General features: G+C 43.3%; 1 protein-coding gene and 1 pseudogene across 1 annotated transcript; both read left to right on the top strand.

Moving 5' to 3' along the window:
* The first annotated feature begins 2,191 nt into the window (after positions 1-2,191).
* On the top strand, positions 2,192-34,947 carry ACBD3 (acyl-CoA binding domain containing 3). The gene is made up of 8 exons (XM_065882122.1): positions 2,192-2,531; positions 18,429-18,570; positions 19,213-19,353; positions 22,188-22,346; positions 24,094-24,268; positions 28,271-28,457; positions 30,365-30,649; positions 34,426-34,947. Exons 1-8 carry the CDS (start codon positions 2,246-2,248, stop codon positions 34,635-34,637), a joined length of 1,587 nt encoding a protein of 528 aa, XP_065738194.1. The 5' UTR covers positions 2,192-2,245; the 3' UTR covers positions 34,638-34,947.
* LOC136118471 (uncharacterized) lies at positions 34,676-35,787 on the top strand (annotated as a pseudogene).
* The last annotated feature ends 36,052 nt before the right edge of the window (positions 35,788-71,839 follow it).

Here is a 71,839-nt window from a genome sequence, read left to right on the forward strand (position 1 = left end):
GAGCGGCTGGGCCTGTGAGCCATGGCCGCTGACCCTGCACGTCCGGAGCCTGTGCTCCGCAACTGGAAAGGCCACAACAGTGAGGGGCCTGCGTACCGCAAAAAAAAAAAAAAAAAAAAAAAGTTAAATCTAAAGATCCAAGCTAAGTGAAAAAAAATCACTGGGCTTAGAGTACGAGAGTTTGTTTCAAGATGTGGGTTTACCGTAGATCAATGAAGCTTAAGCTTCAGGGCCCCTCACTTGCACAGGCCACTTCCAAGGCCCTTGGAGAGGCCCTGGCAATATATTTACCAGATCAAATGTTTCTGTAAAAGTTTCTAAAGTAAGATATATTTTTTTTTAAAGTAAGATATTTAAGACCACTGTCACACTGTATTCAGACTTCCATCACTTCTCTTCTGCATTAAGTGGTGCAGGAATGGCCACTGGCTTTTCTGAGACCTGACTAACGGAACAATGATTGAATTAGGGATACATTTCATTTGGGTTTACTAGCGTGCATTTATGGTTTGCAGTCATTTCTGGCTACTGTTAAATTATTACTCACCGTGGGTGTAGGAATGGCTTTCTGGAATACACCTACTGCCCATTATGCCAGCTCAGCCAGCACCATGTCACAGAGGTGCAGGACTAGAGGGCAAAAGAACTCTGTGATGTCTGGTACAGGAATGTGATGCCATGGGCAGCAGAGGAGAAACAAGATTTGAAAGAAAACAAGAAACTAGCCCATAGAAAATCCTTCCGACTGTCAGAAGTAAAAAATCCTTCCGACTCTAGTAGGGGATCAAATCTCCCAATGCCTAACCTAAAATAGAGGTTCTCACTCATCAGGAATCTAAGTAATGTCATATATACAATTATAAGTGCACCATACTTATTTTTGTTTGTATGGAATGGAATGGAATATATTAGAATTCTTGTATTTGTGGGACACAAACTTGCAGTTGTACTGTAGTGAGTCTCTATGTGAAGTCACATGTTTTATTCATCTTAATGGAGGAGATTCTGTCTTAACATAGCAGATAGATCTTGTCCTGAAAATCGCTGAAGATCCAGTAAAAACCAGGCAAAAAATTGCCATTGGAGCAGCCAGACAGTCCTGAAATATCATATGTGAGACAAACTTGACACGTTTTCCCAAATTTGACAATAACCCTAAAAAAATACACAGTAATTCAGTAATAAGTTGTGAAGCTAAAATTTATAAGCAATTAATAATAAAAAAAGGATCACCATGCTAAAGACTGATTTTTCTGTTTCCTTACAGAAAACATTACAACATAATTATCATAGGAAAAGCTGATCAAAAGTATACAGCCAAAAAGTATGGGGAAAATTATCGTAACTGTTGCCCATAAAGTCTAGGAACACAGATAAATATACATAATGTTGTCAAGAACTTTTTCAATCTTTAAAAAATAAATAAAATAATTATGTTCTGGATTTTTGGACGCCCTGTAGAAGTGTGTCAGGCAGTTAATAAAAATTTTATGGTTGTCTGTGTGATGTTTGTGATTTTGTTAACTTTTCAAAATGTCACTTCTGAGTTCTTTCTCATTCTAAATATATATTCACTTTCCTACGTTTCTGCTCGTAATTTTTGTGTTTTCTACTTAATGAGGGCCCCACAAATTGTAGGAGCTTCAGTTCCCGAAAAAACCAGGATGTGCCCTTCCACGACAGTCTCAGAAGCCACGGAATTTCTCTGCAGCCTCAGTTTCTTAAAAAAAAAAAAAAAAAGTCATTTGCTCGGCATTTCCTTAGAATTGCCAGAGTTCCGCCAACCACACAACTCTCTACCAATGCGGAAGGTCTGACCGGAGGGGTAGGGAGCTCACCAGCAGCCACCCTCCCGTCACAGACCTTACTCGGGGTCCTTCTGACCCCGCTCGGCCCCTCCCCTGCCGGACACCGCGAGCCGCCGGAAAGAACGGCGGGGCGGGGGCCGCTGGGCCGTAGTACCCTCCCTCCGGGAGGAAAGAAGGCAGGAGGGGGACCGGGTGAAGGTGGGCACGGGGCGCTCGGGACCCGCGGGACTAGGGGTCGGAGCGAGTGGTAGCAGAGCGGGGCCGACAGACGGATCGTAACCGACCGACGGATCGGGGGGGGCGGGGCACCATGCCCGGGAGCCCTAGATTCTACTCAGCGGCGGAAGTTCCGGTGTCGGTAGGCGGAGGTCAGAGGTCAGCAGGAAGTCGATACGTGGCCACCGCCTGTCCCCGCCGAGGAGGCGCAGCAGGCGGAGATGGCGGCGGCGCTGAACGCAGAGCGACTCGAGGTGTCCGTCGACGGGCTCACACTAAGCCCGGACCCGGAGGAGCGGCCCGGCGCGGAGGGCGCCCCGCTGCTGCCGCCGCCGCTGCCGCCGCCCTCGCCTCCCGGGTCCCGCCAGGGCCCGGGCGCCGCAGGGGAGCAGCCGGAGCCCGGGGAGGCGGCGGCTGGGGGCGCGGCGGAGGAGGCGCGGCGGCTGGAGCAGCGCTGGGGCTTCGGCCTGGAGGAGCTGTATGGCCTGGCGCTGCGCTTCTTCAAAGGTGAGCCGAGTAGGCCCCACCCCCGCCGCCTCTGCCCCGCCCCGGGGAGACTGGACCCGTCTCGTCCTCACCCACCCGTGCGGGACCGCGGTGACCGGAGCTGGGCTCTGTCCTTGGGGTTACCCGAAGTTTGTCACTACCCGCTTGGCCACTAGGTCCCACCCGCAGGGGCCTGGAACCTTGGTTTATTAGTCCGGGTCCCGCCTCCCCGAGGTTACCGGGGCATCTTACCTGACTTAGCTTCTCGGTTTTCCAGGAGCCTGGGTGGAAGAATGAGCCAGAGCTCTCTCTTTCCCAGAGGTTCCCGTTCTGGGATTTTTTAACTGTCGCATTCCTTTTCCTGTTTGTTATGGCTTGGCACGTCAGAGCCACCGATTTTTGCCCTTTTTCCACAGTGGAAATCTTTCCATGGGTTTCATATATATACCTTCCATTCATTCTGGAGAGCTTAGGACTTGATCACCTGGCAGTACTGATGTGGCAGAGAGAAAGAAGTAAAGTATTAATCCCCCTTGGCTTGTCAGACTCTGAACAGAAGGGATGCTCACTATGTAACTAGTAACTTCTAGATCGTTAAAATTTTACCTTATAAGCAATGTCCAAGAGTGAATTCTCAGATTAAGGCCTAAAAGTACCCTCTGTACTTCTCACAGAATTAATTGTAATAAATCTTGTCTTAGAGCTAGATTGTGGTGTGTGCGTTTTTTGTTTTTTTTTTTTGTTTTTTTTAATTGGGTGATTCACGTAGTCAGATGGTGGTGGTACCAGTCACATGACCTTGTCAGTGGGAAAAACTGATGAGAAGAGATACTTAGATCTTGTGGGGTAGATGAGCAAGGAGAAACATCGGCAAATGAAACTTTAGACGTGGTTGCTAGGTTCCGTTTACATTCCAGAACAACATATTTATGACACTTTTCCCAGAGGGAGTACCTTTTGGAGTACATATTTTACTAGCTGAAGTTGAGTCGTTGAAAGTAGTGATACATTCGAAAGTTACTTGTTTTCTCTGAAAATGACTCTAATTGTGCAAACTAATGAAAGTCTTTTATAAATTTTCCAGAATATTTGGTCATTCCCCTTCATTGCATTTTTTATTAAAAAGTTTACCCTTGAAATATTCATCGTCATTGCATGATGAGTTCAGCTCTCCGTGCCAGCTTGGGGAATTGGTAATGGCTAATGGGTTTTGGATCACTTGACCCTTAGGTCACTGGCTTGAATTTAGAGTTTCCTGAGGTGATGATACCACCTATGTAAAAATCTGGTGGTTTCTGTACAATTCATATAACTACATTTTACTTAAAATTTTTATTCTTGGAACTTACTTTTCCGGTGTACAATAAGATTAAAGTATATTGTAGCAGAATAACATGTAAGAATAGAAAAGAATGAACTTCTAATACTAACTTTCACCATATAACTAACAAAAAATAAATGGATAATTTTATCTTCTGAGCCTGTCTTATTTGAAAATGGTAGTAATGTCTTCTTTGAAAGATTAAAACACTCTTCCCCCCCCCCATTATTTGTTTCTTTTTTTTTGGCGGTGTTGAGTCTTCGTTGCTGCAGGCGGGCTTTCTCTAGTTACGGCGAGATGGGGCTACTCTTCCTTGTGGTGTGCGGGCTTTTCATTGAGGTGGCTTCTCTTTGTTGCAGAGCACAGGCTCTAGGTACACGGGCTTCAGCAGTTGTGGCTCGCAGACCCTAGAGCGCAGGCTCAGTAGTTGTGGTGCACGGGCTTAGTTGCTCCGCGGCATGTGGAATCTTCCCAGACCAGGGCTCGAACCCATGTCCCCTGCGTTGGCAGGCAGATTCTTAACCACTGCGCCACCAGGGAAGTCCCTAAAACACTCTTAATGTGCAGTAAATTTAGCATTGCTTGGGAGTCAGGAAGCTCTGGATTCCTTTTTTTGGGCTGTGCCGTGCAGCCTGCATGATCCCAGTTCCCCGACCAGGGATTGAACCCGGGTCACTGCAGTGAAAGCGCCAAGTCCTAACCGCTGGACCTCCAGGGAATCCCTCTGGATTCTGTTTACCATGTACTCCTAGACAATTAACTTTTGTCTTCCAGACACAGTGTGTTTATATGTAGAGCTATAATATGGCTGGATTAAATGAAAATTGACATCTCAGATTTAAGGTTTAGTGCTCTAAACCTAACATTATCTTAACATGTTTGTTGAGTAGTAGGACTCCTAGGGGAACCTGTAATTTGGGACCTAGTTATCAGTCACCTTAAAGAAAAAAGCTACATTGATAGTTATGATTTACTAAGTTCCTAAGTTAAGCTCTCAAAGCAATATCCAAGTACTTAAAAGGAGAAATAACAGTCTAGCAATCAAAAGCTCCCTTTCTGCATGGATCATTACATGTTAGCAATGAAGAAGCTATTAGTATATGAGGTTCCTGAGTTGGGCTTGGGGGGAAGGATCTAAAAACAGAAGAATTATGGAAAGTAGGGTGAGTCGAGTGTTGGCTGCCTTTGTTTTAATGTGTGAATTTTTCCAGCATAATAGTTGGCATTTTTATCAGTCTTGCAAGGACTTTAATAAATCACTATTTTGTGGTTTTGTATCTCACATGAATTAGAAATAACATTACACTTTATCTTTTACTGTGGAATAAATCTTGAAAGCATGGGTATCTTTTTCCATTGAAAATAACTTGAATTGGGAATTAGGAACCCTGTTTCTCATTCTATCCCTGTCACAGTGATCATAGGCCAGTGACTGAACCCATTGTGTCAATTAGCTAACCCTCTTCGTTTTTGAAGATAAAAGTAAAATAATAGATGAAAATACTGGAAAATGTAAGTTAGCAGTTTACCATCTAAGCTCCAGACATTGTTGAATCCTTATTATGGATCAAGTTTTATATAAGGTTACCACTGTAAATGAATAGTATATTCCCTTTTGCTATTATGGAACTTAGAGTCCAAAAGAGGAGTTAAAGACCCAGTGGCAACTGCAATACAGTGTGGAGGATCCAGAGAGCAAATGCCATTCCAGAGAAGGGGGAAGGCCAAGAGCCATGAAAGGGCAAGACATGTGTCGGGGAAATGGCAAATAGGAAGTAGGTACTGTAGTTTAATGGAGAGAGCTGGGAAGGTAAGTTGGTGTCAGATACGTGGAAGGACTGGAATGCTATTGTAAATAGCCTTTTTGACAGCAGACAGTGAGGAACCATTGAAGGTTTTTAAAAGGAGGAGCAAAGTTGCCCAGTTCTACTTTAGGAAGATTAAGCTGGTTTCCTTATCTCTTTAGGTTAAGGAATGAATCAGCTGGCTTTATTGTAGCCTTTATACTTCTTGGATAGAGTTAACCTGGGGAGTTGTGTTTCAGTTTTTAGAGTTCTTGGGGGTGAGTTTTTCCTTCTCTAATACTTTGTTGCCTCACTCCATTAAGCTGGTAGATGGTTGCATTAATTTAAAATTCCAGAGTGATAATTGCCACCAGTTATTGAACAGATGTTCACTAAATATCAGGTACTATTTTGAGAGCTGTATGTATACTGTTTTGTGTAATCCTCTACAAGCCCTTCAATGGGGATGTTATCCTGGTTTCTTAGTTGAGAAACTTGCCCTATAGGCCCGTTAGTTAACCAGTAGTAAGAGGCAGAGTGGCTCCTGGGTCTGTCTGATTCCAAAGGCAGTTCTTCTCACCATAGGAGATGAAAAGCAAATAGGAACCTTGCTTTTTGATGGTGTCCCTAGGAAAATATTCAAAACTACCTACCTTGTTGCCTTATCACGTTTTAGGACTTCTTTAATATATTTGCTTGAAAATATTAAGAGCTAATGGAAAGATACTGTTTTTCTGCTCATGGTCACTTTATCGAGAATCTCTTCAGAGATCTGGAAAGGTAAAGTGTGGGAGAATCATCTGCTCTAAATTCCTACATAACGTTGTTACCCAGTTTCCAATTTTGGTTGTTATGAAAAAATCCCCTCCAAAGGACTGAAGTAAATGTGCCCATCAGAAATATTGGTAAATGCTAAATCTCATTGCTACTAATACATTATTAGACCTTTTGAGAGGCCTGCATTTAGCCAACATAACGATTGTGTTTTACTCTTGGTAAATTGAAAATGGATGTGTGATTCATTAGCAATTGAAAAATGGTAATATTCTAATTGTCTTTCCTTCACTGTAATACTTTTCCTCACGTGCTATTTGGTTTGGGGTACAGCTTAAATAAGAAAGAAAAGATAAATGCTTCTTTCCCATTATTAGGTTTCAAAATAATGAGTTGTCTCCCTTAGCAGCCTCAAAAGGTGACAGTTTTCAAAATGTTATATACTCATGCATGTAAACCTTTTTTTTTTTTTTTTTTACTTAGGCTCTTATTATTGATGCTCAAATTGTATGATCTTTAGCAAGTGGTGGCCTCTTAAGATTGGCTTCTAAGTTCCTTTGACATGACTAGTAATCTTCTGTAGCTTCCTTGGTATCTGGTATGATGAGATGTTCCAGATTCATCGTATACATTTCCTGCCTCCATAGGAATCAGCCATTTCTCCAAAGAGACATGGTTCCTTTAGTGGGAAGTGGCATTTGAAGAGCTGTAATCTAGGTGTTAGCAGTGGACTCTCATTGCTACTGGATTGGTCTTTATTTCAGTAGACAGATCTAGGGTGTGTGTGTGTGAGGGGAGTGATAAGTTTTTGAGGGTGTGATATGTGAAAGGAAGCTGTAGTTGAATTTGGAGGAACTTAAGTCTAGGACTCAGTTTCTCTGTGGAATTGTTAATGAATTTCCACTAGCATTGCTGTAGATTACACTGTGTTATGTTGCTGATAGCAGAGAAGCAATCATATGTACATACTGAATAGTTCCATTTCCTTTTGTCCTCTTGAAACATATGCATCTCCAAGAACTTTTATAAATGGCTCCATTAATGTTTTAAAATACTGCACAATTGTAATTTATTCTTTGGTGACATAATAATTAGCGTGCGCCTCCTGGACTTAAGTGGACTAGCTTCAGGTAATTCCAGGTTTAATTGTTACTATTGAATATCTATTAAATTTTGAGTTTATTTTTCCCTTCTTTCTTTATTGTCTTTATCTTTAGGTATACATGTATAGCATAGGAGGATGTAATAGACCTAAGAGACACTTATAAGAAAGAAAATTATAGCCGCCAAGAATAGTAATGCCTTTTAAACATCTGCTTTTTTAATTTGCTATTTCATATTAGATTTGAGCTGAACTAAAATTTTCCTTTGAATACTGGATTCAAGGATATGTTTATATATGTGTATTTTTTGTGTATATTTTTGTATATGTGTATATTTTAGTGTAACTGATTTAACATTTGCCTGAGGCCTCCCCTTTATTTACTGCACGTGCAGAAAAGTATATAAATCATAAATGGTGCTTGATGAATTTTTACAAAGTGAGTACACTTTGGTAACCAACAACCAGAAGGAGGTAATGTTTACTTTTTTATCAGTTAGCTAAAACGAGAGCTACTCTGGCTCAGTATTTAGGAAGTTGAGTTCTGGAGTGAACACTACCTGGGGTACTTTTTCCTAGTTTTGCCACTCAGTTGTTTAAAATCTGCCTTCCTTTACTCAAATTGTTGTAAGAATTATAAGAATTGTGTGTGTGTATATATATATATATATATATATATATAATATATATAAACTCTTAGCAGAGTACCTAGCAATTGGTGTTCTGTGACTGCTTATGTTGTTGAAGAGGAGAGATTACCAAGAATTTATTAGAGAGTGTGTTGAATTAATGAGGGGGAGATCAACTTTTATTAAGCACTTTGTACATGCTAGACAGTTTCCAGAGTTTCATACTCATTAACTCAGAAATACTGCATTTATTATACTTTCTTATAAGTAGTATAAGAATGTATCAGTTTATTTCTCATTTGAACATGGATGAGATGTGGTTTTAATTTTAATATTTCTAGAAGATGGATTTTATTCAAAGTGTATTCTCTGCCAGGCAACAGTGATAGGGCCATGAAAGAAAACAGATTTGAGCTTAGGCTGCTTTGGGGGAAATTCTGTATTTGCAATGAGAGAAGGGGGAGGTGGTCCTGCTATCTTCCACACAGTTCAGACAGTCCCTGGATACTGCTTTCAGTTTGAGGCATCATTCTTTAGGGTTAAAGACAAAATGGAGCTCATTCAGAAGAGAGCAACTTGTATAGTGTGGGAATTGGAATCCCTGCCATCATTATCATAATAGCTGCTGTTTAGTGAGTGTCTGCTCTACTCAGGCACTGTATCAAGACTTTGGAACACATTATTTCTAACCCTCACAAGAAATGTGAGAAGTTACTATCTCCATTTTATTGATAGCAAAACTGAGGCTAAGAAAGGTTATCTGTGTCTGTGTTATATACTTAGTATAATAGCAGAGCTGGGTCTTTAGGAGGTATGTATGAGTGAATAAGCTGGGAATATTTAGCCTAAAGAATAGAGAACTCAGGGCAAATATGATGTACAGTATTTTGTGGCTTTTTTTGAGATCTGATCTGTTAGATGTGTTTTATTTAATGCCAAGGACTAGAAATAGACCCTGTGGATAAAATTGAGACAGATCTACTCAGAATAAAGACCTAAAATAAAAATCACAGCTATCCACACATGGAATAGGCTGTTTGAGACAATGAATTCCCATCACCAGGAATTGTTCAAGCATACGTTAGCAGTAACTAGGTGGGTATGCTTTGATTTCTTTATCTTAATCTTTTATGTATCTACTTCAGGTTTTTTCTTTGTTGTTACCGTGCGGCTTATATAATATAGTTATACTATAAAATACTATACTGTAGTATAAAAATATAGGTTAAACTGATAACTTCCATAGCATACAGTAACTATTCTTTCACTTCTCCCTCCCTCACATTTTAGACTATTGATGTTACAATATACACCTTTTTATATAGTGTGTCCAGTAACAAATTATTGTAGAGCAAGTGGTTATGTAGAGAGGATTTGAACTTTGGTTGTGCAGTTAAGTCGTCCATCTTTAATATCCTTTCCAACCCATAGATGTTATTGGCTTTCATTTCATCAAATAAAGGCTAGAAGGAACATTGAAATAATTTGTTGCCTTCCTCTATCTTCACCTCCAGAGAGAAGAGAAAAATATTTCTCAGTAAACTTACTCTGACAGTTGACATGTGAGACTAATAACCTTTTGTTTAATTAATCTCAGATGGAAGGGTAATCTTTCAGAGTTTTGGGCTTGGTAACTGTGATTATAACGCTATTATCAAATTATTTATGCTGTCTTACTAGAACTGTAAAGTTAGATACTTATGAATTTAATAGAAATGTAATCTAGAAGCCATTTCTCTCTTTATTGGGAAAATGTGTTACCACAAATTTAGTGGCTTAAAGCAACACATACTGTTTTATAGTTCTGGAGGTTAGAAGCTCAAAATGGGTCTCACGGGGTTAGAATCCAGGTGTCAGCAGAGCTCTGTTCCTTCTGGAGGCTCTAGGGGAGAATCTGTTGCCTTTTCCAGCTTCGGGAGGCCAGCTGCATGCTTTGGCTTGTGGCCCCTTCCTCCATCTTCAAAGCTAGCAGCATAACATCTTCAAATCTCCGTCTGACTCTTCTTGCTCTCCCTCCATTTATAAGGATTCTTGTGATTACTTTGGGCCCACGTGGGTAGTCCAGAATAAGGTCAGCTGCAATCTTAATTCCCCTTTTTCCTGTAACCTAACATATTCACTGGGATATAGATTCTGAGGATTAGATGTGGATATCTTTGCGGGGGGTGGTATTACTATGCCTACCACATGTTATAATGTCTTCTGAGCTGATTACTGAAATTGAGCATATGAGTTTACTCCTTTTACCTTTTTATCAAAGTGAAAACCAAGGCAATTTAAAAGGTCAAGTTGTGCTATAAAATTTATAAGGAAAAATAGCCAACCCCGTCTCTCTTTTTTCCCATCTCCAAGACCTTCTCCCCCAAGGCAACCACTTTCCATTATTTTAACTGTTTCTTCTGGTATTTGTCTCCATTTTCCTGCTGCTTCTTTTAATTTATTAATTATTATTATTTAAATATTTATTTATTTGGCAGCATCAGGTCTTACTTGTGGCACGAGGGATCTAGTTCCCTGACCAGGGATCAAACCCAGGCTCCCTGCACTGGGAATGTGGAGTCCGGACCACTAGGGAAGTCCCTGCTTCTTTAATTAAAAAAAAAAAAAGAAAGAAAAAGAAAAAAGTAGCTTATACATGTATGCCTCTCTCTTCCTTCTTCCCAAATTCTTAATTTTATAATATCACATTTGTGATTAAATCAGTGTCAGTTGTTTCTATTTGTGTTATTCATACCTGAGACAGATCATGCACTTTGATTATATTTTGGTTCTTATGCAAACTCTTTGTCGTTTGTGTAGTTAGAGGTAATTATCTTTTTTTTCTCTGTCCTCAGGTAAACTCTTTTTTTTTAAGAGACATCTCTCCTAGATATCCTTAAATTTTTGATTCAGTCTTAGCTTTCTACCTTGTGAGTCTCTGCCCACTGTCATCCTGAAAATTACCTTCAACTCTCTGTGGTGTTGGAATTCCTTCTCCTGGAATTCCTTATTTTCTTTTAGACTTTCTCTTTTCCTGTTGGAAATCTCTTTCAGCCTTTTTTTTTTTCCCCCATGTTGGGAGCTTTCTCAAATGTCCGGTGATCCTTGGGTATTCATTCTTGTTAAAGGGTGAGGCACTGGAGAGCCAATTGTAACCTTGAGTACAAGCTTTTATTGTAGGTAATGAGGCAAAAGTTTCATCGGGGAACCCTCGACATCAGTGTCTTTCAAACTAGAATGTGTAAGTCTTTTATTTTGTGCCAGTTTTTCATGGAAATATTCCTGTCTCCTGCCTGGAGTGTATGAATCTAGTTGGCCAGCATTTAGGCACTAGACAGGAGAAGGGAGGGTGGGTGGAAGTTGTTTACCATTTACCAGCGTAACTTTCATTTCATTTCTCTTTTTAGTCCTGCAGTTCACTCTCAGGCTGGTGTTCTCCTACCTGGAGTATCTGTGATTCGTGTTCTCTAGTGTACACATCCAGACCTCTGCTAAGTAGGGGCAAGGTAGCCAGCCATCTGCCTGCTTGGGATTGCCAAACAAAATGGGAGGTAGGGGTACCTGCTTTTTAGATAGTTTTTATTTATATACATATATATGTGTGTTTATTTGTTTGTTTGTTTTACTTCTTGGCCACGCCCCGAGGCGTGTGGGGTCTTAGTTCCCCAACTGAGAACGAATCCGAGCCCCCTGTATTAGAAGCGTGGAGTCTTAACCACTGGACTGCCAGGGAGGTCCCTAGATAATTTTTAAACCAAAACCCCTATTTTTATCTAGACTTCAGTTTTTAAAGAACCTGGTACCTTCAATTCCCGAGCCTTTCCAGGGTTCTCTGAATTGGCTTCCTTTTTCCTTTTAGTGGGGTTTCATTGAGGATCAGATGTAATTGTGTGTGTTCAATTCACCATGTTTAACTGGAAGTTGAATTTTATGTTTTCAATCCTTTTAATTATATTCGAATTTTTAAAATATTTAAACATCATTTGACTTTTGCATTTATTTCTTCCTTTAGTCCAGGGTCAGTAAACATTTTCAGTAAAGGGGCAGATAGTAAATATTTTAGGCATTAAGGACCGTATATGGTCCGTGTTCATATTCTTTGTTTTTTGTTTGTCTATTTCTGCTTGTTGTTAAATAATTCTTAAAAAAGATAAAAAACATTCTTAGCTCACAGGCCTTAAAAAACAACTGTGGGCAGAGTTGGTCTAGTTTGCCAATCCCTGCTTTAGTCTGTCTCCTTTAGGTAAAATAGATTTTTAACCTTTTGGTCTTCAATTTTATAGAAAATAAACTTTTTAATATAATTGTTGCTGGACAGAGGCCAACAAGTGATCCCTTTTGTCCATTTGATTGAAAGTGGCCAGCTCTGTACGCACGCTTCTCCAGGTAGTAGCGATGGTCATTTCCTGCCTTTCATTGATGTGTTTTCACACACTTGCATCTGAAAAATAGCTCTGCCGCTTCTTTCCAGCATAATTTATATTTGTCTTTTTTTGTTGCCATAGAAAGCGCTTTTCCAAATTGATTGAATTTAATGACTTTGTACTAATTAACTCTGTAAGTGCAGGGACCCAGGATGATGCCTCTCTTCCTTACCAGCAGGACTGAAAGAGCTTTCCTTTGGGAATATGGTCTTGGCTAAAGATCTTTGAGTTTCAGCAAGGCTTTTCTGTCTATTGCAGTTATGGTAGTTATAACTTCTTTCCTGCTAACTACGTTTAATGCCCTTGGAACCAGAAATAATTTTAGGAGAGGGAATTCCCTGGCTGTTCAGTGGTTGGGACTTGGTGCTTTCACTGCCAGGGCCTGGGTTCGATCCCTGGTCAGGGAACTAAGATCCCACAAGTCGTGAAACAAGGCCAAGTTAAAAAACAATAATAATAATAAATAAAATATATTTTTTAAAAAAGAAATAATTTAGGAGAAAGTTATTCTCATCTAACGCAGAAAAACTAAATAAAACAAACCTTCGTGGTGTGTGAACTAGAGCCATCTGAAGAGTAGGAGAGAAGTAACTTTTTTGTGATACTATAATAGTCTGCCTAATGATATTGATTGTGAAGGGTTTTCATTTTCTGTTTTCGTTGAAGTTTAGAATGTCAACATGATGTGGGCTGTCCTGTACTAAAGGTGGTTGGGATTCTTAGTATATCCTTCTGGGTTTTGCATATTCCTCAGGAGAGAATAATTGATCTGTTAATCTCGTCCCAAAGGCTGAAAAATAAGTTGCCTTGACTTTTTAAAAAGGTTTGTTAAAAAAGAAAAAAAGCATATGTGTATTTGATATAAAAGTACATATGCACATTGGAAATCTGAGGAAATAAAAAATGAATAAAGAAAAAATCTGTAATCCAATCTTTCAGAAATAATTATTAGTATTAACATTTTGGTGTGTTTCCATTTCTTTGGTTTGTATGTGTGTGTGTGTGTGTGTGTGTGTGTGTGTGTGTGTGTGTGTTTAAGACAGATTTAGTTCCCAGCTAGAATAATGATGAATAAATTGAAGATTCAGTAATACGTATTAAAGGAAGGATTATAGAGCAAGTCTTAAAACTAGCAAATGCATAAACGATTCTATGGAGAGGCCAGTAAAATTCGCAAGATTGGATGTACTGTTTTGCTCATTTTCACAGAACTTGACCTGTACAGTCAGTTTCTTCTTTAGAGAGATTTGTTGGGTGTGGTTTTGGTGTGGTGAGTGCCTGTTAACAAAGCGTGTGCTTAGTGCTGGCGTTCATGGTGGTGAACAAATTTATGTGAGTGCTTGACAGAAACTTACACTTAAAAACATATTCCCCTTTTGAAAAATTAATTCCGTCAGGCATAAAAAGGGCAGATGTTAAAATGACATCCAAAAATCCTGAAACCCCCCCTCCCTCTGTTGATGAGTCACCTTTTAGGGTCAAGGTTAGCCTAACACCTTGCTGAATAATAGGTACAGTTTCCTTGTTGACTCACCCTCTCCCATGGTCCCTGATTCTAGTTTGAAATAAAGGAGCAAATTTATCACCTCATAAGAAATGGACCCTCCCTCCATTAGAATAACTTTATAGTAGTCATATTTTAAAAATATTTTTTTCATACCCACTAGTCCTATCTGTTAGCTTCAGATCATCTCCCTAAAGCAAATAAGAATTCTTGTGTATGTTTGAAAATTGCTGTATTACATGACTACTCAGAACTTTTTTTTTTTAAAGGAAAAAACAAAACAAAATCTCAGGGATCCTGATTGAACAAAACAAGGAAGTTATATTCTGCTATGCACTCTACCTCCACTGTTTCCCAGGCTCACTACACCTATTTTTTTCTTGAATGACCAGCAGCATATTTTTCTTTTATAAGGCTCAAGATAAAATGAATAGTTAGGTTGGTGCCTTTTTGGTTTTAAAAAACAAAAACTTTCTAAATAATAATCTTTCAATTAATAGGCTAAGATCAAGGTTGGAACTGTTTTTCAGATCATCACTTTTGGGGGAAGAAAGTTGTCTGTACTATGTTTCTCTGAGACATAATTAGCATAAGAAAACTTTTGGTGATTAATATGTACAAAATTAAGGTAGATGGTAAAGGAAGCTTATGGGCATCTTTAAAATTGGAGAAAGGCTTTTTGGTAAAAAGTTGCCACTATTGTTTCACATTTTTTAGCACCCTAACATCTTAGAATACAGAGTTCTGATAAGCTAATTTTGTAAGAAAAATCTTAACTGTAATTTTTAAAAAGAAAGATCTATATGTGTAATCACCCATTTTTACATAGTTATAAACCTAGTATCTAATTTTTATTCTACTTATTTAAATTAATACATCATAAATATATTCTCTGAAATGCTATATAGCCCATATATTGTTATTTTAATAGCTGTATAATCTATTCAGTGGATTACTATAAGCATTGCGTTATTGTTGAATAATTAGGTTTTTAATTTTAAATAATGCAGCAGTGAACAGGTATAACACCGTGTTTCTTGCTAAGATAATTGTTCAAGGCTGTATTTAGAAAAGATTCATTGGGAAGTGAATGAAATAAGGAGCACCTCTTTTAGGCTTGTTGGGTTTTATTTTTTATTTATTTTTTTTAAATTAACTAATTTATTTATTTTTGGCTGCGTTGGGTCTTCGTTGCCGCACACAGGCTTTCTCTAGTTGTGTCTAGCAGGGGCTACTCTGTTGCAGTGCGAGGGCTTCTCATTGCTGTGGCTTCTCGTTGTGGAGCACGGGCTCTAGGCACATGAGCTTCAGTAGTTGTGGCACACGGGCTCAGTAGTTGTGGCTCACGAGCTCTAGAGCACAGGCTCAGTAGTTGTGGCACACGGGCTTAGTTGCTCTGCAGCATGTGGGATCTTCCCGGACCAGGGCTCGAATCCGTGTCCCCTGCATTGGCAGGTGGCTTCTTAACCACTGCGCCACTAGGGAAGTCCCTAGGCTTGTTGTGTTTTACATGAAAGATAATGTAAAGATGTATTTCGGTTTTGTAAGCTCTCATCTGTTTTGCTTTATTTTGATGATATACTATGTTCGAGTTAAACGTAACTACTGGCCCAACCTAAAGAGTTGGAACAAGTCATCTTATTACCTCTGACATAATTTTATTTTTTCCTTAACTCTAAAATAATTCCTTTATCTCAATATAATTTTTAATAATTTGTTTGCAGTATATATATACCTGAAATATGCACCTAAACACAATTATATACTGTATTTCCAAGCTGTACGTTTTTAATTGAGCTCAGTAGTTTGTAAACTCCAGGAGGGCTATGAATCCTTGTGTCTAGCACAATGATTTGCGTACAAGGGCTCAATAAATATTTATTAAGTTGAATGAATGAATGTAAAAAAGGGCTTATAATTTCCATCATTGATTGAAATAGACTTCTAAGAGTTAGATTTTAAAATGAAGATTGCGTTTTAGCTGGTAAATATAGACCTATGGATAATCCTGTTCTAAAAGCTTTAGAGGAAATTCCTACTCTTCGTGCTAATTGTTTAGTGATACTGTTTGCTCAGTAGCAAAGACAGATGGCAGGTCCGCAGGTTTCTGAGTTGTTTTGATTTTTATTACATAAGTAAGGTCAGTGCCACAGTTTTGTCTTTTTTCCAAATATTACGTGAATTTGTTCTTGTTGAAAAAAATGCAGATAGAAGTACGTATGTATAATTCTCTTCAGTTCCCACCCACAGTTTTGCCAATCACTTCCCCAGAGGCAGTACCTCTTAACAGTTTAGTTTGTTCTTCTACATATTTTCCTTTGAAAGATTAAAATGTTTCTAGTTAAAAAAAAAAAAAAATGTTTCTAGTTTTGGGACTTCCCTGGCAGTCCGAGGGTTAAGACTCCACACTCACAGGGCAGGGGACACGGGTTCGATCCCTGGTCTGGGAGCTGAGATCCCATATGCCCCACGGTGTGGCCTAAAGAAAAAAAAAAAGAACTATAAAATGTTTCCAGTTTTCAATTTTCTGATCACCACTCCTGATCTTAGCCCCCTCCCACTTTCTCATTCTTATCTTTTTAGTGTGACTCCTTCTAGATCTTTTTCTTTGCATTTACATTCATATAAATGTACCTATAGAATATATATGTGGTATGTTGACATGATGTATTTCATCAATTCTAAGACTTACTATTATTTAAGAAAGAAAAACTTATTTAAGTAATTTAAGAAAGAAAAACTGCCAATGATAACTGTAAAATACAGTAGATTGTAAAAGCTAGTCTGATTTTAGAGATGTTAAAGTGTGGGTAGCAGAAGTACTTAGAATTGAGGATATATATTTTGTGCTATGATTGTATGTAGTTTTCTGCAGCTTGCTTTTCTCATTTAACAGTGTTCCCTTTATGTGTTTCATTTATACCACAGGCTGAATATGACACATTATTTAGCTGTTCCCTTACTGATGAACTTTTAATTTGGTTACAGTAACAAGAAAAGAGTGCTGCAAGAATATCCCTATATCCACCTCCTTTTGTGTATTTGGGAGTGCTTATCAAGGGTAGATGACGAGAATTGGAATTATTGGACCATAGGGCATCTACTTATAATTTTGAAATATATTGCCAAATTTCCTTCCAAGATAACTGTAACAGTTTATACTTTCAACATTAGTGTATGAGAATGGGTACCTGTTTGTCCTGTTCTTACCAACTCTTGATGTTACTTAACTTTTTTAAACCTACCTGATGGCATTTTTTTAACCTATCTGATGGCAGAAAGCATCTTAGTATCTAATGGTTTCACTTTCCATTTCCTTGACTAGTGAAATTGAGTATCTTGGCATGCTTATTGGCAACTTCTGTTTTTTTCTTCTCTGAGTTTCCTGTTCATATCCTTTTAAACCATATTCTTCTCTCATCATCAGTGGTTTTCTTTTGGTGACCTCTGTGTACATGGATAAAATTTGTAGGCAGAATATACTACTTTCTACCTCCTGTTTTGTTTGTTTTGAAATTTGGTAATCTCTTATTATCATTAGAATCAACCAGTAATTAATCCTACCATTTATCAAAGAAGTAGAACTATTCTATAAGGACTTCCCATTTACCCAGTTTCATACTACTTTGGAATGTTGTTAGTGGTAGTTAAGTCTCTACAGGTCAAATTGGCTTCTCTCATAATAGCCCATTGGAAATCTGCCAGAGCCAGCCATAATACGAAGGAAGTAAAAGTATCTAGCAGTTATTACCATTAATACTATCCTGTTACCTCTGAAGTATCAGGGGACTTTTCACTTTATTGGTAAACAAAGAGGTTAAATGGTCCTACAGCTAGGAAGTGTCTGAGATGAGATCTAAACCTAAGCTGTCTGATTCCAAAGACCCTTCTACCACATCATAGTGCCTCAGTGGGATGGATGCTTTTTGAATATAGCCTTTCAAAGTATATGTAATTGTCTCTTATGTTAAAAGTGCTTGATATAAAATTAGTTTTTTAACTACTTTAAGAAATGATTGCTGAACATTTTTAACATTTGTAAAATATGTCAAGTGGTACACTAGTATGTGTGTCCCTACTGTAGCTTGACAGATTGGTTTCTCTTTAGTAGCGGCTTTTTTTTTTTAATTTAAATGTAGTTGATTTACTCTTTGTAGTAGTTTTAACATAAATATCAGTACTTAAGCTTTATTTTTAAAAAATTAATTCAGCATAAAGTGTTTCTATCTTGGCTTTGACTATTAAAATTTAGTACTTGAAATTAAAATCTCCCTATAGTGGGGTTTATATATATCACAGGCAATTTGTGATATACCTTACAGCAAAATTTCAACATATAATCCTGAAAATTATGTATTTTGCCAGTGCTAATTGTTTTCTTTGTATTTATTTTTCTTAAAGAAAAAGATGGCAAAGCATTTCATCCAACTTATGAAGAAAAACTGAAGCTTGTGGCACTGCCTAAGCAGGTTCTTATGGGTCCATATAATCCAGACACTTGTCCTGAGGTTGGATTCTTTGATGTGTTGGGCAATGACAGGAGGTAACGGTGTTTTATTGTATAATGAAGTTAATGAGAGTAATGTTGAAAAGGGTACAAAGTAAATTGATTAAGATGTATATAGCTGGCTCGTTAGCTTTAGAATAAGAACTAAACAAACATTTTTGCTTGCAGCTTTTGGAGTCTTCAGACGTTTATCTGTTTTTGGCTCGGAGATGTTTATGGCTAAATATTGTGGAAGAAGTTTACTCATCTGTTTATGAACATACGACAAGTACAGCTTCATTTGATTCTTCCTAAATGATATTTAAAAAGCCATTTACAATGTAGTAATTGATTCCCTTATTGGGACATACAGAGTTGTGACAAGAAAGAATATATTAAGCATTTTATTCAGTTAAGGCTAAACTATGATATAAGAAAAGTAAAACTTTGATAACTTTTACTGGTATGGAAATTAGCAGTGCAGTTAAATTGTGGTTTACAACAGTAAGTTTGGTTTGTATGTGGCATATCTAATTTAGTAAATCACTACATGCTTGTTGAAGTTTTGAACCTTTTGTTTATAGTAGAATTATTCTTCATTTTAGTTATAATTGAGACTTGTTCGTATTTAGGTTTAAATTAAATCAAATTCTCATTGTATTAAGAAGAGGAAGTAACTTTTCTTGTTATTCTTCACAGGAGAGAATGGGCAGCCCTGGGAAACATGTCTAAAGAGGATGCCATGGTAGAGTTTGTCAAGCTCCTGAATAGGTGTTGCCATCTCTTTTCAACGTATGTTGCATCCCACAAAATAGAGAAAGAAGAGCAAGAAAAAAAAAGGTGAAGTTTGAAGGCACAGAATACTTTATCCTTGAGCAGCCTACTGCATGGTATACTGATGCTTTTGCTTTATGGAATGTCTGTTTTAAATCAGGTGTCTTAGTTCCATTGGATCCCCACTTCTTATGGCAGTTGCTCAAACTTTCCGATGTGAGCAGGTGTTTTTATTATGAGTTTTGAGGGGAGAAGGTTGGCTGCTTCCGTCTGGCTATACCTTTAAAAGTAACCACCCATCCATCATGGCAGCATTCCTTTTGTGTTGCTACACTAGGTTTCTGAGCAAGCACAGTAAGCTCAGCCACTCCCTTCCTCCTTACCCTCTGGTCTGACACGCTTTGCTGTTGCCTCCCTTGGGTTTCTAGAATATTCATACTCCATATCATGGTTATCAGCTGTGCTACATGGTAGACCTTATATAGGCATTTCATATTGGCTATGGCTTCCAGATGGCTTATTATTTCCAGAGGTTGCGTGGGGAGCTGTTGAATGTGCTGTTTGTATGTTTATGGGATTCTCTGTCATGATTGTGAACTCAACAGAATTATAGTTAGCCCTTTATTTATTTTAATATGTATTTATTTGTTTATTTGGTTGCACCAGGTCTTAGTTGGAGCAGGCAGGCTCCTTAGGTGTGGCATGCTAACTCTTGGTTGCAGCATACATGTGGAATCTAGTTCCCTGACCAGGGATCAAACGCGGGCCCCCTGCATTGGGAGCATGGAGTCTTAGCCACTGTGTCACCAAGGAAGTCCCCCAGCACTTTATTTATCTAGAGGTTATATTTTCAAGAACTTTGACAGTCCAAAATTTCTAGGTAATGAAAATAATGCTGTAACACCAGTTTTCCCTCAGATTATATTATACTTGCTTTAGAAACAGTTGGTTCTCTGGTTTCCCACCTTAACCTGGATTGGAAATAACATTAGAAGAAAAAATAGCCTAACAGTGAGGGAGGAGACAGAAACCATGAAAAATAGATGCAAGAATGATAAAACTGTGGCAGTCAGGGCTAATGTGAAAGTAAACTCTATCACTGTATTATGGCGTGTACAGCTTTTATGCTTGCAGCTATAACTCCTGAGTTACCAAGAGACAGAGTATTGGGTATAATTTATTTCTCTTTAAGCAAATAGAAAATACCTTAATACATTTCCAGAAGATACTTATCCAAAGGAAGATAGTTTTTAGCCAGAGAAATAGTTTGATTCCTATGAGAATGGAATGAGGTTCCTTTACTGGAATTGATTTATGTGCTGCAGTCCATTGTGTAGTGATATTGGATCATTGAGGTGTAGCTGTGTCTTTGGAAGTAGTATATATTGCTTTTTAAGGTCTTTTTTAAAAAAAATATTTATTTATTTATTTGGCTGCGCTGGGTCTTAGTTGCAGCATGTGGGCTCTTTTAGTTGCAGCATGCAGGATCTAGTTCCCTGACCAGGAATTGAACCCGGGCCCCCTGCACTGGCAGCACAGAGTCTTAACCACTGCACCGCCAGTGAAGTCCCTTAAGTTCTTTTTTAATGATAAATTGAATACTTAAGTTACTACTCAACATGTAAAACTGTATTTTTCCTTTTAAAAATATACCTTTGTCATGAGATGAGGTCCATGTAGAATTCTTTTAAAGCATTTAAGACTAGACTTCCTCTATCCTGAAGCTTAAGCTCTGGTTTATGGAACATCTTGCCCTGTGTACTATCTGTGACATATAAAAAGTAGGTCATGTTATTGCTGTAGTTTGAGACTTGGTTGTGGCTCTGGTGTGTTAATCACTTGTAGAAGTTTGGGGAGAAAAGGGGTAACGCACACACTTCTCATGGAGGGCCATGACATGGTGTCTCCTCTGAGACCCCTCAGAAGTCTTCTCTTTCATCCCATCTTCAACCTCCCTGCACTGCTCACAACTCTCAGCCTATATGGCCTCCATTCCTAGTGCAACAGAGTCTGCTCTCCCTCGGGAGAGGGGCTGTGGTGGTGAGCAAGAGCTGGGTAAGGGCTGCACCTAGATCCCCAACTGTTCTTTTCTTGTTTTTAATTAAAAGCTTTAATTTTTTTTTTAAATTTCAGAAATTATACATGAATATAAGCAATATAAATGATTTTCCATTTATGACAGTATATGAAGCACAAACTGAAAACCTTCCTTCCCACCTTACTTTTAGTCTCACTCTCCTCTCCGTAGATAATAGCGGACAGATATAAGGTATGTCTTTCCAGGCCTTCTTCTATTTATTTACCTGCTTTTTCCATTAAACATATATATTAAATGTCTTTACATATTGGGCCATGTAGTCCTATTCTTATTTTATGACTACATGGCATTTCAGGGTGGATTATTCATTTCTCTACACATTTATTGTGTGCTTATTCTTTCCCACACTGTGGTAAGCCCTGAGGATACAGCAGTGTGAGATGGGCAGTCTCTGCCCTTATGGAGCATGTACTTAATGAGTAAGGCAGATGTATTGCTAACTTTATCACACGAATTTAATTTCAACCACAGCAGGTAGTACGAAGGAAAAACTTGTGGTGCTGTGAGCATATCTTAGAAGGGAGGTTTCAGGGTATCGTAATGTTTTAAGTGGTACCTTACTGATGGACTCCTTTTTCTGTTGCTGTGAAGCAGTCATTGTTTTTGCTGTGATCTGTATATTTTGAGATTGACTCCATATGATAAATTTCTCCTCATGAAGTATATGTATTTCAGATTGTGATAAAATTATCACATGATTCTCTAAAAAGCTTGTGTCAGTCTTCACTGGGAAAGAGTCTTAAATTATTTTTAAACGGGATTCTTTGTTTAGGGTTCATTCCCTCTGTCCTTTACCTTGTAGGAAGGAGGAGGAAGAGCGAAGGCGGCGTGAAGAGGAAGAAAGAGAACGTCTGCAAAAGGAGGAAGAGAAACGTAGGCAAGAAGAGGAAGAAAGGCTTAGACGGGAGGAAGAAGAGAGGAGGCGGATAGAAGAAGAGAGGCTTCGGCTGGAGCAGCAAAAGTACGCGTGTTGTGTGGCTTGTGTTTCACAACGAGCAATGGATTGCCACACTGTTGTGCTTGACGGTTTACCATTGTGTGCCTTGGAATAATTCTCTGATTTGTTTGACTGGGAAGTCGACCAGCATTAGCTGCTTGTCATTTGTACCAATGATGTATTACCAAGGAAGGCCTCATCTTAAGCATCATTTGGTTGCGACTGAAGAATGTATTAGAAGGATTTGGAATTTGCTCCCAGAACCCAGGCACTAGAATAGGAGCTGAGGTTGCTTGCTTGCTCTCTGTCTTTGGGTCCACACAGTCTCTTGTCTTTGCTTCTCTCAGCTATGTCTCTGTTTCATTCTTCCTGTTCTCTGCAAATTGTCACTCTGCTTTGGCATATGCAAGGCTGTCCTAGCCAAGATTTATGTGGTCTTTGTTTTCGTGCATCTGACAGAGACTGGCTGGCATATGAGAGACCCAGTTACAAATTCCCAGGCCAAAGGATCTAGTTGGTTCAGCCTGTGTCGGGTGTCTGTTCCTAGTCTCCTAGTACAGAACTTGGGAGCTGAAGCCATTTCTTATTCAGTAAGGGCTGTGAGAGCAGCTGTCTCAGAAGGGATTGGTTCTTCCAGAGGGAGCTGTGGGAATAAGGAGAAAGGGATTAACGCCCATAAAACACTGTGGGAAGAAGGCCTAGGGTTCTAGAGGTGGCATGGAATATAGATTAAACAAGAGGACATGCGGATCCATTGTTTTCTCCCCATTATTTCTGAGTAGTTCCTCAGAAAAGCTTCAAACTGACCCAGGGCCTCAGTCTGCCTTGGAGAGAGACTATGACTGCTACTCTTTTTGAGGGGAGAGGGGTGCCCTAGATGGACCCAGTGTCATGTTCTATTCAGGAGTTTGTGAGATTCTACTTTGTTATTATCTGTTAAGAGATGGCTTTGAGGTGTTTATGTTTGGTCACATGACTGAGTTAAGCATGTGGTTCCTCTGGAAAAAAAAAAAAAAAGAAGAGTAATAGTTTATAGAAATCAGTATCTCTAAACCAAGTGTGCCCAGTTATTATCTTCAGTATTCCTCTTTAAGGCAAGCTTTACATTAAATGCCAAGGGCACTCAGATTTTCACTGGCTTTCTTTATACTTACCAGAGCCATCTGTAACATCTTTTAGCTGTTCTGCCTTTTCATGTATTTAGGTAGAGAAACCATGGCCAACAGTTAAATATCTCATCGCTGCCATAGATGACAACCCATCCTTTTACAACACCATGTTTAAAGAGTATAGGCTGGAGCCAGACTTCCTAGACTTGAATCCTGGCTCTGGCATCTACTAGCAGTGTAATCTTGGGCAAGTTACTGAACTCCTCCATTTCCTGCTTTGTGAAACCCTACCTCAGAGGGTGGTTGTGAGAACTAAGTGGGTTAGTACATGGAAGTGCTCTGAACACTACATAGCACATAGTAAGGGCACAATAAATGTTAGCAGTTATGATGGTGATGATGATGGTGGTGATGATGATATGCTTATTATTCTCCCTCTTCATCCCAGATTTTCCTTGAAAAACCTATGTGAAAGATTAGGGGCCAAGTTTATTTTCTTATTCTTTGTCTGGACCTAGGACACATGTTGATTGGTATACATTACTACCTTAGTCATTTTTAAGAGTTATGCATTATAAAAATCAATAACAAGGACATTTTATTTTGTCATGAACAATCAGTCTCCTGTAGTCAGACTAGTGTATATTTTTTAATGTTTTTAGGCAGCAGATAATGGCAGCTTTAAACTCGCAGACTGCCGTGCAGTTCCAGCAGTATGCAGCCCAACAGTATCCAGGGAACTACGAACAGCAGCAAATTCTCATCCGCCAGTTGCAGGAGCAACACTATCAGCAGTATATGCAGCAGTTGTATCAAGTCCAGCTTGCACAGCAACAGGTACGCTAGATAACCCCCGAATTCAGCCATAGACAGGGTTTTTAGTTTCGTTGGAACGCACGTTCTTTTTTAACAGTTGCTGATGAACTTTGCATTAGTTAGCCTCTCAGGTATAACGTAACTTTTAGATGACCTTTATTAAGGGAGATTTTAACATTGCACTGGCAATTATGAAAAGAAGCATATGATATTGAAGCAATAAGTGGCCACTATTATATTGTCATAAATGTATTTGGGATTTGTATGGACCTAGTGTTATTCCAGTGAGTTTGACGTAGATTCTAATAGTGGTCCTGGAACCATGAGGACTTGGGTGATTAGTGCCCCCACAGGCTTTGCTTCCACATAGGAATATGTGGTTTAGGGGAAGGACATGCGACTGGAGGTCACACACCACTTGGATTCTGTCCTGGCTTCGCCATTATCTTGTGTGATCTCAGACAAGTTACCTATTGCTCTGATTTTTCCACCTTTTCTCCCCATCAGTAAGAATGGGCTATAAAATCCTGGTACTTGTCTTGTTAACCTCACAGGACTATCAGAGGAATAAAATGAGAAAATAGTTACTCTGTGAAAGTATTTGGTACATAGGGAAGATAACTGATTTTACATTCATTTTTTTACATCTTGCAGAGGCATAAAATGCCTCCTTAAAGTTAACGTAGCTAAGTTTACGTCTTTAATTAATTTTCACTTATAAAGCAGTTACTACCTGTCCAAATACCTGAATGAAGTAAAGTGTTGCAGGGAATTGCCGGGCGGTCCAGTGGTTAGGACTCGGCACTTTCACTGCCAGGGGCCCAGGTTCAATCTCTGTTCGGGGAACAAAGATCCCGCAAGCCACACGGCATGGCCAAAAAAAACCAAAAAACACAAACTATGTTTCTCTGTAAATTTAATAAAATGTTTTATAAAAAAAAAAAAAGAAGAGAAGTGTTGCATTATAGTTGCTCCATATTTCTTGTTAGGTGAAGTAATCTTTGTTGTTTTGCTAAGCTCTTTAAATTCCTTGAAAATTGATATCCTCACCTAAAATACGTTTTCCCCTGAGTCTTTAACATTTAGTGAGCAGCTAAAAGGCACTGCAGGTTTTGTATAATCCGTGAGAAGAGGAAAAGGATGTCAAACTAGAGTTACAAGATAAGTGGTATTTTGGAGGGATTTCTTTTCTGTCCTCTAAAGCCTGTTTCTACTTTAGCATGTCACTCCCCGTTTCCTGCTTCTTTGATGGACATTGAGATAATTTTTTTTTTTTTTTTTTTTTTTTTGCGGTATATGGGCCTCTCACTGTTGTGGCCTCCCCCGCCGCGGAGCACAGGCTCCGGACGCGCAGGCCCAGCGGCCATGGCTCACGGGCCCAGCCGCTCCGCGGCACGTGGGATCCTCCCGGATCGGGACACGAACCCGCGTCCCCCGCATCGGCAGGCGGACTCCCAACCACTGCGCCACCAGGGAAGCCCGAGATAATTTTTTAATAGGCTAGCTCATTACACACTGTCCTGCTTATAGGCTGCTATCACTTAGTCATAACAAAGTCAGTCATATAGGGGAAAACCAAAAATCTTTGAAACAGAATTGGAAAGCCATAGTTTAGATTGCAGTGAACAAACTCAAGTTTATCAAATTGATTGGTTGTCTCTGGAAAGAGAGAAGGAGAGGGACTGGGGAAGGAGCAAGGGAAACTTCAGTCCCATAAAATATTAATTTTTATATAAATACTGAGCAAAATAACAAAATGGGAACACTTGTTAATTTGGGGGTGTGGTTACATGGGTGTTTGTAATTGTTCCTGTGCCTTTCTGTTCTTTTAAAAACTTCCTGGAGTATAGAAGAGAGATTATGTAAATACATGATTACAGTCTATTTTATGTAATAGATGTATATTCATAGGCAGTGGGATCCCGGGGTAGGGAGTTGTTCATTCTGCTAGAGAGTTTCAAGAAAGGCTTGAAATGGAGAGGGACCATTTGAGCTGACCAATTGATCATCAACAGAAATGCTTTTTTTGCTTTCCTGTCATGCAGTGAATGTTCTGAGTGTGCTGACTTGTTTTGGTTATATGCCCTTTTTCTTGAAGCTGGTAGGTACTCTTTTAGAAAACTGATGTGGAAATTACTGAGAATCTAGGCCTTGGAAGAAGGTATTTTAAACTCTTTAAGTGTTTTGCCAACCTGCACTAGCAGCAGAGAGAGGCGTTGCTGTTTGAATAACTGGTTTGTAAATGATATGTTAAATGAAATGTATATACAGATATGCCAAAATATATCATTATCCCTAAACCATGAAACTATATTATAAAGGCTTTTTTTCCCCTGTGTTTTCTTTTTTTTTAACTGTTGTAAATGTATGCTTACTTATTATAACTTAGTGTTTTAGTTTAAAAAGTTACTGAAATGCCCCAACACTCAACAGTAGATTGGATAAATAAATTTTGTATTTTCACAGTGGCATATCCTGTCGCAATGCAAACAAACAAAATAGTTATAATTACTTGTGATGAACCTCACAAACAAATGTTGAGTAAAAGAAACCAGACACAAAAAAGAGCATATATTATACAATTTCATGTATGTAAAGTTCAAAAACAGGCAAAGCCAAATCTGTAATATTACAAGTTAGAATAGTTGTTACCCTTGGGGGACTTTCTGGAAAGGGGTACCAGGAAGGGTTCTGACATGCAGATAATATCTTTTTTTTAAATTTTTATTTATTTTTTGGCTGAGTTTGGTCTTTGTTGCTGCGCGCGGGCTTTCTCTAGTTGCGGCGAGCGGGGGCTACTCTTCTTTGTGGTGCGCGGGCTTCTCATTGCAGTGGCTTCTCTTGTTGCAGAGCATGGGCTCTAGGTGCGCAGGCTTCAGTAGTTGCAGCAGGCAGGCTCAGTAGTTGTGGTTCGCGGGCTTAGTTGCTCCGCGGCATGTGGGATCTTCCTGGACCAGGGATCGAACCCATGTTCCCTGCATTGGCAGGAGGATTCTTAACCACTGCGCCACCAGGGAAGACCCACAGGTAATGTCTTGATCTGGGCATTGGTTACATGTGTATGTTTGGCTAATGAAAATTGATCAAGCTGTACATCTATGATTTGTATACTTTTCTATATGTACATTATAATTCACAGTTCCCCCAAAAGTTACTCAAGTAATACTTAGGCATTTCTAGTAGTATTAATATTTATTCATCTTGTTAGGAGAGGAATGTCCTAAAGTAGTTGTCCTTTAGATTTAAGATGTTTTTATTCTCCATTTTGACTCAGAGGACATTTTGACTTCATGTTTATGAATATACATATTTTAATCATAATTATGTAAACAGTGATGAATTTTCATTAAGAAAGTCTTTTGACCTCAGACTCCATTTTATAAACCTATTTAATTTTTAGGTCAATATTTTTTACATGATTAACAGTTTGTAGTTTAATCGTGGTAAGAATTTTTCTGTATATAGTTTACAGTGAAGATTTAATTTATTGATTACTTTTGTCCATATTTGATTTGTTGGTTACTTTGGGGGCCCTTATCAGGTTTCACCAGTTACAGCTTCTGCCTTTATGAATTTTCTTCTGTGACCATTTATTTCTACCAAGTTTAATTTTTCTGATTCAAATTTTATGTATCTGAATTTTATCAAGATTTTTTTTATCAATTTTAAGAACAGATGTTACTGTGTTCAGTTTTTACCTATAATAATTTTATTTTGGGTTGATTATTTCTACCTACTTTAATTTTTCCTGGTTAGTTTTTCTAGTGATCCTCAGGTCACAGAAATGTGATCCTCAGTTACAGTTTTTTTGTCCACGTTAATATTTTGACATTTTTAGCTATCAGTTTGATATTGTGATACTAATATTCATTATAGATAGGATAAAAACTGATAAAGTTTATTAGTAATTTCTTGGAGCTACTTGATGGGGCAAAAACATAGGGTCAGAATGCATTTCAGGGCAAATGTCCTGTTTATTAAGCCTTCCTGGTCAGTGTATCTTCACTTTTTCTTGACTTATAGGCAGCATTACAGAAACAACAGGAAGTACCAGTAGCTGGGGCTTCTTTGCCTACATCATCAAAAGTGAATACAACTACGCCAAGTGATATGATGTCAGTGAATGGACAGGCCAAAACCCACACTGACAGCTCTGAAAAAGAGCTTGAACCAGAAGCCGCAGAAGAAGCCCTGGAGAATGGACCAAAAGGTATGGTTTGGCATATGTGCTCTTCCATCCGCATGCTGTAATTCAGACTTCATGAAAAGCAGAAGTCAGGAAGTCAGGTTAATTAGCTTTTGAGAGCAATTACATATTTGTGAGAATTGAATGCTTTTTCACTCTTTAGTCTGAATCTGGTGCTTCTGGTGACTCTTTGAGTAGTTCAGAAGAGCAAATCAGATGTCCTTTGGACACTTTGGGTTGTCTTGTTGTATATATTGGTTATCTGTCGCTGTGTGACGCACTGTACCTGAATTTAGCAGCTTAAAATAATAAGCATTTATTATCTCTCACAGTTTCTGTGGGTCAGGAATTGAGAGCTGCTTAGCTGAGTGGTGGTGGCTCTGGTCTCTCATGAGGTTGTAGTCAAGATGTCGGCTGGGACTGCAGTCACGTGAAGGCTTGACTGGGACTAGAGGCTCTGCTTCCAAAGTGGTTCCCTCCCATGACTGGCAGGTTCGTGCTGGCCGTTGGCAGGAGGGCCTCAATTCCTTGCCCCATGAAGCCTCTCCAAATGGCTGCTTGAGTGATCTCAACACAGTGGCTGGCTTACCCCAGAGCACATGATGCAAAGGAAAACAAGGCAAAAGCGTCAGTGTCTTTTATGCCCTAGCTTTGGAAGTAATACATCCGCACTTCTGCCATATTCTGTTGGTCCTGATGCATTTTGGGTGGTAACCTTACAAGTACATGAATACGCACAGCAGAGGATCACTGGGGGCCATCTTGCAGATTGGCTACCATATATTTACAATATATTTTTGAGACAAAAGTACCATGTTACCAATAAGAATTTAGGTTTTCAAAGGTCTGCTTACCTTTTCATGGGCAGCTCATTCATTTATTCAGCAATTGGTTGAAGATTTTCTGAGTGTTGGGCTTACAGTGGTGAAGCAAAATTACACACATAAAATGAGCATTGTGGCTATGGTAGGTACTGTGCTGGAGAGAAAGGTCTATTATGATGTGAGAGCACATAATATGGGGAATATGACCTAGTTAGAGAGGTCACCAGAGGTTTTCCTGGGGGAAGGGACACTTGAGCTGAGAGATCTGAAGCAAGAGTAAGAGTTCACTAAGTAAAAAGGAAGAAGAGAACATTTCAGTGACGGTGATCAGAGATGGTAGTGTGGTTCATAAGAAAGTTGACTTCAGAGTTCTTCCTTGTTCTTTTTAGAACAAGTAACAGAAAATAGTTTCAGAAAAGACCTTGAAATACCTTGGTTCACACAGCCCCCCCCTTTATTTCCTATTAAGAGTTCACCAGTATTTTCAAATGAATCTTTTGTCAAAGGCTCAGTGAATAACTCTGGAAAACCTGTTGAGTACACGTAGATACTGCTCAGTAACAAGACTTCACCCATTTTTACTCAGTTGCTAGCGGTTCCATTCCTATCCAAGTTTTTCTCTTTCTTTGAGTTCTTTTAGAATAGCCCCTCCCCTAGAACTTTGGTTTACTCTGAGGTCAAGACTTTTTTCTGACAGAGAGACTGAAGTCAAAGTCCACCTTTCTTTGTTCACATCCAAAAATGAACTTATTTCAAGTCCAGATCTCTCTTCTTTGTTAGAATGTTTCCCTATCTCCAGCTAGGAAGTTTCCAAGGTCATTCTTCAATGCCCATATGCAATTAGAGTGTTGGAAAAAATCCTCCTTAAGACTATGGATTGCATTTATTACTTAAAGTGGTATGATGACCTCTAAATACCTGTGGCATTGTTAAATGTAGTAATTTGCGGGGAGACTTCCATGGGGAGGCTTTTAAAGTCCTCAATCTAAGGTAGACCAGATTGCACTTGGTGCCTTCATGTGTCTGAGCAGGTCATCCTACGCAAATGTTGCTGCCTACTGGTGAAGGCTCATCCTCTTTAGCCTTTGTAATTCCTGTTGCCTTTAGAATCTCTTCCAGTAATAGCAGCTCCATCCATGTGGACACGACCCCAGATCAAAGACTTTAAAGAGAAGATTCGACAGGATGCGGATTCTGTGATTACAGTGGGCCGAGGAGAAGTAGTCACTGTTCGAGTACCCACCCATGAAGAAGGATCATATCTCTTTTGGGAATTTGCTACAGACAATTATGACATTGGGTTTGGGGTGTATTTTGAATGGACAGACTCTCCAAACACTGCTGTCAGCGTGCATGTCAGTGAGTCCAGCGATGACGACGAGGAAGAAGAAGGTAGAGCTATTGGTCCATATTTAGTAGCCGGGTTGTGTGTTGGCAAAAATGCTAGCAGTTCAGATGTCAGCCTGCCATAGGCTTCCTAACTAACACTTCCTGGACGGGAATCAGTCGCTTCGTTAGTGGGACCTTGGGCTGAAAAGATTGTGAGAGAAGCTAGCCTCTTAAGGGACTGGGGCCTGAACATGAATTTTTTTTTTAACACCGGGAAGGTCTGTTTGACAGTTTATTTTACCGCTTTCTGAATGCTGTTTTACTTCCAGCCTTGTGTGTTGAAAAGCCAAATGTGCAAGGCCATTTTGAAAATTTTTAGAAGAGCAAGCAAGAAATTCTGCCAACTCTGGAATTTATTTAAATTTATATTTCTGATATCAGCTTTTTAGGTTGTTTTTCTAAGATTTGTTTTCTCTAACTAGACAAAATAGAGTGTTTCCAATGACCGTCTAAACTATCTTGGTCTAAGAAGTAGGTTGTGAAATGTATCGCTTACTAATTGAGAAGATGGTCTCTTCAGTTTTGTTATCGAGAAAAGTTAGAACGCAGGGCTTTTGTACACACCTAGTAAGCACTTAAGTATTTGTTGACTTGAGTGAGAGTAATATGGAAAGAGTGCCCTGACTGGGAGAATGGAAAAGCACCTTCAATTCTGGCCCTAACTAACCTTTCAGGTGACTTGTAAACAAACTGCTTATTCTTGAAGAATGTTGGTAATCACAGAGACTCCATTGGGATACGTTTAAAGAGGTAGTTGTTGGAAGGTGCATGGAGTGGGGCTAAAAGTTCAATCAGCTTTTGATATACAAGTTCAGTTACATCACCAAGACAGTCTAGGCCCTTTAGGGTCGTGTATGGCAACACACATACATGGGCCAGTGTCATTTAGGAGCTACTTTGTCTTACATGGCATTTTGTTTTCAGCAAATCTTTATTTCTAAGTACCACCAGCAAGGTAAAGCGTTGCCCATAAATACTACTAATGGAACCAGAAAGAAAAAAAATGTAAGAATGAGAAAAAAAAAAAGAAAAGGTGAGAGAGAGACCTGAGATTGCAGGGCAGGTGCCACTACCGTTGTCTTAAGTGCCCCTCAGCAACATCAGGACCAGTAACTAAGCCATTTACTAGCCTTTCTGATGCACATGGGGACTTATTAAAATCAGATAGTTTGCAAATGTTTGAGAAGAGGAGTTTGGTTTTTTTTTCTTTTTAAATTTAATTTTATTTATTTTTTATACAACAGGCTCTTATTATCTATTTTATACATATTAGTGTATACCTGTCAAGGGAAGGGAAGTGTTTGTTGCATGTGCAAATTACTGTACTTTGTGAATAGTAAGAAGAATTCTCTGTTAAGAAATGGGTTGAGGTAATATATTTCTCTTGGCTTGTAAGCCAGGTAGCTTTTAAAGGAGATTACTTCCTAGTCTGAGCCCTCAGCTGATTATCATTTTGGGGTTATTGCTATTGGGAAGAGCACTGGTAAAAATGGCTGGGGTCCAGTGCCTGACTAGTGGTAAGACATCCTTGACCTTTGCTCTAATGTATGATAGCCCTCAAATGGAAAATGGCATTACCTATCCTTGTGCTGTTCCTAATCGTAAAATGATTTGCAACTAAAAGTAACCCATTAAAACCTCTACATTAACAGTAACGACAGTGAGAGGAGTTCCCTGGTGGCCTAGTGGTTAGGATTCCGGGCTTTTACTACCATGGCCTGGGTTTTCAGTTCCTGGTCAGAGAACTGAGATCCTGCAAGCTGTGTAGTGTGGCCAAAAAAAACAAAAAAAAAGCACAACACTGAGGATTTATTGCTCCCCAGAATTGTTTCCTAAGAGTGAGCCTGTCTCCTTTTTGAAGATTTATCTCACAAGTGGCTTTTAGCCATATGCCTCCTTATGGAGGCTACTGTGTCACCATGTCTTATCCACATTGTGTACTTTATTTTATGGGGGGTCCTTTTAGCTTGGTTTAAGATGGAAGAGGAGTCCAGTTTTTTTGTTTGTTGCTTTAGTTTTTCTCCATTAGGTCTTGAAAGATAGAAAGATGGAGGAGTTTGTTTCCTCTGAAGAAAACATAATGGTAATCCATCATCCTGCTGTAGTTCTCCACTTGATTGTTTCCAGGTCTCAAGTCTTTGCTTAGATTGATGAAAGATGCATTGTTCGTCTATCCCAGTAACTTTCAGTTTTATAGATTTTGAACAAAATTTGGATCTTGAATTAATGGGGCCTGATAATCTGTTTCATGGATATTCTTATGGGCAATAGTGTATAATTTGAATGGCTTGTATTTCGCATTTGCAAATGGAGGACATTTAATTTTCATGTAGTATTGCTGTGATAAGGCAAATCTGACTTGGGCCCGTTTATAAGGGTCATCTACTGTTTTTTTTTTGCGGTACACGGGCCTCTCACTGTTGTGGCCTCTCCCGTTGCGGAGCTCTGGATGCGCAGGCTCAGCGGCCATGGCTCACAGGCCCAGCCGCTCCACGGCATGTGGGATCTTCCCGGACCAGGGCACGAACCCGTGTCCCCTGCATCGGCAGGCAGACTCTCAACCACTGCACCACCAAGGAAGCCCTCATCTACATTTTTAAAATAAACTTTTCATTTTAGAATAGATTCAGATTTACAGAAGTATTGGAAAGATAATACAAAGAGTTCCTATATACCCAACAACCCGGTTTCCCCTATTATTAACACCTTGCATTGTACTGTGGTATGTTCATCATAGCTCATGGACCAATATTGATACATTATTAACTAAAGTCCATATTTATTCACATTTCCTTAATTTTTCCTAATGTTCCAGGATCCCATCCAGGATGCCACATTACAGTCACCACGTCTCCTTAAGCTTTTCTAGGCTGTGAGAGTTTCTTAGACCTTCCTGGTTTAAATTCCTAATAGTGGCCCACTGACAGGCGTCACATAATTGACTCATGTCTCTGTAATTCATTCTGTCATGTTGTAAACCTGAAAGTCTTTTAAAATCTATGCTGAGTATTCCCTTGATCTATTTTCCTTGAGGCTGTTTATATTTAATATGTTAAACTGAGACTTTTAAACTGGTTCATAGTTCTCATTCCTATAGGTTTCTACAGGTATTTTTTTTTCCCTAACCTCATATCATTACAGTTCAGAAAACTATTAACTGGGGCAAACCTAGAATCAGAGTTTATTTTTTGCCACTGAGATCATCCCTGGGTTTCACAGGCCTAGTAAAAATAATTGAATTTTCAGAGTGTCTGTGAATGTCTACCTCTCTAGTGTGGCTTTCTCATTTTACTCTTTATATTTCAGATAAATAGAAAATAATAGTCCTCATAAGCTCCCTTCCCACCTTCCTAAAACGAGAGGACTTTCATATTGTTGAGAAGAGGAGGATCGGAGTAACATTTTCCCTGGTCTCACTCAGATCAGTGAGATTCCACCTGTTGGGAGGAATTAGGAATTGAGTGGATGTGGAAGGGAAAAAGTGGGGCTCAGAAATAGGAGCAATGGTCTGAGTACAGAGAGGGAGAGAGGATGCTGACTGCTGCCACCACCAGATGTTTGCCACTGGGCTTCCAGGGCCCAGACAGTGCTTGGTACACATAGCAGCTGCTCAGGTATAGAAGGAATCAACACATGTTTGCTTGCAGAAAGTTGTAGAATGGATTGAGAGAATTCCTAATGAGCAATTTCTCAAAGAAAGGATGGAGTTTAAGATGCTTGAGGCAAATGTGGTTTTCCTGGATCTGTTCACAGTGACATGTCTCCATTCTTTCTCACAGAAAACATCAGTTCTGAAGAGAAAGCCAAAAAGAATGCCAACAAGCCTCTACTGGACGAGATTGTGCCTGTGTACCGACGGGACTGTCATGAAGAGGTGTATGCTGGCAGCCACCAATATCCAGGGAGAGGAGTCTACCTCCTCAAGTTTGACAACTCCTACTCTTTGTGGAGGTCAAAATCGGTCTACTACAGAGTCTATTATACTAGATAAAGATGTTACAGAGTCTGGAGTCTAGGGTTGGGCAGAAGATGGCATTTAATTTGGAAATATCTTTTGACTTGTGGAGCATTGCAGTCTGTGTTTACCCTATTGATTTTGGTCTGATGGTTTGTGACTCTTCTTGGGAATCAGGATTTCCTTGAAACTCTTGAGCATTAGTACTTTGGGGTTAAAGGGACTCCTCAGACTCATCCAGCCCTTTGGTGCTGACCAGCAGAGTCACAAGTGGATGCTGACGTTACATGAGCTACATGTTAAATTTTTAAAGTCTCCGAAATAAAATAGCTCAACATTGACCCCACCTGGCTGATGGTTAGTGCATTGCTGCCTGCTCTGTGTTTTATGAGAGCACTTAGTTCCTTTACAGTGCCCTCTGAGTTGAAATCCTTTGTTAATAGTCTACATGAGGTACATCTGACTTTGATCGAAGGTCACCATTTTTAAAACTTAAAAACTTAAGACCTCACGGATTATAATAGAAAAAGAAATTGCCTCAACTTGATCTTGTTCTGAATGACCCAGATTGTTTTTGCTTTGGGTGCAGCTATTTAGTTTGGAGTTATGTTACAGATAATTATTTTCTGAATAATCTTAATATAGATTGTTCAAACCTGATTGATAATTGAAGTATCAAGATACATAGAACACTTCAAACATCCATCTTAGCAAGCCTCCACAAACTCTTGGCCCTTTTCTCTTCATCTGGTATTCATAACTACCAGGAGCAATGCGAAATCAATTCATTTTTGCCTTGATTTGGCTTTATAGAGCACCTCAAATTGAAACTGTTTTCTACACAAGCATCTAGTTAGGGATTTTGTAAACTTAAAATGACACCTACTGAATTGAAATATATAAAATCATTTAAATATAACTCAGTGTATGGGGAATAACATTGCACTAATATGGAAATCACTGCCAGAGACAGTCCGTTTTCTTTTGATTTGATACTACTTAGGCATACACGCTACATGATTCCAGCTGGGAATTACGAGAAAGAGTTGGAAATGCGTATGCCTGTACTTAAATTTTTTTATAGCTTTAATCTGTATTATGTCTTCATTGATGGAAAGAGGTACATCTTTGTTTTCCTTACTGAAAACAAATATGGATTAATTGCCTCAAATTTGTATGTGATTGACACGTCTGGAGATTCTTGTTTTCAGAAGGGAGGGTGGTATAGATAGAAAAATCACAAAGATGGCAATATACACATGATGCTGTTATTATATGTTATTACTGAAATACTTAGATTTTTAAAATTTCAAATCACAAATCACTTCTTGTAGGAGGGTTTCCATTGATTAGCTGCAGTGTATACAATTCACTACATGTGGGGCTGTTTGTTTCTTGTGTGCTGCATTTCTTTCTGTTTTTCAGTACCTGGTTTTGTACATATCTAACTCTGTTCTCTTTTGGTTGTTCAGAAACTGGATTATTTTCTCCTAAGCGATGCTTAATGTGTGTTTTTTAATTTTGATTTCAGTAGTCCCAGCTTATGGATGTCCGTACTGTTACACCAGAAGGTTTGTCAAGCTGTCCATCAGCTCTCATGTGTACATGGTACAGAAACCTTGGGGTTAGGCACTTCCTGGCTTTTTTTTTTTAATGAGAAAACACTGTATTTAAAATGTAAAATAAACTTTTAAAAAGCAGGCACTAATATATATTTCTTCCAGCCTTTGATTACAGATTTTTCCTTGCACATGTTAAGATCAATTGTCCTCCAAAAATATTGTTCTTGGGAGCAGTGTATGTTACTTGACATAGCGGCAATTCCTGTCACATGTTCATGTCAGAACATTTTTGGTTTTAAACTTTTTTATTGCCTTTGGCTGTTGATTAGTATATTACAAGTGCGATTTCAAAAAGATCTTGAAAATAATATATTTAATCAATTAAAATGTTTATCTGTATCTTGTTGATGTTTCATTAATATAGTTACTCTCTGAAGCATTAGTTCTGTATTTCATCATTTGGGTAGGACAAGAAATGTTTTAAATGATCTTTTCTGTTTTAGAAAGTTAAACAACAACAAACTTTCTGGCTAATGATTTCGTTTCTGCTGTGAATTACCCTCGTTTGTTAAAATAGGTTAACAGTTTTTCAGACTTCTTGATGGAAGGGAAAGCGCTGACTTTTCTTATTGACAGTGACATTATAAAAGTATTTCCCCTTCCAAACCACTTGTGTACCGTGTTCCTTGAAGACGGAATATGCTCCTTTAAAATATCTCCTGAGGTGTGGCGCCTGGGAAGCAGCAATGAGAGGCATGCCCCAGTCAGTGTGATGTGGAGTGCCACAAACTATTCTAAAAATGACCCCGCTGAAATGCATGGTCACTTGGACATCAATTTTTTTTTTTTTCCTTTCTGTGTAGTTTGTTGCTACCATGAAGGCAGATCATAGAACAGTTAAGGAGAGTTGTTGATGTGTGAGCACATCTTAGAAACCATGCTACCGAGTCTTGACCATCTGCTTTATGGAAGAGAAGAAACAATTAGTTCAAAATAGCAAATGATTGCTAATAATTCCTTGGGACTTAGAGTGCAGTAGTCTATAGCCAAAGCCATCTTTGTTTGTGTCCCCAGCTTCTTCTCAGTTCAGCACTTCTGTCAGCAACCTAAAAATGTATGCATGTATTATTGGGGTAGCACAAGTCCTAATTTCATTTCCATTCACTAACTTTTCAAAATGTGTGTGAATAAATATTGGACTTTAATCTCCATACATTTGCCTAGGGTTCCTCAACTTTCTTATTGAAAGTTTTTTAAGGCCAAGTTGATTATTGTCCTTTCAACACCCTTATTTTGAGCTTATTGCATGTTTTCAGTTGCTTATTATATTGCTTGATTTGTTTTGTAATTAGAGATGTAAGCACTAGCTCTATTTTTATTAGTTGACAGGTCACTTGTAAGTTGCAAATTGATTAGGGTACTTAATTTAGTACAGAAAACTAAGTGGCTGACTTTTTCAGAACTGACATTGGCATTTGGACTCAGGCAGTCCAGACATGGGGTAAACGTGTAAACTGAGCAGTTAACTCATCTGTGTTGAAAGCTTGTGTGTGGTTGCTTAGTTCAACCCTATGGTGAACTGGTGATTTGCAAGTCTGTTTCTGAAAAGAGCAAGTACAAATTGGATTACAAATGCTGATTTTTTTTAACCTTTCTTTATGGCATATCTGTACAATTATAACAATTTTTACCCTTTTCTAAGATCATTATTTTAAATATATCCATTATGAAGATAACATAACTTTGGGGGGGGGCATGGCAAAATGCAGAAATATAAACATGTTTTTCAAAAGGTCTGCATTTTGCACTTAAAATTTCAGGTTGCGTCTTGGAGAACATTTCCTGTTAGTAGGTTTGGGTCTACTGTGTTCTTTCAATCTGCTCTATGTTCTTCTGTGGAGTGGCTCTTTGGCCGTTTTTTGTTAGTGAACATTTTTGGTTACTTCTGGTTTTTTTCTTATAAATGGTGTTCCAGTGAATACTCTTTTATATGTCTCTGCATATGTGCATGACTTTTTCAAGAGTAATACCAAGTAGTGGAATAGTGGAATTGCTGGATAAGTTCTGTGCTTTTTTTTTTTTGGCCACATCACATGGCATGTGGGATCTCAGTTCCCCGATTGAACCTGCACCCCCTGTATTGGAAGCACGGAGTCTTAACCACTGGACTGCCAGGGGAGTCCAGTTCTGTGCATTTTTAATTTTAATTGTCCTCCAAAGTGGCTGAGCTAATTTTCCCCCTAATACACTATGGTGGGTAGCATCTGAGAATACTGTTTTTTTCTCTTTTAACACTTGATATTATCAGACTTAAGTTTTGGTTAATCTGATGGGTGAAAAATGGAATTTCATTTTGTGTGTTTCCCTGATAACCAGTAAGATTAAGCATCCATTTTTATTGTTAATATGTATTTCTTCTCCTGTAAATTGCCTGTTTATGTCCTTTACCTATTTTCAGTTGGGTAATTTTATATTGATTTATTAGCATTTTAAAAAATAGTTCGTATACTCATCATACATTATATGTAAGTATTTTCTCCCAGTTTATTGCTAGTCTGTTAATTTTGTTTATGGTGTTTTTGGTGTGTGTATATGTCTGTTTGGTCATAGAAGTTATAAACTGTGTTGTCAATTTTATTCAGTTTTTTCCTTTATGGCTTTTGCTTATTTCCATATATATATGAGTTTGTCTGTGAACTTTGTTCTGTTTATCTGTTTATCTGTTTGACCATGTATGTGCTAATACTACACTTAGAATACCTGTAGGTTTGAAATATATTTTGATACAAGGTGAATCTCCTCTGTTCTTTTGATACTTTTTCTTGGCTATTTTTGTACCTTTCTTCCATATGAATTTAGTCATTAGGGTGTCATATTGATATTTCATGAAAAATCTTGTTGGGATTTACATTACAGTACTGTGTTGAATTTCTAGATTAATTGGTAGAGCTTCAGCCACTGATTTTTAGTGTAGTTTAGATTGCCTTTCTAAAGAAAGGTGGATAGTTCTTTGTTCTTAAATGGTAATTTCAGTAGAAGAAATGGAAAATACAACCCTTAAGTGGTCTTTCCTGCCATAATTAATTAGAATACTGGCTAATCTGGGACAACAGAGACTCAAAAATAAAGTAGTTCAGATAAGATAGTTGCTGCCTCATACAGGCCAAAGGAGGCAAGTGTTGCAGGGCAGGTGGGCTGCAGTATTTGATGAAGTGATTGTGAGCCCCAGATTCCTAAAATGTTAACTGCTCCACCATCCTGGGGGACATTGTTTCTGTGTGCATGGTTAGACTCAGGCTTGCTGGGATTACATTCCCGATTCAGCTGTGGTGGGGGGAGGGGTTCATGACTAGTTTTAAAGAGAAAACCCCTATTTCTTTTCATTTTCCATTAGCAAGTACTTAAGTTACACGGCCATCTCTAGCTGGGCGGTCTTGTGCACAGCCAAAACTTGGAACTTGGAGAGGGGTGAGTGTGTTTATTATGAAAAGGAATGGATTCTAGTGGACAGTGAGCAGACTTGGATTTATCAAGTGAGTTTTTTTTAACAGTATTTTATTTTTTTTTTTTTAATTAATTAATTTTATTTTTGGCTACATTGGGTCTTTGTTGCTGCATGCGGGCTTTCTCTAGTTGCGCGAGCAGGGGCTACTCTTCATTGCAGTGCGCGGGCTTCTCACTGCAGTGGCTTCTCTCGTTGCGGAGCACGGGCTCTAGGTGCAAGGGCTTCAGTAGTTGTGTTGTGCGGGCTCAGTAGTTGTGGCGCACGGGCTTAGTTGCTCTGCATCATGTGGGATCTTCCTGGAGCAGGGATTGAACCCGTGTCCCCTGCGTTGGCAGGTGGATTCTTAACCAGTGTGCCACCAGGGAGGTCCCCAAGTGAGTTTTAAAATATTGATTTAAAAACAAATCATTGACTTTTTTTTCCATTATAAAAGCCATACCCATTTACTATAGAAGATTTAGGCAGCATACATAGGTGAAAAGAATAAAATTATAAACCTACCACTAGGAGATAATAGTTATCATTTGGAAATTTTCCTTCTGATCTTTTTTTCTAATTTTCAATTATGATATAATTCTAGTGTACATTAAAGTATAGAGCATAACATGACTACTCATGTACCCAGCACCCGCTTTGGTCATATTTGCCATTTTGCCTTATTTGCTTCAGATCTTGTCTAATTAAATAAAACATTAATGAAAGAGTTTGAGCCTTGTGTACCTTTCCTTGATTACCAATCCTCTCTCTTCCTCCCAAAGATAATCATTATTCTGATTTTTATGTTTGTCATTCCATATGCCTTTCTTTTTTTTAATAAATAAATTTATTTATTTATTTTTGGCTGCATTGGGTCTTCGTTGCTGCGCGTGGGCTTTCTCTAGTTGGCGAGCAGGGGCTGCTCTTCATCGTGGTGCACAGGCTTCTCATTGTGGTGGCTTCTCTTGTTGTGGAGCAGGGTCTCTAGGCATGCGGGTTTCAGTAGTTGTGGCACGCGAGCTCAGTAGTTGTGGCTTGCAGGCTGTAGAGCGCAGGCTCAGTAGTTGTGGCACACGGGCTTAGTTGCTCTGTGGCATGTGAGATCTTCCCAGACCAGGGCTTGAACCTGTGTCCCCTGCATTGGCAGGCCACTGTACCATGAGGGAAATCCCCTGTATGCCTTTTATAATAATGTATGTTGCCAGAAAAGTTTGATTGCCAGAATAGTACGGTTTTACAGAATGCTTTTGAATTTTATATAAATTTTGATATCATTTGATAGTTTGTTTTTTCTAATCTGCATTGTTTTTAGTGATTACCTTCATATAGCTCTACGCTTAGAGTAATCCATCATGTGGATACTATATAACGACATGTAGTCATTCTCCTGCTGTCGGATGTTTAGGGTTTTTTCAGGTTTCCACTATTATAAATATTCTTGTACATGTCTACTTATGCTCACGTGCAAGAGTTTCTCTAGTGTATATATCAGGAAATAGAACTAAGTCATAAGCTACGTGGATCTTCAACTATTCTAGATAACACAGAATTACTCTTCAAATGATTGTGCCAATTTAAACTCCCAAAAGCAATATGCAGGGGTGCCTGTGTTCCACATCTTTACTGACAGTTGTCAGATTTTGTACTTACCAATTGGATGGATATGAAACAAATCTCGTGTGGTTTAATTGCACGTCCTTAATAACCAGTGAGGATAAGCATTTCTTCCTGTTACTGGCCTTTTGTGAAGTCCATATTTATATCCTTCATCCATTCTCTCGTGTTTTTTCTTGATTTGTGAGAGCACTTTAAATATTCTGGATCCTACAATTTATTTTTGGTCATGTGCATCACAAGTAACTGGTGTCACACTTCAGGTTTTCTTTTTACTTTATTTATAATGTCTTTTACTATTTAGAAGTTTTTACTTTAAATTTATTAAACTTTCATGGTTTGTGTTTTCCGTATCTACTTTAAGAAGTTTTCCTCAGCCCTGAGGATATAAAGATTCTCCTCTGTACTTTAAAATGTGTTTTGCGTTTAGGTCTCAAGTACACGTTAAATTTATTTTTGATGTGAAGTAGGAGTTATTAATTGATTTTTCTATAGGGATAACTAAAATTATTCCACTATCATTCATAAACTAGTTATCCTGTGTGTATTTTTATATTTATTATTTATATGAGTCTGATATATACAGAAAATATATATATATTCATACTATATATGTACAAGAGATTATATAAAAAATAGCTTCTCACCCTGTCCGCAGCCACCCAGGGATTCAAACTTTGCTCCCTGAAGGCAACCAGTATTACCAGTTTCATGTGTATTATGCATATCCAAGTAAATAAGTACATATTTATAAATTCTCCCCTACTGTATATACTCTACAACTTTTTCCAACTTAAAGACTTACTTTTGTAATCTTATATCAATACATAATAGCTTCATTTTTTTTTAAAGACTCAGAATATTTCTTTTGTCTATTATCTTTTTAAATTTTATTTATTTATTTTTGGCTGCGTTGGGTCTTCGTTGCTGTGCACGGACTTTCTCTAGTTGCAGCAGGCAGGGACTACTCTTCGTTGCGGTGTGCGGGCTTCTCATTGCAGTGGCTTCTCTTGTTGCAGAGCACGGGCTGTAGGTGCGTGGGCTTCAGTAGTTGTGGCACATGTGCTCAGCAGTTGTGGCTTGCGGGCTCTAGAGCGCAGGCTCAGCAGTTGTGGTGCACGGGCTTAGTTGCTCTGCGGTATGTGGGATCTTCCCGGACCAGGGATCGAACCTGTGTCCCCTGCATTGGCAGATGGATTCTTAACCACTGCGCCACCAGGGAAGCCCCCATTCTTTTTTATAAATATATATGTCATTGGATAGACCAGTACATCTTTTTCTCTTTTTTATTAGATGAAAATCACATAACATACAATTAATCATTATAAAGTGTACAATTCAGTGACATTTAATGCATTCACAGTGTGCAACCACTGCCTCTAAAATTTTTTCATCTGCCCAGCAGAACACCCATACCCATTAAAAATCACACCATTTCCTGCTCCTCCCATCCCTTGGTAACCGCTAATCTGTCTTCTGTCTCTGTGGATTTGCTTATTCTGGATATTTCATATATAAGGAATCATATAATACATGATGGTTTGTGTTTTTCTTCTTTCGCTTAGCATAATGTTTTCAAGGTTCATCCAAGTTGTTGCATGTATCAGTACTTCATTGCTTTTTATGGCTGAATGATAATCCATTCTTTGGCTAGACGCACAGTTTGTTTATATGTTCATTTGCTGTTGATGGACATTTGGGTTGTTTCTACATTTTGGCTGTCGTGAATAGTGTTGTTATGAACATTTGTGAACAAGTATTTGTTTGCATACTAGTTTTTGGTTCTTTTGGGTGTATATCTAGGAGTAGAATGGCTGTGTCCTATGATAATTCTATGTTTAACTTCTCGAGGAACTGCCAAATTGTTCTCTGCAGCGGCTGCACCATTTTACATTCCCATTGACCACAAATGAGAGTTCCTATTTCTCCACACCCTCTCCAACACTTGTTTTCTGTTTGGGGATTTTTTTTTATGGCCTCATAGTGGATGTGAAGTGGTATCTCATTGTGGTTTAGATTTGCATTCCCTTAACAACCAATGATGTTGGTTATCTCTTCATGTGCTTGTTGGCCATTTCTGTATCTTCTTTGGAGAGATGTCTATTCAAGTCCATCGCCCATTTTTAAATTGGGTCATTTGTCTTTTTGTTGTTGAGTTGTAAGAGTTTGTTATGTATTCTGAATATTAAACTCTTATTAGATTTGTAAATATTTTTTCCCATTCTCTAAGTTGTCTTTTCACGTTGTTGATAATGTCCCTTGGATACACAAAAGTCTTTCATTTTTATGAAGTCCAGTTTATCTTATTTTTTCTTGTGTTGCTTGTGCTTTTGGTGTCAAATCTAAGAATCTACTACCAAATCTGAGGTCATGAAGATTTACCTCTATGTTTGCTTCTGATAGTTTGATAGTTTCAGGTCTTACATTTGGGTTATTGATCCATTTTGAGTTAATTTTTGTATATGAAGTGAGGTGGGGTTCCAGCTTCATCCTTTGGCACGTGGTTATCCAGTTGTCCCAGCCCCATTTGTTGAAGAGACTGTTCTTCATTGAATGGTCTTGGAATCCTCCTTGAAACTCATTTGGAATCCTTGTTGAAACCATAGATGTTTCAGTTTGTTTTTGGCTTCTCAATAAATGGATTGTACAACTTCAGTAATAAAGGAGATTTAGGTTTCCAATCTTTGCCATTAGAATTTTGCAGTAAATGATCATGTACCTGTATCATTTTGCATATGTATCTCAGGGTAATTTAATTTGTTTCTTAAGTAAATCTTTAAATCTCTGATACTTTTTTGGTGCTATTGTAGATTATCTTTTTTTATCTTTGTCATTTTTTAAATATCAAGTTTATATTGAGGCTTATTGAGGTATAAATTAAAGGCAGTAAAATGCACCCTTTTGAGTTGCACTGTTAGGTGTCATGATGCCAAATTTTTTTTACCTTGTCCCATTGGAGTCAGTCCCCTTTCACTGCCTCCTGGCAACCACTGGTCTGATTTCTGACCCTGTAGATTTGCCTTTGCCAGAATGTCATCTAAGTGTAAACAAGTGGAGCTTTTTGTGTCTGGATGTTTTTATTAAACATAATGCATTTGAGACTCATCCTTGTAGACATACAAGTAGTCTATTTCATTGCTGAGAAGTATTCTATTCTTTATCCATTCATCTGTTAGTGACATTTGGGTTTTTCTAATTTTTGGTCATTAGGAATAAAGCTGCTGTAAACATTCATGTATAGGTATGTGTGGATATATGTTCTCATTATTCATGGGTTAATATCTAGGCGTGGGTTTGCTAAGTTGTTTAGTAAGTATATGTTGTTTTTTTTTTTAACAAACTGCCAAACTGCTTTTCAGAGTAGCTCTGCCATTTTGCATTCCCACCAACACAGTTCTGTCTAGTTGCTTCATATCCTCACCAGCACTTTGTATGTCATTTTAAAATTTTTAGCCGTTTAATAGGTAGTATCTCATTGTGATTTTCATTTGTAGTTCACTAAGGACTGGACGTTGAGCATCTGTTCGTGTGCTTATTTGCCATCCATATCTATCATTTGATGAATTATCAGTTCAGATCCTTTGCTCTTTTTTGACTGGGCTATTTTCTTACTGTTTACTTGTAAGAGTTCCCTATATTTCAGGATACAAACCCTTTACAGGAATGTGTTTTGCAAATATTTTCTCTCATATTTTGGCTTGTCTTTTCATTTTCTTAACAGTACCTTTTGATGAGCAGACATGTTAATGTAATGAAGTTTAGTTATCAGCTTTTTTCTTGTATGATTTGTGGTTTCTGTGTCCTAAGAAATCTTGGCCTAACTCAAGGTTTTCTGCTATATTTTCTTCCAGAAGTTTTATAGCTTAGTTTTACATTTTAGTTTTATGATCCATTTCAAGTTGATTTTTGTCTATAATGTGAGGTAACAGTTTTTTTGTCTTTATACATAAATGTCCACTTATTCTACCACCATTTATTAAAAAGACTCTTTCCTCTTTTGAATTGCCTTGGCACCTTTGTCAAAAATTAGTTGACCATATACAGGCTTCTCCCACTGAAAGTAGAGCATTCCTGTGAAACCTTTCATAAGCCGAAGTGGCATAAAGTGAAAAAGCAGTTATGTTAGGACATATCTTGCTAACATGTACAAAATAAATCGAGGTAAAGTGCAGATGTTCACAGACACAGTTCACAGCTCTGGTGGTTTGATGCTGAGTGTAGTTTCCAAGGAAGGAGCTTGGCAGTGCCACTTTCACTGCTCGAGGTGCACACTGCCTCTATAACGGCTCAGCTCCCTGCAAAACACTCCTTTTAAAAGGAGTAATGGGCTTCCCTGGTGGCGCAGTGGTTGAGAGCCTGCCTGCTGATGCAGGGGACACGGGTTCGCGCCCCGGTCCGGGAAGATCCCATATGCCGCAGAGCGGCGAGGCCCGTGAGCCATGGCTGCTGAGCCTGCGCGTCCGGAGCCTGTGCTCCGCAACGGGAGAGGCCACAACAGTGAGAGGCCCACGTACCACAAAAAAAAAAAAAAGAGTAATAAGAGTAGACACCCTTGCTTTAGTCCATCTTAAAGAGAAGACATTTAGTCTTAAACATTAAGGATGATGATAGCTATCGGTTTTTCTTTATCAAGTTGAGAAAGTCCCCTTCTGTTGGTTTGCTGAGAGGTTTTTTTGTTGTTTTTTTTTTAGATTTATTTTTGGCTGCATTGGGTCTTCGTTGCTGCGCTGGGCTTTCTCTAGTTGCTGTGAGCAGGGGCTACTCTTCATTGCGGTGCACAGGCTTCTCATTGCGGTGGCTTCTCTTGTGGAGTCCGGGCTCTAGGCGCCCAGGCATCTGTAGTTGTGGCACACGGGCTCAGTAGTTGCGGCTCACGGGCTCTAGAGCGCAGGCTTAGTAGTTGTGACACATGGGCTTAGTTGCTCCACGGCATGTGGGATCTTCCAGGGCCACGGCTCGAACCCATGTCCCCTGTATTGGCAGGCGGGTTCATAACCACTGCACCACCAGGGAAGTCCGAGAGTTTTTATTATATGTTGAATATTGCCAAATGCTTTTTCTTTGTCTATGGAGATGAGATATACATGACTTTCCTTTATTGGCCTATTGATATATTGAATTATATTGATTGCTTTTCGAATGTTGAGCCAACTTTGCATTTCTGGGATAAACCCTACTTGGTAATGATCATTTTTATCACTGGATTCAATGTTTAATATTGTGTCTGTGTTCATGAGGGATGTTGATATGTAGTTTTGTTTTCTGATAATATTGTTGTCTGGGTTTGGTTTCAGAGTAATGGAGGCCTCATAAAATGAGTTGGGAAGTATACTCTCATCTGTTTTCTGGAAGAGCATGTGTAGGCTTGTTATTATTTCTTCCTTAAACGATGGTGGAATTCTCCAGAGAAGCTATCTCAGCCTGGAATTTTCTTTCTTTTTAGCTGTGAACTTACTTTTTTGATACATACGTAGAGCTATTCAGGTTATCTATTTCTTCTTGAGTGAGCTTTTGGTAGTTTGTCACTTTCAAGGAGTGTGTCCATTTTACCAAACTATCATTTACTGGTATAAATTTATTCATAATATTTCCTATTGTTCACTTAATGTCTGAGGATCTGTATAGAGTTGTCTCCTCTTTCATTCCAGTTGGTCTGTATCTTCTCTCTCTTGATCTGATTGGCTAGTGATTTATTTATCTTTTTAGAGAATCAGCTGTTGGTTTCATTGATTTTTTTTTAACATAATTGATTTTACCTCTTACTATTACTTCTTTCCTTTTGCTTGTTTTGGGTTTAATTTGCTCCCACCTCTCCACCCCCAGTTTCTTAAGGTAGCTTACTAGGTTATTAATTGGAGATCTTTCTTTGTCTAATCATTTGAAGCTATGAGTTTCCCTCTAAATGCTGCTTTATCTACATCCCATAAATTTGGTATATTGGTAAATTTGGTATTTTTGCATTTATTTAAAATATTTTCTAATTTTCTTTGTGATTTCTTCTTTGATATATAAGTTATTTAGAAGTGCATTGTTTCATTTCCAAATATTTGGAAATTTCCCAGATGTTTTCTGTTGTTGATTTCTAATTTAATTCCATGTGGCCAAAGAACATATTTTATATGATTTCAATCCTTTTTAATTTATTGAGACTTGTTTTAGATCCCAGAATAGTCTCTCTTAGTAGATGTTCCATGTTCACTGAAATAGAATGTGTTATCTGCTCTTGGTGGGGAGAATGTTTTGTAAATGTCAAGCATGTCAAGTTGGTTGATAGTAGTATTAAAGTATTCTATATCCTCACTGATTTTACATATGCCCCATCAATTACCAACAAAGGAGTGTTAAAGTCTTTGACTAAATTCTGAGTTTGTCTATTTTGAATCCTTTTTTTTTGGTCGATTTTTGAATTATGTCTTTTGAAGCTCTATTACTGGGTGTCTACATTTATGATTGTTATGTCTTGATGGATTGACCTCTTTTTTATTATGTAATGTATCTCTTCACTCCTAAGGACACTTCCTTGTCCTAAAGTCTGTTTCATCTTGTATTAATATTGCCATTTAAGCTTTCTTTTGATTAAAATTTACAGGGTATATCTTATTCCATGTTTTTACTTTTAAGCTGTCCATGTCTTTATACCTAAAGTGGGTTTCTTCTTGATAGTATATAGTCAGATTTTTTAAAAAAAATCATTTGCTCTTAATGGGAGTGTTTAGACAATTTACATTTAATGTAATTGTTGGTAGATATTCATTTAAATCTATTATACTCTTGCTGTTTTCTCTTTGTTGCATCTGTTGTTTGGATGACTTTTCCCCTCTTTCACTGCCTTCTTTTGGAATTCTCCTACTGACTTATTCTTTTGTTTTTACTTTGTTTTGGTTTACTTAGTGTTTGTGCTAGAGTTCATAATACATGTCTTTAATGTGTCACAGTCTACCTTCAAATATACCACTTCATGTACAGTATAAAAACATTACAGCAGCATACTTCATGTCCTCCCTAGTGGCTTTAGAATAGATTTTGGCCTGGGCTGTGGAGGAGAGAAGGATTCCTGGGAAGGAGGTGGGTTTTCACATCTGTTCCCCCAGAGCAGCTTATCACTCCTGCATGCATGTGCCGCCAAGGGTGGCTCTCTCCATCCTCCTGGTCTGTACCACTGGAGGCCCAACCCAGAAAAGAGCTTGCAAGTGAGTGTGAGTTCTCCTTTTCTGGTCCTCTCTGCTGTCAAAATTGACACACTAGCCCACACTTGGCCTTGAAAAACTTCTTAAAATTTTAGTTCATTTCTTCTTCCTTATCTCCAATGGCACCCACCTTTTTCTTCCATGATCAGCATAATATGACATGCTCAGTGCATCCCTTTCTCTGCTTGGATGGGTTTTATTACCCTTTAGAATTCAGTTTATTTGGTTACTTTGTAATAGCTCTGAGATGGGCCCAAGGAAAGTTATGATTTTTGAATATTATTCGGTTTTTCTTCCATTGTTAATGTATTTCTACATCTTAAGAATGGTGAACCTAGAAGATATATTTTTAAAATACCTTTTTTCGTGATTTGTTGCTAATTGTTTTGCATATTGATCTTGTATCCAGGAGTCTTTTTTTTTTTTAATATTTATGTATTTATTTGGTTGCACTGGGTCTTTGTTGCAGCCGATGGGCTCCTTAGTTGTGGCATGCGAACTCTTAGTTGCGGCACGCATGTGGGATCTAGTTCCCTGACCAGGAATCAAACCTGGGCCCCGTGCATTGGAAGCACAGAGTCTTAACCACTGTGCCACCGGGGAAGTCCCCAGGAGTCTTTTAGAATAAGTTATTCTGCCTTGAAAAGATATCACATTTTTTCTCTCCAGCCTTAGAACAAGATTATTTGATACTGGTATTGAGACATGACAGTTGTACCAATCTGGTGACAGATTGGTTTTTTATTTAATTTATTTTTATTTTAGTAAAATATATATAACATCATTTTAACCATTTTTAAGTGTACATTTCAGTGGCATTAAGTATATTCATGTGTTGTGCAAAATCACCAGTATCTCTAGAAATTTTTCATTATCCCAAATTGAAACTCTGTCCCCATTAAACAGTAACTCTTCCTTACCCTCTGCCCCAGCCCCTGGTAATCACTATTCTACCTTTCTATCTCTATGAATTTGACTCCTCGGTATACTTCGTATAATTGGAATCATGCAATATTTGTTCTCTTTGTTTCTGGTTTATTTCAGTTAGCATAATGTCTTCAAGGTTTACCCATGTTTAGCATATGTCAGAATTCCATTCCTTTTTAAAGCTGAATCTTATTCCATTGTATATCTGTGTATACCACATTTTGTTTATCCATTCATCCGTTGATGGACATTTGGGTTGTTTCCACATCTTGGCTGTTGTGAACAATGCTATGAACATGGGTGTGCAAATATCTCTTCAAGACCCTACTTTGCAACTCTTTGGGGTATATACCCAGAAGTGGAATAGCTAGATCTATTTTTCATTTTTTGAGGAACATCTGTACTGTTTTCTACAGTGCCACCATTTTACTCTCCCACCAGAATGCAACGTACAAGAGTTCCACTTTCTCTCCAATGCCTGTTTTATATATTTATGAAACAGCCATCCCAACTGGTGTGAAGTGGTATCTCACTGTGGTTTTGATTTGTATTTCCCTAATGATTAGTGATGTTGAGCATCTTTTTTTTTTTTTTTTTTGAGCATCTTTTCACATGCCTGTTAGCTACTTGTATGTCTTCTTTGGAGAAATGTCTATTCAAGTCCTTTGCCCATTTTTTAAACTGGGTGGTTTGGTTTTTTTGTTGTTGAGTTGTAGACGTTCTTTATATATTCTGGGTATCAATCCTTTAACAGATAAATGGTTTGCAAATATTTTCTCCAATTCTTTGGGTTGGACATATTGATTTTGTGAAGGCTTTTGCTTTCTTGCCTGTGGCATAAGCAAGATTGCTGAACCTTTTTTTTTTTTGCGGTACGCGGGCCTCTCACTGTTGTAGCCTCTCCCGTTGCAGAGCACAGGCTCCAGACGCGCAGGCTCAGCGGCCATGGCTCACGGGCCCAGCCGCTATGCGGCGTGTGGGATCTTCCCAGACCGGGGCACAAACCCGTGTCCCTTGCATCGGCAGGCGGACTCTCAACCACTGCGCCGCCAGGAAAGCCCGAACCTTTTAAACAGTAAGTGCAGTGGGGATAGAGAACAGATAACACTCTCCACATCCATCCACTGGGCATCAGGATTATATTGAGAACTAGCTTCAGAGTCCAAGGTCTAATGAGGACAGATTTGTCACAGCCAGCTGGTGATTATACTTTGAGCTGTGCTTGCAGTCAGCCTCTCCTCTGTGGTCTCAAAGACCTTTATTTGGCTACTCTTCTGGAGTCTTCTGTCTGCCTTTTTTTTGTTTGTTTTAAAGGCCCTTTTCTCAGCGATTTGTGAGGAGACTGAGAGGTTTTGAGAGGTTTCTGCCTGTATCGTCCCCCCACAGTGATCGTCAGGAGCTCCTTCGACTTCAGCCGTTTCCAAATAAGGCAACCAGCAACAGCCTGGAGCCTCAATTAATTGTCTCTGGGGACAGCTGCCTGTCCCCAGAAACCTTTTGCCATGAACTGGCTGTGAAAGGGGAACAGAATCTTTTCTGGAACATTTAGCTCTTTAATATAATTAAATCCCTTAAAGAATTAAAACTTTTGTGGCCAACAGTCTTTATGTTCCATTTATTAATATCCTGTGAATACTATTTCTGCCTAAGGGATTTTATACCTGTGTAGCATCTTGGGGAAGTCTTTATATTACACAACAAAGCACTGAGTACACATACAGACAGGCAATCCATGGGGATCACAGAAAATTAAAGTGAAGATTTTTGTTTCTTCTGGACTAAAATAGGTGTACCACAGAATCTCTGTAATGCTTTCTGGCTTCACGTACTAGCTGCCAGTATCTGAACAGGCTGCCTCCCTCGTTTCTCAGTTTCCCAGTCTTTCCAAGACAGCCCTACCCACCTACCCTGCCCCCAGTGTGTAGGGCACACACGTGCTGCCACCAACTGTGAGGTTAACAGATGCAGCTTTTCCGGGCTGACTTGTATTTCTTATCTGTGAAATGGGAGGTTTGGACCAGATGAACTGATCTCTGAAATGTTTTGTGACAGAATTTCTTCCCTCCTGGGCAATTCTTTCATGCTGAGAGCAGACACATTTCCTCCTGGTATCCCTACTACGAAGATCTCCGTCCTGGCTAGAAAGAGCCCCAAATTCTGGAGACAAATTTAAAGGAAGAATGAGTGGCTAAAGCCAAGCTCCAGACTTAACAACAGTCCCCAGAGAGGGAGTGGCCACTGCTGGTGGAGGCCTGCTGCCAGGTCAGGGCAGCATGATTGGGGTCAGAGCCACCAGACTGCGTCCCTGTGGCTGTCCCGAGGGTTGCTGACTCATGGAAATTTCTCAGGCTCAAAGCCTCAGAATCCAGGGAGTCTGCGGCTCTCTAGTTCCACTCCCTTTTAACAATAAGTTAAAAAAAAGGAAACGGCGCACCTACATAAAAGCGTATAATCATTTGCAGCAGAACCAAAACTCAATTTGGAGCTACCCAGTCATCTTACTTGGAAACTTTTTTAATATTCTTGGTTTCCCCAGTCATTTTGCGAGAGGCCTTGGTATGTATGCTTCAGTGGGACTGTACTACTTTATTTCACCTGTAAATGACACTCCCCCCCCATCTTTTCTTTTCGGATAGTTGTTCTTGTTTGTTTGTTTGTTTTTGCGGTACTCAGGCCTCTCACTGTTGCAGCCTCTCCCGCTGCGGAGCACAGGCTCCAGACGTGCAGGCTTAGCGGCCATGGCTCACGGGCCCAGCCCCTCCGTGGCATGTGGGATCCTCCTGGACCAGGGCACAAACCCAGGTACCCTGCATCGGCAGGCGGACTCTCAACCACTGTGCCACCAGGGAAGCCCTGGATAGTTTTTTGGGTGGCTTTTATGGAAGAATTTTCTTCTATCCAGCGGGTTTTATTGTTAAAGCCAGCTCTCGTGGAGCCATACTGCTAACCAAAGTAATGACAAGACTTGCCTCCATAAAATGAGGGTTTGGAGGAGGAGGAAAGCAAAACCCTCAAATCTGTTCCTACACTTGGGCTGACAAGTGCTTCTGGAGAGAAAGTCTCCTCCCTCTCGAGGGTGTTGGTCCAGGTCACGTGGCCTCAGGGCCCCTCCACTTCTTTGCACGACCTGCCCTTGCTCCCCTACAGCAACGATTACGGCCCTGCCGCTGCCCCTCGACCCCCAACTCCAGCAAGTGAGCTCTCTTCCCGCCAACAAGTGAGAAGCCCCTTCATCTCCGCTCTGCATCACCTCACGTTGCTGCCTTGCTTCCCACCGATCCCATTCCACCCCCTGTCCCCTGGGGCCTCCCTGCATCATTTAGGTTCTCTTCTGGCCTGGCCGCCTTTCTCTTCCCCTGTAGGCATGCTCACATTCCATCTCAAAAGGAAAAAGGCTCATGTCCCCTGAGCCCTATGAGCTTTTGCCCAGTCTCCCTTCCATCACAGGCACAAGCTACTCAGGAAGAAGTCCCAGGCTCCTCGTCTCTACAACGCCTGGCTAGCTTCTGCCCCCACCAGAGTCACCAACAATCTCAGTGGTTAGCCACTGACACCTCTGCAACCCGGACTGCTTGGCAACATTGACCCTGTTTACTACTTCCTTCTTGAAATCCTTTGCTCCACTGGCCTCCAGCATCCTCTCTGGACTTCCTTCTGAGCCTCTGGGCACTTTCATCCTCGCCTTAGCTTCCGCTTCCTCCCGTATGTCTCCTGAAGGCCAATGTTCCCAGGATTCTGGCCGCAGCCCTCCTTCCCCACACACCAGGGGAGGCACCCAACAAAACAGGAGCCCCTCCTGCAGGGCTTTCTTAGGTTAATGAGGGCCTGTGTGTAGTAAACAATGTTAGCAGTTTAGAGAATCGGAGGGAGGCTCCTGATTCTGTCTTTGGACCCCGCGGAGAGGCCGTGGTGGCACAGGGACACTGGAAACCTGTATGCGAGATGTGGACTCACAGCTGTGCTCTCGGCTCTCACCGTGTTCTCAAATGACCAAAGCTAGCGCTGCCCCTCTACTCTGGACGGCCTACCCCCTCCTCTAGCTCCCACCAGCTCCTGGCTTCACTGCCAAAGTGGTGTAGGAGTAGGGGTTCCCCAAAAGGAGTGTCCTCTCCACAGAGCAGGCCGTGGAGCAGACTTGGGCACTGGGAGAGGAGAGAGGTGCTGGGGGCCTGGTGGGGAGGGCCTTGCGGAGGAGACTGGCACGGAGAGCAGTCTCTCAGAGTCTCACTCCTCCTCTACCTGACCCTTGTCACTAGGTGCTGTCTTCAGGTCAAGGGAGGTCACCAGGCTGCCCAAGTGCCAGGGCTCAGAGGCAGTTTGCACCAGGGGCCTATAGCATTAACAGTTCATTGAACAGATGCTTCTCGAGCACCTATTCTCCCGGCGCCAGACGCCGGTGATACGGGGCCATCGAGCCCAGCAAGGGCCCTGCTGTCAGACAGCTGACATCCTGTCGGGCAGAGACAGACCAAGGAAGCAAGGAAACAAGATAATGTCAGATAATGAAAGAGCGACAAAGAAAGTAGAAGAAGGTGATGGGATACTGAGGCTGGGGCCACTAGTCTTAGCTTGGCGGGGGGGTGTCAAGAAGGCTTCTCTGAGGGAATATTTTGTCTGAGGCCTGAGTGGTAAGTTAGCCCATGCAGGTAGAAGGGTGTTAAACCAAGGTGTGACATGATCTGGTTTATATTTTGAACAGATTTCTCTGGTTGCCATATTGAGAGTGGGGAAGCCAGAGCAGAGGCTGGCCGACCAGTTAGGAGGCAGTGGTCCAGGTGAGGCCCTGGTGGCTTGAACTGCGGTGGTGTAGTGGAGACGGGAGGGTTGAGTTCAGGATAGGTTTTGGAGTCAGAGCTGGCAGGTGACAGGACCTGTTCTGAGTGGTGGTTTGCAGAGGACTGCGGGGCCATGATTCATAGTGAGGGCCACCCCACTGGATGTGCTGGGGCCCTGAGCAGTGTTAGCAAGTCCTATGGGATTCACAGCTGCAGACCACAGTACCCACCCCTTTTGAAAACTAATTAATTTAAAATTAATTAATTAATTTATGGCTGTGTTGCTGCACGCGGGCTTTCTCTAGCTGCCACAAGCGGGAGCCACTCTTCCTTGCGGTGTGTGGGCTTCTCACTGCGGTGGCTTCTCTTGTTGCGGAGCACGGGCTCTAGGCGCACGGGCTTCAGTAGTTGTGGCTCGTGGGCTTCAGTAGTTGTGGCACGCGGGCTCAGTAGTTGTGGCTTGCAGGCTCTAGAGCGCAGGTTCAGTAGTTGTGGCACATGGGCTTCAGTAGTTGTGGCTCGTGGGCTTCAGTAGTTGTGGCTCGCGGGCTCTAGAGCACAGGCTCAGTAGTTGTGGCACGTGGGCTGAGTAGTTGTGGCTCACGGGCTCTAGAGCTCAGGCTCAGTAGTTGTGGCACACGGGCCTAGTTGCTTCGCGGCATGTGGGATCTTCCCGGACCAGGGCTCAAACCTGTGTCCCCTGCATTGGCAGGCGGATTCTTAACCCCTGCGCCACCAGGGAAGCCCCACTTAAACTGAGTAGGTTTGGGGTCTTAGTCACATGGGAGAAGGAGTGGGGAGAAGGGTTGAGTGACACTTAGAAACAATGGGCCTGCTACTCCTGTTCAAGGTGGTAAAGGGAGACGCCACAGTTACACGATGCTATCCATGTACCTTCTGGATTCTACTGTGGATGTGTCGGAAATCTTCCCCAAATCTGCCCTCCTCCTCAATCCCCCATGTCAGCAAACTGTGTCCTCTTTAGAGTCTCCCCTCATCAGCCCCCAAGTCCTGTTGGTTCCCATGCCAACGCTCTCCTCCCAGGGCCGGCACCTGTTCTCCCTCCGCCCTTCTCCCGGCCTCTCCATCCACCCATCCATTCTCTGCAGCGCAGCCAGAGAGCTTTCCAAAAGGCAGATCTAATCGTGTCCCTCAGCTTAAAACCCTTTGGATCCCCAGAGGATTCTAGATAAAAGGCAAACTATGAAAGCCGGCTAGTTACAAAGCTCAGCGTCATCGGCTCCACCTCCCCACTTCTCCCCATTTGCCTCCAGGACACACCCCCAGAATTCATCCCAGTTACCCTGCAGGGCCTTTCCTCTGGGGACACTTCTCCTTCCCCTGGCCAACTCCTGGTGACCTTCAGGACTCTGGAACCCCCTCTGCTGCCCCTGTCCTTGCATAGCCTACCATAGCCCAGGCACTGGGACCAAATCGGCTCTTACCACCCCTCCTCTGCAAACTGGAACCGAGAATCCTAGAGCTCCTTTCATCTCACGGTTCCAGCACAGCATCGGGGATCCATCACGGGATGAAGGTCATCCCTTCCCAGGAGGGCAGAGGCAGGATGGCAATAAGAGGAGAGAGCAAGTCTTTTCAGAAGACTTGACAGACTTGGGACATCGTGATGGGTTTGTTGGGTGACACTGGGTGGCATGGCTGAAGGGGAGTAGCGCCCAGCAGGAGCCACCTGGCAGAGCTCACTGCCACCAGCACTCCAGTGCACATGCAGTCACTGGTCCCCAGCCTGTGCCCACAAGCTTCTTTATGAGCTTGAATTTGGGCAGGGGACGGTTTGGCGGACGAAGGGCAGAGGTGGTCCCTCCACCCCCTCAAGCCAGGTTTCCACGCGGCAGCCCAGCCTGCCCTGTGCTCCTGGATCCCCATTCCCACCGATGAGGCCTCTGGGATCGCCCTGGTGGCCCTGGCGGTGGGGAGGGGAGAAGACCCGCGGGTTAGTCGGTGTGTCCACTCTGGTAGGTCTCCTTGTGAGTCGGGGCTGCACCCAGGGAAGCAAACAGGATCGAGCTCGGTAAGCTTGCTCGATTGGGGCCCTGAGGCCTCCCCTAGCCCGGCACTTCCTGCCCCAGGGCCACGCTCTCCCTGCCCGGCTCACCTCCTGTTCCTCTCCCCACACCCACCCCAGGCTCTCCCCAGCATCCCATAGCTCTTTCTGGATTTTCTGAGCTTCACTGCATGAGGGTTGGGTGGGGAGTAGGTACAATCTCATGAGAGGCAAGGGGGCCCTGCGGAGTGAGGGAGGATGGTTATAGAAGCCAGTAAAAAGGGAAGTGGAGGGTCTTCCCTGGTGGCGCAGTGGTTGAGAGTCCGCCTGCCGATGCAGGGGACACGGGTTCTACGCCCTGGTCCGGGAAGATCCCACATGCCACGGAGCGGCTGGGCCCGTGAGCCATGGCCGTTGAGCCTGCGCGTCCGGAGCCTGTGCTCCGCAACGGGAGAGGCCACAACAGTGAGAGGCCCGCGTACCGCAAAAAAAAAGAACTGGAGGGAAAGATTAGGGGGAGACCGTCCCTGAGTGGAAGCTACCATCTGAAGTTCAAGTGCACCTGACAGAAGAAGAATAATGGCTAATGCTGAGTGTCCATTTGCTTCGTAGCAACCATGGTGCTAAGTGCTTTAAGCATGCGCTCATCTACTATCCCCATTTTACAGGGGTGAGCACTGAGCCTAAAGAGGTGAAGTAATTTTCCCAGTAGAGACAGCAAATACTTGGCAGAGCTGAGATGCAAATTCAGCCTGTGGTTTCCAGAGTCAGACGCTGCCTGAGGTCAAACCCCAACTCTGACCCCTCGCTCTGTGGAAACTTGGGCAAGTTACTGAAGTCTCTGTACTTCTGTTCCCTCATTTGTAAAATGGTGATTAGAACCTACCTCAGGTCCCCACTGAGGAGTGAAGTTGATACCTGAAAAGTGCTTGGCAAAGGGCCTGGCGCGTGATAAGGAATCCACAAACGCGGTTATGATTCATCGTCATCAACAGGCTGCAGCCCTGGAAGCGGCCAGCTACTGCTCTGCTTGGCTAAGGGGAGCCTAGCTTAGTTACCCTAGTCCAGACACAGAGGGAAACGCCCTGCTAGATTTGCCTTCTTCCTGGAGCCAGAAGATGACACACGTGTGTTCTTCTTATCCAGTCACTTGTTGGGAGACTGAGTGGATGTCACTAGATCCTCAGCCCCGGGACCGAGACCTCCCACGCTCCTGGTGGGCTCTAGTATTGCTATCAGGACCAGTGTTAACTGATTTTCCCTTTTGCTTCAGGCTCCAGTACACTTCAGACCGTACTGAGCCTGTCTTTATTTAAAAATTTGATATTTTGTCCATGATGGATTTTTTTTGCATGAATTTTCATTTTTAAAATATTACTTTAAAACATCTATCTTGATAACTGGCTTTATTGGCAACCCCTTAAATTCTGAGCCTGAGCCAATGCCTCACTCACCCTCATCCCAGCCGTGGCCCAAAGGGCTGATGGAGTGCCTCACAGTATGGCAGCTGGCTCCCCCGGAGCCAGTGACCCAAGAGTGAGCAAGGAAGAAGCTGCAGTACTTCTTAAAGCATAACCTTGGAAGGCACCTCATCACTCCTGCAGTATCGTATTCATCACCCAGGTCAGCCCTGCGCAGTACAGGAGGGAGTACACAGGTACACGGATGCCAGGAGACAAGAATCGTGGCGCCGTCTTGGAGGCTGGCTGCCATTCCAGGTCTCCTGCCCAGAGTCTCAGTGGCTGGGAGAGGCCTCCACAGACTGGAACCAAGTCCTCCCTTCTTTACCACATCTCCCTCTCTCAGACCCTGCGCAGTACCGACCAGGCTGGGCTGCTGGGGCCTGCGTAGGCTCCTACTCGCCGGTCCAGGAAGAGGCACCTGACCCAATCAGCCCTCCCCCAGAGTTTCTTCATTTCGGAGAGTGAGTCGATCCCCTGGTGGAAGATGTGACCTGTGGGTTATTATGTCCAGCTGGATGGAAAAATTAGCCATGAGAATCAAGGGAACTCATCCCAGGCCTCAGCTCCCACTGTCCACGAGGTCAAATGACATCTTTGCTCTGCTTTGTCCGTTGTCTGGGTTTTAGAACCAATAATAAATTCCGGCTTCCTCTCAAGTGTATTTGAGGCAGGCTTCTGTCACTTCGTCACCTCTTTGTCGGTGGCCTTCTGTGGAAGATTATGCTAGGGGGTTGCTTCTCGGAGTCTGGCCAACGCTACCTGCATCCAAATCACGTAGGGCTCTTGTCGAAAATGTCGGTGCCTGGGCCCTGTCACAGACTCTCGGGGGTGGGTGCAGGAATCTGCAGTCTTCACACTGAAGCTTGGGGCCCTGCAGTAAGGCAGCAGCCGCTTTCTAGCTTTCCTCTGCCCGGGCCTGCAGCTCCTGGTGGCTGGTGCTGACATGGACTGAGACGCTCAAGATGTGGAGGGCCCATGAGGGGGATGTGGGTTCACAGCGTTAGGACCAAGTGGGGCGAGGAGCTGTGGGCATCCAGGCTGAGCTGGGGCCAGAGCCTGAGGTAGGAGGGACCACTACCCAGGAAGGCGGCTGGGAGGGGAGAAGCTTCTCATTCTCGACGGGTGGTCTTGACAAGTCATGTCAACACACAGCCTGCTTCCCTGCTCCCCCCACCCCGCCCAGTTAAAAGAGGAGGTTGGCCCAATGATGGCAAAGGTCCCCTCTAGCTACAAAACTCAAGGTCCTGGGAGATGGGTGGTTTCCTTTGCAGAGGTTTGTCCTCAGGGTTGCTTCCTGAGGGGTGGGGACCTGCAGGGACCCTCCCTGGCCAAGGGCTGATCTCTGCTGTTTGTTTGTTCACTTCGCTCCTCCCCAGGGGCTGAGGCTTCCTCTGGGAAGCAGATGCCAAGGAGCCTGGGCACTTCCGGGCTTAGCCTTGTTTCCATAGCACCCAGCCACCCTGCCAGGAAGATGTGGGTTTCTCCTGCTTGACACCCAGAGGACCTTGGCCTCCTCCATTTCCTGCCACAGTGCTGGGTCGCACAGAGGATGAAGTAGTGGGACATGCAGTAAACTGGGATTTGCAGGTCCCGAACTCAGCCTTTCATTCAGGCCAGTCCTTCTGGAAGTTTGGGCTCCAACCAGCAACAGGGAACTTGTTAGAAATGCAAATTATTGGACCCAACTCTAGACCCACTCAATTCTAGGGGTAGGGCCCAGCCATCTGTGTTTTAATAAATCCCTAGGTGTTTCTGATGCACATGAAGGTTTGAGAACCACTGCTTTATCCGTGTGCCTTGGACTCTGCCAGTGTCAGCACTGAATGTCTTGAGTCCCAGAAACCTTTCAGTTTCCGGCAAACCGGGATGGTTGGTCACCCCAGCTTTAGGTCCTTTGTTTCATTTTCTGTTGCTGTGAAACAACACCGCCCCCAGAATAGAGTGACCCAAAACAATATTATTTTGTTAATGAATCTGCAACTTGGGCAGGGCCAGCCCATCTCTGCTCCACTCTGTGTTAGCTGGGCCGCTCAGCGTCTGGGGTTTGTTGCGTCATCAGAAGGTCTGGCTCCTGGGACTTCCCCGGCAGTCCAGTGGTTAAGACTCCGTGCTTCCACTGCAAGGGGGCATAGGTTCGATCCCTGGTCGGGGAACTAAGATCCCACATGCTGCACGGCGCAGCCATAGAAGGAGAAGAAAAAACAAAAAAGTAAAAAGGTCTGGTTCCTGTGCTGAGACTGGAATAGTGAGGCCCTTGGCATCTCTGGCAACACGTGGTCCCTCCAGAGCCTGGTGGCTTCAGGGTAGATGGCCTTTTACCTGCCGATCAGGGATCCCAGGGGGCATGTCCCAAAAGAGAGAATACAAACGGGAAGCCTGTTGGGCTTCCCTGGTGGTGCAGTAGTTAAGAATCTGCCTACCAATGCAGAGGACATGGGTTCAAGCCCTGCTCTGGGAAGATCCCACATGCCACGGAGCAACTAAGCCCGCGCGCCACAACTACTGAGCCTATGCACTAGAGCCCGCGAGCCACAACTACTGAAGCCCACGTGCCACAACTACTGAAGCCCGCGCACCTAGAACCCGTGGTCCACAGCAAGAGAAGCCACCGCAATGAGAAGCCCGCACACCGCAACGAAGAGTAGCCCCCGCTCGCTGCAAGTAGAGAAAGCCCGAGCGCAGCAACAGAGACCCAACTCAACCAATCAATAAATAATAAAAATTTTTTTAAAACCCCAAAAAACAAATGGGAAGTCTGTCATCAGAGAACATCACTTCCGAAGCAGTCACAGGCTCCCCAGATTCCAGGGGAGGAAACAGACCCCATGCTCCACGGAGGGTGTGACGTCACCCCGTGTGGCGGGAGATGCTCATCCACAGTCAGGAAACCCACTTAGCTACACCTTGTCTCCTGCCCCAGCACAGAAAGTTAAGGGAAGGGAACTCTGATCAGCCAGAGTCTATTCTTCCTCCCTGCTTCCTTCTTCCGGCTCTACAAAGTTCATCCCACCTACAGTATGCTAGGAACTGGGGCTGGAGGCTATTGTTTCTCTGCCAATTCACTTACTATTTAAAGAGTCAGGCCTGAGCTGCAGTGCTGGGAGCCTGGGGCAGCTTCAGACGCTGGGAGTGGAGCAGCCTGGAGACTGCTAGGGGGGCTGAGCAGCAGGGTGGGCTCTGAACTTAGGGACGGTGAGGGGGTGGGAGAGGGACGAGGGAGGGAAGGAAGGAGGGAGAGAGATTCTGCTATTGCTGCCGCTGCTGCTGCTTTGAAGCTTTTCTGGGCCGATGGCGAATTATCCCACGCGGATGAGGGCTTTAGGTGTTTCAGAGCACCTTCCCTCACATCATCCTATTTGATTCCAAATGGACCATTAGAGCAGTGCCATAACAAATTGCAATTTGTCCAGTGTCTATTTCCTACCTGACGGTGAGCTCCTTCGTGGGGCAGGACTATCTGCAGCCATCTCGAACCTTCAGTGGCCACCAGAGAGAATCCTTGTGCCAAACGATCCCATATTTTCTCCAGGAGCTGGGTTCCTCTGCAGGTGTTAGCAATATGGAACACGGGGCTGTATTACTGGAACTCCCGCCCCGCCCCGTCCCGCCCCCCGGCCACTGCAAGCGCTGTCTAAACTTGCATGAATAAGAAAGCAGCCCCTCCCCTGGGCTATCACGGCCAGTCCCACAGCCTGAATTTCAGCCCCCCCGGGCAGGGCTTAAGCTGTGGAACCTCTCACGGCTGCCCCGCTCCCCACCGCGCGACCTCCAAGGTGTTTAAGTGAGGCAGCTGGTGCCTTAGGAGAATCTTCACCTGTCTTCTAGGGTCGAAGGGGTCAGACGCTGGAACCACTTCCCCTGCAGCGACTGGGGCTTCCGAAGCCCAGGCCTCGTCTTACTGGCTTTGGCGCCATCTAGTGGACATGTCTGGGCCCCCCTGGCCCACAGACCTTTCTGTAGCCCAGAAGCAAAACCAGCGACCTACCTGGCCACACGGGTGCCTCTGGACTTTTTGAGTCCCAAATCCACAGGCCAGCCGCTCTCTCACGTGGCTTAGCGTGCAGTGGGGTGCCTGCTGGATGCCAAGTCAACACTTCTTCCCCTGAGATGGGCAGGGATTCACACGGAGACTCTCCCCTTCAAATCCCAGCCCTGCACTCAAACGTGTGCACAAAAGTGCTCATAACTAGAGCAGAAAGAAACAACCCAAATGTCCATCGAGACGGTGAACACTGTAGGAAAAAGAAATATGAGGGGCAGAGGGAAAGGTTAGCAGCTGGCAAGAAAGTGGCATCCTGTCAATCAAGGCTCACCTTCTCCTGTTCCAGAAATTGCCTCATGGAGAGAAAAATAAAACAGGAAGAAAACTAACTTTCTTTTCAAAATAGAAAGGGGAGGGAATTCAACAGCGGTCCAGTGGTTAGGACTCAGCACTTTTACTGCCATGGGCCAGGGCTCAATCCCTGGTCGGGGAACTAAGATCCCATAAGCCACGTGGTACAGCCAAAAAAAAAAAAAAAAAAGCCGAAAACAAAACAAGTAAGATAGGAAGGGAAAATATTTTGAATGAGATTAGCACAAGTAAGAGACTATGCCTGCAATGGGAAATGCTGAAATGAGAAACCAGTCAGGTGCTCCTTTCATCCAGCAGCCATCAGGAATTTACTGTTGCAGCTGCAGTAATGGGAAGTTCAAAGAATTCTTTTTTAAATTTTATTTATTTATCTTTTTTTTTTTTTTTGGCTGAGCTGGGTCTTTTGTTGCTGTGCGCTGGCTTTCTCTAGTTGTGGCGAGCGGGGGCTAATCTTCGTTGTGATGCGCGGGCTTCTCATTGCGGTGGCTTCTCTTGTTGCGGAGCACGGGCTCTAGGCGCGTGGGCTTCAGTAGTTGTGGCACGTGGGCTCAGTAGTTGTGGCTCATGGGCTCTACAGCGCAGGCTCAGTAGTTGTGGCACACGGGCTTAGTTGCTCCGCAGCATGTGGGATCTTCCCAGAGCAGGGCTCGAACCTGTGTCCCCTGCATTGGCAGGCGGATTCTTAACCACTGCGCCACCAGGGAAGCCCCAAGTTCACAGATTTTTAATTTCCTTCTTAGGGAGTGATAGAAAAACCGAATGAGAATGCTCATAGCTCTCTCAGTCATAACTTCCCACTTTCATCTCCTTCTCCCTTTCTAGCTTCCCATCCAATTGTGTTTAATGTTTAGAAGAAAAGGTAACAACTTTCGAAGACATCCATGCAGGTACACTCAGGATTGGAGAAGTGTGCTGCAAGCTGGCAGGTGGTCCAGCAGGTGCTGGAGGGCGTTCCCAAATGCTTTTGGAAAAGCCAATGAACCCCTTTGATCAAGACCTTGTTTGTTTTTGCTTTGGTTTTTGGTTTGAGTTTTAACCCCACCTCGTGGCTTCTGGGACCTCAGTTCCCAGACCAGGGATGGAACCCAGGCCATGGCAGTGAAAGCTCTGAATCCTAACCACTAGACCACCAGGGAACTCCCGATCAAGACTTTGTTTTAATTTTAAAACAAAAATACTGATATTTCATCCTCCCAACTCATGGGATTTTATGGGGATTTAACCTGAGAGGGATCGAAGCACTTTCAAAGGTGGGGGAATTCCCTGGCAGTCCAGTGGTTAGGACTCTTCACTCTCACTTCTGAGGGCCCGGGTTCGATCCCTGGCTGGGGAACTAAAATCCCATAAGCTGCATGGCGCAACCAAAAACAAAACATAAAAACATTTTCAAAGGTGGGACAGAACTGCAAGAAATAAATGACCCAAACAGGGAAGGGGGAAAGTCATTATTCTCAGAGCGTGTCGTCCTAGGATGGCTGTTAAGGGGGTAGAATTATAAAAAGCATCAAGGTAATGTGAAGACTGGGGCATGGGTCTGGATCTTCTGGTGACTCTCAGTGGCGTCTTAAGCAAGGCACTTTCAATTCACTGGCTATGTTTTCCGTAACTTTCAGTAAAATCATCTGGTTATAATAGAAAAAAAAAGATGGTGAACACTGATTCTATGGAATGTTATGTAGTGGCTAAAAGGAGTATACAGGACTGGAAACATCTTCAACAAGCATATCACAGATCAACATATACAACACAATTCCAGTTACTAAAAGAGACCAACCGAAACCTGACCTATGGTTTACACATCAGTTTGAAAATGTATAGGACTGGTCAGGACACACAGCCTGGTGAGCGGGGGATGGGGAAGTATGAAGGAGGCCTTTCGTTTTACACACCTTTACTGTACATCTTTTTCAGTTTTTAAGACGTAAGTAAACAACAAAAACCTTCTGTTGCCAGTATCTGAGTCCCTGCTGCTCTCGCAAAAGGAACAGCCGGCTCCCCAGTGGCTCTGCCCCCCTCCCATCAGCATGTCTTTCTCAGCCTCACACCTGGCAATTGAAAACACTCTCTGGCTGTGGCTGCCAGCCCCTCCCCACGACATCATTCCCAGCCAGGGGGCAACTTCAGAAGCTTATGTGGTCCGGCTGCTCCTGTTGAAGACCCTTCACAGCTCTCAGTAGCTGTGAACACTTGGTGGGCTGTCAGCGTCCACACCGCCTTCCCACTAGGGGCAATCTGCATTGTGCAGGGCCTTTCCTCTCACTTCAGAGGCTGAAGGGCTCCAGCTCTCACCTCCCCCTCTCCTGGGCAGCTGGGCTGCAGAGCACAGACCAGGCTTGGACAGTGGGAGCTTCCCCAGGAGCAGAGCCTACAGCTGAGTAATGGCAGCAGGGGCTGAGTCCAGCGGCGCTGCAGCCCAGTGGTGGCATCGGCTAACTAGGCTCCCTTGGTCCCTCTTTGTTTTCTGAGCCCCGGTCCCCTGACTCCAGGCAGCTCCTCGAGCTCCTAGTTCCTCCCCAGTAACTGGGAGTCCCTTTCAAGTGTCACAGGTACCTCACTGTGTGAGGGACCCTGATAAGAAGTTGCATCAGGACCCAGATGTTTGGAGTCAGCAAATGTGCCATTCTAAAGGTAGTTTCTACAACCACAGGAGATGACTTTGCTGGGTTTTCAAGGTATATATGGGGACATGAAGGGCTTGGTGAGCTCCCACTTGGGCCTTTCCTGGCCTGGCAGGGCCTCACCTGGAAAGGCCAACCATGGCCACCACCACTGAGCACCCCTCAGGGAGGAGCTGGAGAGACGAGCAGCCGGATTGGGCAAACATTTGCTGGTGACGTGTCCTCTGTGGGTATTGCCAAGTCAACTGTCACTTTTACAAGCAGTAAGCTCCAGCACTCAGAGGGACCACTTCCCAGGTGCCCTCATCACCCTCTGAGACCCTCTGCCAGCCCTCAGACCCTCCTCAAACTCATCCCCCGCCCGGCCAACCTTCTCCAACCCAGACACAACCTGGACCCCCTCTTCTCCAGGCGGCTCCTGACTGCCCTGCAAAGCCCCTGGGCTGCCAGGCTCAAAACAGTCCCCTCAGATCTTTCCAGTCCTCTCTGCTCAGCCGGAGTTCACGCAGCTCAAGTCCCACCTCCATCCTGCAGCAGACACTTAGACATTTATTTATTGAGCCCCTACCATGTGCCAGGTTCTGGAGCGTGCCTAACTCGTCCCCCATCTCCCCCCCGCTCTGAATCTTCCAGCAGCGCCCGGCTTCTGCACCACCTTCCGCTGCTCCCCGGGAGAGCCCTGTCTATCCAGTTTCTGTCCCCGGACTGGAAGGCAAGACCCGACCGCTGCACTCGCTGAATCCTCCCCTCCCCTGCCTGGGCTGCGGCCGCCCCTCAAGTAAGTGCTTGTCTTCTCAAGGCAGCACCTAGGAGCTGGGACCAAATCCCCAGAAGCAGCAGCAGCAGCAGCAAATCGTCTTCTCCCAGTTCTGATTTCACAGTCCAGGAAGCGGCGCCTCTGACTGGGCTCTAAAAATAAAGGCGATTTTTAAAAACCAGAGGGTGCTGGGGATTTAGCCAGCAAACTGCCTCCCGCACAGCGACTGGGACGGCCCTTCCCAGCCTCCGGGCCTGGACCCCCCAGGGACAGGGCGCGGGGGCGGAAGGGTGCGGCTCCCAAGTCTGCGGGAGGCTCACGCTGGCCCCGCAGACCTGGGTTCGGGTCCTGGCCGTGCCGTGTGACGAGCAACCAGTCACCTCCCCTCCTAGAGAAGGTTTTCTCGGCGGCCGAGACGGGCGATCACATTCCCCTGCTTTTCTCACCCGCGAGGGCCGAGGCGGGGGAGGCGGCGGGCACCGGGCGGGCGGAGTCGCAGGGGCGGAGGGGCGGGGCTCGGCGGCGGACAAAGGGCGGCTGACGCGGCGGGCCAGCCTAGCCGGCTGGGCCCGGACCGGGATGGGGGTGGGGCGGGGGAGTGTCCTTCTCGCCCCCCGCCCTGCCCGGGGGCCCCGCAGCCGCGCCCCTCAGCTGGTGGCCCGAGCAGAACCGCGCGCCGCCGCGACAACAGCCACCATTTCCGCTCGGCGCGGCTTCCCCTGGCTTCTGCCCACGGGTCCCGAGCGCCTGGGCGCCTCCCTCTGGTTTTATAGACCAGGTGTCCCTGTCGATTTCATTGATTTTACAGAAGTTCGGTTTTACCCCAAACGTGCTTCCTTTTTGTGGAAAAGGGGAAGCGGGCGCGAGGCCCGGACGCCGCTTCATGCCTGGGGGCTGTCCTCAGCCGCTGTCGCCCCCGCCTGGCAGCGGCGGCGCGGGGGACCAGCGCTCCCGCTTCCGCCTGCGGCGGCCACCAGAGGGCGCGCGGCGCCGTCCCCTGGTTCTCCCGCGCCCCGGCCGCCGAGACCCGGCAGAGCGCGCGACCCAGGCTCGGGCCGGGGGACTCTGAGGGGACTCCTGCTCAGGGCAGCGGGGACGTTCTGGCGGAGGGCGACCGGCCTGGTCTGGCGGGGAAGGGCCTGGAGGGGGTGTGTGTGCCTTAGGGGATAATCGCGCAGACCCTGTCCCGGCCTGAACCTCCTGAGGCCACCAGAGAACCAAGCTCGGTCGCCGTGTGACCCTCGGGGCAGGTGTTGGCCCTCCTGGGGACTCGGTTTTCCGCCTGTGGACGGAGAATGAAAACTGCCTCTCTGCGTGCGGGGAGCGGTTGCGAGGCACCCCGAGGCCACCCGGGAGGGGCCCGGCGGGTGGGCTTTCCCAGAGCCGCACGGACGAAGTGGTACAAACTGCCTCGTTATTGCATTTAAAATCGAAAGTGGGTGAGAGTGGGAGCCAGGTCCTCTCATTCCCAGGTGCACCTACCCGCCCCCGCCCCCACCCGGCGCTGTGATGTGGTCGCTACTCACTACCAGCCTGGGCAGTCCCGAGCAGCCCTTCCTTTGAGCACACTCCCTCCAGGGAAATCTGGCATCAGCTTAACAAAGGGATTCCTCCCCTTACAAAATCACTTGCAGTGGGATTTCTCTCAATGAATAAGTTGTAGGAAAGTGTCCCTTGTAAATAGAATATCTATAACAGTCCAGGGGACTTGAAAATCAATTCTTCTGTAAAATAAATACTTCCCTGGTAGTAACAGATACAGGGCCAAAGGCGGGCATGTGATGGGGGAGCTGACTCAGGGCTCAACCGATAGGTGCCCTGACCTGCTGCTTGGGGTCAGTTCTTTCCCACTCGCTCTGTAGCCGGGATTCTGCCTCACCTGGCCTGGGGATACTAAAGCTGGGCCCCTTCCTGCCTCAGTTTCCCCTCCTGACCCCACCTCCTCCCCCCTCCCCCCCCAGGACAGATTATCTGGCTGCTCCATGTGCCTCTGCGGGAAGAGACCTAGAGGCCACACAGAGAGCAGCTTCACTGGCCAGCCAACCCATGTGTGCTGACCAGGGCCTCCCACCCTGCCTGGGTGCTCCTCTTGGGGACTCTGGCTTGGGGACACCCACCCATTCCCTACTCCCACCCACAGAATTCCTGAACTCAGTGGGGCATCTCTCTGGATGCTGGTGGATGGAGGAGACGGCATCTCGGGCTCCAGGACGTCGTGTGAAGTGTGGACCATCTCTTGGTCCACCAGGCCCAGGCCGCCCTGCTGCAAGGAAAGACCCAGCCACCCAGCGTTGGGCAAGGAGGTGACACAAGCCTTCTTCTTCCCTGGGCCACTTGGTGCTGGGCAGAGACCGACCATTAGCAGATAGCACTGCTCACTCGCTGCTTTTAAATCCTCTGATCTTTGTGAATTTTTCGTCAGGCGAACACACAGGCGCTCACCTCCCTTGGCTGAGGAGAGGCAGAGCCAATGAATGTCAGGGTTTCCCATTTAGGGAAACCACCCACCACCCCAGCAGCGCTGGGCCTCCCCGGCCAGAGGGCAAGGGCCAAGCCTGGGAAACCTGTGGGGAGGGGCACACGACCTGGGGCCTCAGGGAGGAACCACCGGAATGCCTTCACCACGGCGGCCTCCTCCCCTCCTCCGCAACTGGGGCGGGCTTAGAGCCTATTCAGCAGCGAGGGGCTCCATCCCCTGGGCAGCATGTGCAGAAGGCACCTCAGGAAGCAGATTTCAGTCATTGTTTTCTATTTATTCTTTACTTAATTGTGCTACACACAGTTCCTGACACGTTTTTTTAAAAAAATTATTATTATCTTTAACATCTTTATTGTTGACACCTGTTTTGAATCAGGCTCTCCAGTAGAGGTGGGGGTGGAGACGTAAAACATATTTCTTTTTATTAAAAATTTATTTATTTATGTATTTAATTTTGGCTACGTTGGGTCTTTGTTGCTGTGCGTGGGCTTTCTCTAGTTGAGGCGAGCATGGGCTACTCTTCGTTGCGGTGCGCGGACTTATTGCGGTGGCTTCTCTTTTAGTGGATCACGGGCTCTAGGCGTGCAGGCTTTAGTAGTTGTGGCACGTGGGCTCAGTAGTTGTGGTTCACAACTTAGTTGCTCCGCGGCATGTGGGATCTTCCCAGACCAGGGCTCAAACCCGTGTCCTTTTAATTGGCAGGCAGATTCTTAACCACTGCGCCACCAGGGAAGTCCAAACGTATTTCTTAAAATATGTATTATTTATTTATTTTCCTTATTTTTTTGGCTTTGTCGGGTCTTAGCTGCAGCACAGGGGATCTTCGCTGAGGCGTGCGGGACCTTTTTGTCACTGCGCGTGGTCCCTTTGTTGCGGCGCTCAGGCTTCTCTCTAGCTGTGGTATGCGGGTGTTCTTTTCTCTAGTTGTGGCACCTGGGCTCCAGGGCGCGTGGGCTCTGTAGTTTGCGTCACACAGGCTCTCTAGTTGAGGCACGTGAGCTCAGTAGTTGTGGTGCATGGGCTTAGTTGCCCCGCAGCACGTGAGATCTTAGCTCCCCGAACAGGGATCGAACCCGCATACCCCACGTTGGAAAGCAGATTTTTTACCACTGAACCACTAGGGAAGTCCCCCTAAAACATATTTTTATAGGATTCATGGAGAGTGTTTCTTACTTCCTGATACTGAAGCGAAGAACTCTGACTTCACCACTTATCAGCCGTGTGACCTGGGGCAAGTCACTCAACCTCTCTGAGACTCAGTTTCTTCATCTGAAAAGTGAGACCAAGGGCATCTTGGTCGGATACCTCCACTATGAGTCTTGGCCATAAAGCTGTGAGAGGTCCCTGTAGAACTTTCTCTGGCCACAGTAGAAAGACAGCCTGAGGCTCTGGGGGTGGAGGTTAGCTCAGACCCTCCTCCCCGAAGGCCCTTGGTCTCCCACCATCTTCCCTCCCCCGCCAGGGCTCCTCCAGCCCACCAAGCCTCCTCACCAGTCTCTTCCCTATTGTCTGGAGACATGCAAGCGTGTGCCGCCTGCGTGATTGGTAATTGATTGACTGAATGCCAAGGACCACCGAGGACCCCTGACCAGGACAGGGGCAGATATCCCACGATGAAAGAAAGGGGTCCTCCAGCTCCCCCAAGTCAGGAGGCCCCCCCACATCCCAGCTCTGCCTCTGGTGGCTGTGGTCCTCCTTTCAGGGCCTTACCCCATCCCATGAGGGTCCGCTCTTCACACCTCCCTGTAGTCAGCCATCAGCCAGGAGAATTCGTCTGGACCCTTCATCTCCTTCCTTAGAAATACACCCCCCCACACCCAGGAAAATTCCCTATCACAGCGGGAAGGGCTACCCATCCTCCTCCTGGCTTCCTCCCCACCAGAGTAGCCCCCCCCCCGCCCCCCGGCAGCCAGGGTTCCTGGCCTTTAAGAAAAAGCTGATGTCTCCCCTCCCCTGCCACTCCCTTTCCTCCCTCTCCTTTTCTGCCTTCCTGCATGCAGTGGGCAGCAGCCCAAGGTCAGAGGGGAGACAGACACCACAGGCCTGCCGTCCCCCACAGCAGTTCTAATCACCTTGATGTGCCTAGACAGAGGCCGCCAGAGGCGCGGAGACTTGCGTGGGGCTGGCACCATCGAGAAGACACACGGTTCAGCGCACCCACATTCATCATCATTATTCTTCACCTCCTCTCTGTTATTGTCAGGGGCTTCCTTAATGAACCTTCTAGCAGACAGTCGATGCTACTCCTCCAAAAAGCGACATTCCCCTGCTGAAATGACCATCTGATGAGGGAGAATTCCCTCCTCCCGCCCACTTCTGACCTAGTTCTGCAAACACTAAAAGTCATCTGGAATATGGCTGGCATTTGCCCCCCACCCAAAGGGCAAGAGAGGAGCCCTCCCCCCAGGGACAGGGTTCTGTCCTCAGGAGCTACATGGTGGAGGGGGTCAGGTGGAACCAGTGTGGAGAGGTTTCCCAACACTTGGGGTCCCTGACCAGCTGGAGCGGAAGGGGAGAGGGCTTTGGGACAGACCGGAAGGATGAGTCGATGCCCTGCCAGTCCCGAGAAAGGGAGGGCGTCTATGCCTCCAGGGAGATGAGATGTGCGTGAGGCCACTAGCACCTCTCCTCACTGGGGCAGCCAGAGCTATGGGACCCAGAGGAAATGGGGAGCAGGGACACCATCCTGTCTGGGCCCAAGACCGGCCTCAAGCAGCACACTAGTGCCTTGAGAAGGTCAGGAAGAGCTTGATGATGGGACCCAGGCAGCTGCAGGTCATGCTGTTCCAACGAGAGGGACATCCCCAGCCCTGGGTCGGCAGTGAACAGTGTCACAGCTCTCCACTCCCTTGCACCTGCTCAGGGCTCTCCCCCCTCTCAGGGGCCCTCTCCACTAGCCCCCAGGCCTCTATCCCACCTCGGTCCCTCCCAGTTCATTCTCCCCTGTGCTCCCTCCAAGCCAACTTGTCAAGGCCCAGTCTCCTGTTGCTGGTTCCTCCCAGCCTCTCCCAGGCCCTCAGACCCACTCTGGCCCTGCCCTCCACTGGCCTTGGCTGTAACTGCTATCCACACCCAAGAAGCTAGCGCTCATGTTGCGTTGTGGGGTCTTGTCCTCATGACACATCCGGATGGGGGCAAAGACTTTACATTCTGAGAGCTTCCCATTCTGAGAGCTTAGCTTCGCGGACCTCCAGTGAAAAAAACGGGCTTTGGGGACTACAGTTACAATCCTGGATCAGCCCTGTGATGGTTTTAAAATGTGTTCACAAGTGTTTCCAAAGATGGAGCAAAATCCCCTCCCCTCGAGTGTGAGCTGGACTTGACCTAATAACTTGCTTATAATGAATTGGATGTGGTGGAAGTGGCATGTGACTTCCGAGACAAGGTCATAAAGGGCATTGCAGCTTCCCCGTGACACCCCCACCTCCCAGATCACTGGCTTTAGGGGAGGCCAGCCAGCACGTTGTGAGGCCACTGAAGCAGCTTCGGAGAGGCCCGTGTGCGGGTAGCTGAGGCCTCCCACCAGCAGCAGCACTAACTTGCCAGCCACGTGAGTCAGCAGCCTTGGAAGCAAACTCGCCAGCCCCACTCGAGCCTTCATATGACTGCAGCCCCGGCTGACATCTTGACTCTAATCTCAGGAGAGATCCTGAGTCAGAATGAAGCTACTTCTGAATTTCTGAGCCACATAAAATGTGAGTGATAACAAATGTGCATCGTCTCAAAGCCACTGAGCTTTAGGGTAATTTATTATCCAGCAGTATACAACCAATAAAGCCACTTATAGGCTGAGTGTGCTTGAGTGTTCTGAGTCTCAGTTCCCTTATCTGTAAAATACAGATCATAGATGTACCTCACAGAGTTTTGAAAGGATTAAAAATAAGACATGTTAGCACTATGCAGCAGGCCCCTAATATGTGGTAGCTGAATATTAAATAATGTTGATCCCCTGTCTGCCCATCCCTTCCACAAACACGCACTGGGTTCTTGATGGACAAGGCATCAAGTCCTGCTAC

The sequence above is a fragment of the Phocoena phocoena genome, chromosome 1 (genome assembly GCF_963924675.1).
Source record: "Phocoena phocoena chromosome 1, mPhoPho1.1, whole genome shotgun sequence".
NCBI classification, from domain to species: domain Eukaryota; kingdom Metazoa; phylum Chordata; class Mammalia; order Artiodactyla; family Phocoenidae; genus Phocoena; species Phocoena phocoena.

Bases quoted from the DNA above. Each gene is read 5' to 3' on its own strand.
- ACBD3 (XM_065882122.1), top strand. From the start codon at position 2,246: ATGGCGGCGGCGCTGAACGCAGAGCGACTCGAGGTGTCCGTCGACGGG. The intron at 2,532-18,428 runs GTGAGCCGAGTA...TTTTTCTTAAAG, and splicing joins GGCGCTGCGCTTCTTCAAAG to AAAAAGATGGCAAAGCATTT. The intron at 18,571-19,212 runs GTAACGGTGTTT...TATTCTTCACAG, and splicing joins GTGTTGGGCAATGACAGGAG to GAGAGAATGGGCAGCCCTGG.